Raw genomic sequence first — 72089 nt, 5'->3', positions numbered from 1 at the left:
CGTTACAAGCTATAGTTTAAGCATCTAAGAGTTTTTATGACTAGTTTCTCATTTGAGAAAGTTTTTCCCAAAATTCTCATATGACTCATGATATGAGTGGATTGCGTTTGCATTTTATTTATGCTATCTTTAGGTTTCATTATGAAGAGTTCATACTGTAGCGGGGAAAATCAGAGATCGAAGCCATTAATTGACTTGACTCAATATTTCAGTGAAAGTCGCCACCACGCTTTATTGTTTCCAAAGGAAGTCGGAAAAGAACGAAAAATCCCAAAGTTTGTTTTTAAAAACAAAAGAGATCTTAGGTACGGGTGTTGATTATACGAGGGGAAGGTTTTAAGCACCCCTCATATTTGTGGTACTCCACAGGAACCTTTTTGAAAATCTGTGTTTATTAAGAGATATCGTGTGCGAAAAAAGGTTTGTTTAATTTTTAAAATAAGCTCGGCAAGACTATGTCTTGTGCCTACATACCTCCTCGGTGCAATGGAGAAGTCAGAGCTAATGTAGTTCCGCTTTTAAAAAACGTTTGAAAAAGGTATATACACATTTACCATCGTCGGGGCGAATACTCAGCCATTGATCTTAAACATGAGAACGAACGAATTCTTTGCGTCAGTAATGAGAGAAGGGCGCCAACTTGGATAAAATCGACAAGTATGCCACTAGCTCTCTCACGTGGAAAAGATTTCGTCGTGTCAATCAATATTAAAATCGTGGGGTATCGCGACTAATGACAATGATTAATCGTGCTTACTTTTGAAAGAAAATGCCAACAAGGGCTAAATATAGTTTTAAAGAAGATTTTAAAAGGGATTTCAAACATAAGAAGTTTTTTAGAAAAAAAGAGAGGAGACTTTGAAAATTTAAGAAGTGGAAGGAGATGAAGAGGCTATCCTAGTGCAGGAAAATAAAAGTTTAGGGAAAAAACGATCTGACTAAAATAAGAAGTCGACACTTGACACATTGAGTCAAGGAAGAATTCCCATCCTTTGGATTACCCACACAAAACCAAAATTACCACTTAGGGACCCAAATGAGCTTGCAAATCTTTGAATAATCGCATAAGTTTCTGACGGAAATCGGGCAGAGTAACGGTTGTAAATGGGCGAAATCCTTATCTTAGTGCTTTGGAATTAACCTTCAAAGGCTTTTCGAGGAGGTACCTTTTGGAATGAAGAAGTGAAGAAAACGGTGGATATTATGAACTCAGGCGTGGTGGTTCAAGCTCAGGCATGGCGGATTTCGGCGAGGTTCAGAAGGTGGTTTGTGATTTCCGGTGGTGGTCCGGCGGGTGTTTAAAGGTTCAGGTGAGTCATTTCTGATTTTTGTTTTGAGTGATTCTGAAAAGGTCTGACCAAAAGTCCCCCTGTGTCAGTGGATTTAGTGTTTATATAGTGCTCAAGTTCAGGATTTGTACTGTGAATTTGGGTTGAGAAATAAATTCTGATGAAATGTAATTTTTTTTTGCTGTGAAGCCCATTCCGAAAATTCGTCCTCCTTGGTCAAAAAATCATTTTTGTATGCAATTCGTGGTGTTAATTCATGATAAATGGGCTTTGAAACTTGTTGTAATTGGATATATTTTTTGGTTGGATTGATTTGCTAACACACCCTTTATTTCTCTTTTTTTTTTCATGTATTAATGGAGAGTGAGATAAAGTCTTGTAGCTTGAAAGAATTTGCAACATGATGTGAACTCAAGAATTTGGAGCTTACTTTCTTAGAAAAAAATTCCACGGTTTGCACTTGAATGATGGATCTTGAAGTTTAGATATAAGACTTGAATTAATCATGATGAACATCTCACAACTTTCCTTGTAACAATGTCTTGAATAATATTATTGAAATTTGAACTTTGAAAAAGTCTTGCCAACCTTGAATGATTATTGAACCTTGAATCAAATTCTTGAACAAAATAAATGCTCAAAAATTCAATATCGTTTAATTGAACATGAACACTCTTGAACCAAATCTTAACCACTTGACAAACATCACCACTATAAGAAAATCTTGATTCAAATCTCTGAAACCTGATTGGAAACATCACCCGAACTATTTGATCCTCAAACCCTATCTGATAAAGAAACCAAAAATAAAAAAACATATATATATTTTTTGAATTTTGATTAGTGAAACATAATAACCGTAAATAAATAAATAAAAGGAACAAAAAGGTGCTTGGTGATTCCACTGCAGGTGAACTCAGAATGAGAGAGGCACAAGAGAACCTCGCACATGATCTTGATGTGATTTAAAAAAGAGCATGAAATGCGGGATCTTAGGGTCAAAAATTGGGGTATGACACATACTCACGGGTTAATGTGTCCAACCTTTCCCTCTTTACCTCAGTAGTACCTTCATGGGTAATTTGGAGTACTTCCCACATTTCTTTTGCAAATTCGCATTGAGAAACTCATAAAAGTTCATCAAGGCCGAAAGCGGCGGTGATGACCATTTTTCTTCTTCATTCAAACGACACTACACATTCTCTTTATCATCTTTGGTCTAATCCTTTTTCAGGTTTGTCCACTACAACACCATTGACTTTGTGTGTAGTAGCAAATGAACCGTCTCACAGCCTTCCAAATACCACGATCCATCCCTTCTATAAAAAATTTCATTTTCTCCTTCCATAAACTATATCCTTCTCCATTAAAGGATGGAGATTTGTTTAGTGAATAACTTGAAGACATTTTTCCTTCTGGGATGATTTGTATTTAACAAGAGTAAGACTCTGATTCCACTTGTTGGACAACTGACTTCTTAAAATTCGCGATTACTTTTGTGATTTTCTCTAATGTACTTAGAATTGTGTTAGTAGTTTCTTAAAGATAGAGTATAACAACGAAAAGTAAAAAAAAGTAAGAGAATAACTAAAATTAAAGAAGATAAGGGTTAGAGAGATTGCACCACATATTTATCCATGTTTGACCGAATGCTAGCCTACTCTATGTTAGACGATGTGACTGATCTAGAAGGGGGGGGGGGTTGAATAGATCCCTTGTTTTACTTTTAGCGCTTTTTAAATTTTAAGCGAAAGCACCCCGGATTTGAAATCGTCTATGAACAATCCGTTATTGGAAAACCAGATATGCTAAACCGAGTGATCAATGAAAAGAGAATCAATGCTTTTGCTTTATCAATTAGCTTACTTATATCACTTTGGTGCTTACTACTACCAATGGACTATTTCAAAATTACGACAATAATTTGTGTGTTGGTTATTTTGTCAAACACTTGGTGTGCAAAATTTAACCAAATTCTAACAACACACTACAACCAAAATTATACTAAGTGAAAGGAAAGTGCGATAAAGAAAAACAACACATAATTTGTTTAGGCAGTTCCCCTTGTCGTCCTCGCGTAAGGTATATCTGCCCCTAATTTAAAACTTAGAATTAGGATATATGATATTGAATTGAAAAGTTTTTACAAGAGAAGAAATGCTATCCACAACCAACTACAAATGCAGAAAATTGAAACAATATTCTTCTCTTCCCTTGATTCGAACTGAACCAAGTGTGTCACCGATCTTTGATAAACCTTCGGTTGTAGCTACCTTATTGAGAACCCAATTCGTTTCTCAAGATCGTGACCCCAATTCTTCCTTCTCTATCCTCCGATTGTTGCTACCTTGTTGAGAGAACCCCTGATTCCGTAATCCCTTAAGCATGGCTGAATATTGATGAAGCGAAGAATTGTCAAAACGCCCAAATCCCAATGATATTGGAGGACAAAACCCTCAAATTTTATTCAAGAAAAACCCACAATCTCTTAACCCGAACAAGAACTCAGTCTACTGTCGGATGTTATCAACACACACTCTTCACCTTGATCGACAAAAATGGTTATGTGTAGTGTTGAATAGTATATTCAAGGCAAATATTTTTAAATCGTATCCACAGAGATTGGGTGATATTACCGCCGTTCTATAGTTACTATTATTTTAAGTTCGAAAGATAACAAAGTTGTTTTGTTTTGAAAAGCTATTTGTTCTAATTAAGACAATTATAAGACAATAGAATAAAACTTGTTTCAATAATAAAAGATTGACAAGATTGGTTTAGGTTTCACTATTCCTATCTTCTATGTGACTTTAACAACTAATGCATAACTTCAATAGCAATGAAAATGTTCTAGTATCCTCTCAACAATGTTTATGTCTAAACAAGGTTGTGAAAGTTAATATATTAATCTTTAGATGATCTCTCACTCTAACTATCAATACATTAAGTTTGATTGATTGATACAAATAGAAAAGTGGCAAATAAATCTATCTCTAGCATTTATCCACTACTTGATAAAATGTTGTAGAACAAGACTTGAAATATATTTCTCAATCATAAATCAAATCTAAGTATGAAATATAACACAACACATTCATCCATTTCAATACTAATGAAGTTCATACAAAAGTGTTAGAGGAAATACATAGTTAACAAGAATAGCTACTACCTCCAATCTTGCCAAAGTGGGATTTAGCTACTCATCACCATGGTTGACAACAAGAGGAATGAAGAAGAAGCTCTAAGCATCAATCTCTCACAAAGGTGCAAACTTTTCTCTCCAAAACCCTAATCTCAATGTGTGGTGTACAATTGAATACAATCTTCTAATTCCCCCTTTTTATCTCCCTAAATAACCCCTAATTCGTACTAACTTTTCCTATTCAAAAGATAAGCCCAATTCTCATGACAAGTGGCAACAAAGTAAAAGATAAAATTCTGCAGCGCAGTGTTTGCGGGGCAAACAATGTTTGCGGGGCAAACAGTGAAATTCAAAACTGGACTTGTTCAGCATCTAGCAGTTGGCGACGCAAAGGATGTTTGCGGGGAAAACTTGCCTCATCAACACTTCTTTTGCTATTCCAAGTATTCAAGTAATTCCTCTTTGCTTCCATGATCTTCAAACCTTAAAAACGCTACAAAACTAACAAACATGTGAAATAACAATTCAAATGAACTAAAATGAACAAAATTGCAAAATTATTAAATTGTATGAATAAAAGTGTGATTATTGAGTAAAAAGTGGTTAAAGGGACCAAAAACAATATATGAAAATTAGTACTATTTGGTCCCTAACAACTCTCCCCAACTTACCATTTTGTTTGTCCCTAAACAAAAATTCACAAGAGTAGTAAGAGCAATGCACAAGAGACTGATGACAAGGTAACCGAACACTCAAGTGGCTCAAAAGTATAAGTCTTTTCAAAGTACACTCACCACAATGCTAAAACAAAGCATGAGAAAGAATGATGGCAAAGTGCAAATTATTATCAAGAAATTCCAAAAGAGACATGTCAAAATTGAATCAAACCTACACACACATCATAGTAATGATGAATACAAGAGGGTTTACTTTCACTCATCCGGGCATTTAAATCAACAACAACTCAAATCATGCGTTCACCATAACAATTTCAAAAATTATGTGCAAAGTGAGAATCAAGGGGGCTTTTATAGGTTGTAGTGTGGCTTGGGTTACAAAGAAAGGATTTTATTAGAGGGAATTTAAACAAAAAGGCTTATCCTAAGGGAGCATTCCTATCAATTCACTTAACAACAACACTTGTTTGAATCCCCTTTTCTTTCTTTTCTTTTTCTTTTTCTTTTTTTTTTCATTATTTTTCAACAACACATAACGGGAACGATTTTTTTTCTTTTTCTTGCCCCATAATTTCAAAATGTGTTGTTCTTTTCTTATTACCACAAAACTCCTAAGTACCACTTTTCATTTGTTTTTCAATCAACTCTCCCCAACTTTAGGATTCAAACCATATTAGATACAACAATGCTCCCTACATAGACATAGGCACAAGGCAAAATTGCAACCATTGCGGTGAAGGTTTTAATGAAAGAACAAAAAATTAGGATTCACATACAAAATATTTTCAATAATCACATGAATCCTAATGAGCTCAAAGGGGTTGACTAAGAATCACTCCTCACAAGGTTAATTGATTTAGCTTTTTTGGTCAAGTGGTTTTTCTCAAATTCAAACAATGCCTCTATCACTTTCACACTTTTCACAAACAAGAATAATGCATGGTTTAACATGATAAAAATGAGTTGAAATAAATTCCAGTATCCCGCATTTAGTGCACAATGGAAAGTTTCCTCACAATTGGTTAAGTTCTAAATTTTGATTCAAAATGACATGTGATTCAAGGAATTTATGCTAAGCAATTTTCACACACCATCAACTAACCATGTTAAGTCTAGATAGCGATAAAATGTACCTTAATTTTCCTTGATACCGATTCTCATCATTGCCACTCGAAGTGTTCACAACATCCACTCTTGTCCGTGCCCATTGATTCCTCAAGCTCCCTTTGCAAAAGAACAATTAAACAAAAACACTTTGAAAAGTTGGATAATTACTTTCCACCCAAACACACAATTAATCCACAATAATAAAATTGCAATTCTTAAAGATGTTCAAATGGTGAAACGAGAGCCACCATAAAGTACATAATTAAAAACCAAAAAGTGAAACCATAAATAAATAAAACAAAACAGAATTAAGACTAAAATAAAAATAAAAATAAACTAAAAAAAATGCTACAACACCACTTCAATCCTCTTCTTCATCACCACCACCAACTGTCCTGATCACATCCTCCATTGTATCGTCCTCATTTCCGGTACCATTGCCTCCTGCACCCCCCCATGAAAAGTGGCCTGCCCACAGGCCAATTTGTGTATGCATCATACTCCGCTTCCAAGGAATGTGGGTGAAGATAGGGTATTAGAATGGGAGATGAGTTTAGTTAGGACGAGAGCGGTAGAGTGAGAGGAGAGAAGTAAAAATAAAAGATAAAAATAAAAAAAACTAGGTTAAATTAAAAGCTAATTTTTTTTTTTTTTTGAAAGTGGAAATTTTTTTGTACTGAAGTGTTTGCGGGGCAAACACCTGTTCGCGGGGCAAACAAGAAAAATTTTCTTTGTAAAATTGGCTTACTCACTGTTTGTGCTTTGTTTGCGGGGCAAACAGTGTTTGCGGGGCAAACAGACTTGAATTTTTTAAAAATGCCAATTTTTACACTTAACTTCCACTTCCTTTCAAAAATAGTTACTAAATAACTCTGAAAACAAAAATCAAAAAGCATAATAGAATCTACTTACGACGTTGGGTTGCCTCCCAACAAGCGCTTTGTTTAACGTCGTTCGAGCTCGACGGTTCGATGGTGCACCAAGGCTTGACGAGCGAAATGACACACCATCGCGGCTTGCTTATCCATCGTGGTAGCCTTTTAGTCTTTGTTCCTTTACAGTCCAGCTTTCTTGTGTTTTAGGGTCCTCCACCATAATGGATCCATAATTTCGCACCTCTTTCACAACAAATGGCCCCGACCACTTTGACTTTAACTTGCTAGGAAACACCTTGTGTCTTGAATTGCACACAAGCACCATTTGACCAACTTCAAAGTTTTTGTGATAAGTCTTTCCCTCATGATTTGCCTTCTCCTTGTCCTTGTGAATTTGATTTGCCACCTTAATGATTTCTCCTTTTTCATCATCGATTCGAAAGTTGTCATGTTCATCCTTATGAGGCTTCATAGACTCAAAAAGAGTAAAAATTACCTCTTTATCTTGCACCCTTACTTTCATAATCCCATCATCGATATCAATCATCATTCGGGTGGTCTTCATGAATGGTCTTCCAAGTATTAATGGCACATCACGATCCTCCTCCATGTCGACTACCACAAAATCAACCGGGAACAAAAATTTGTCCACCTTTACCAGCATGTCTCGTACAACTCCATATGGTGAAATGATAGACTTATCGGCTAGTTGTAAAGTTATCCTGGTGTTTTTCATCTCAATGTTCCCCAATCTCTTGACAACGGATAAAGGTATTAAATTGATGCTAGACCCCAAATCAACCAAACCATTACTAATGTAGTTACCTCCAATGGTGATCGGTAAAATGACTCGTCCCGGATCGGCTTCCTTTCTTGGGGGAGTTTTTTGAATAATTGCACTACAATGAGCATCAAGCACAACTGTCTCTTCATCTGTGTACTTATTTTTCTTTGTGAGCATCTTCTTCATGAATTTTGCATACTTGGGCATTTTCTCCAATGCTTCGGAAAATGGAATATTTATGTGAAGTTGTTTAAATATATCCATAAATCGAGCGTAGCGCCTTGCGTCTTCCTTCCTTGATTGCACATGCGGGTAAGGTAGATGTTGGAGAGGAATTGTGCTCACATTCTCATTTCTCTTTTTATTCCTCTTCACTTTTTTGTCATTTTTCTCTCTTCCTTCTTCTTTTCCGCTCTTTTTCAACTAATTCTTCCTCCACTTTCTCCTCACTCTTTTCTCCCTCATCATCAAGTACCACCTCACCCTTTTGGTTTTCAACTATTATTTCCTCATCATCTTCCACTATAACACCTCCATCTATTCCACCATTTATCTCTTTACCACTTCTTGTCACAATGGCTTTGCAATGCTCCCTTGGATTTGTTTGAGTGCTGGCGGGAAAAAAAGATCCCGGTTGTTGCTCGGACAATTGCTTTGCAAGTTGACCCACTTGATTTTCTAAATTCTTTATGGCCGCTTCATTGCTCCTTTGGTTAGCCATGGATGCTTGCATGAATTGTGTAAGAGTGTCTTCCAATTTTGAGCTCCCACCTTGAGATTGTTGACCTTGGACTTGAGGGTTTGGGCTATGATAAGGACTTTGATGTTGATAGTGTTGATTGTTGAATCTTGAGGGTTGAAATCCTTGGTTGTTTCTTTGGTACGGATTATTGTGAGGTGGAGGTTGCCTTTGATAACCTTGATTTTGATTGTTGACATAATTCACTTCTTCACCCTCGGGAGGAGGACAAAACCCGGTAGGATGGTCACCTTGACAAAGTTCACAACTTGCTATGTGAGAAGTCATTTGCATCCCATGAATTTCCTTCATTTGTTGTGGAAGCTTCGACATTTGCTTAGTGAGTAACTCAACTTGTTGAGAGAGAATCTTGTTTTGAGCAAGGATGGCATCATTGGTGTTTAATTCGAGAACACCCGACTTCCTTTGTGATGGACTCCTATCATGTTGAGTTTGGAGATCATTGAGTGCCATACGATCAATTATCATTATTGCATCCTCCGCGCTTTTTGACATTAAAGATCCACCCGCGGTAGCATCCAAAAGTGTCTTGTGCACCGGTTGAAGCCCATTGCAGAAGATGTGAATTTGTGTGAGATCATCAAAACCATGACCCTTGCATTTTCTAAGCATGGATTTGAATCTTTCCCAAGCATCATTTAAGGACTCGTTGCTTCCTTGATTGAAAACCGCGATTGCCGTTTTGGCCTCCATGAATCGGGATTGAGGAAAATATCGTTCTAAAAATTTTTCTTCCAATAGATTCCAATCCGTCATCACATTTGGTAATTGATCAAGATACCATTCTTTAGCTTTCCCAATTAATGAATGTGGAAATAGCCTCTTGAACAATGATTCTTCATTCGCCGCATCAACTCCCGTTGAACCCGCAATCTCGTAAAATTTGGTGAGATGTGCGAAAGGATCCTCATGATCCATTCCGGTGAATGGATTTGCATAAACAAGTTGGAGGATTCCGGTCTTCATCTCCGTATTTGCTCCACCTTGAGCATTGCGTGCAAATTGGGCGGTGCGTCTTGGACTATTGGCGGACATTTCGGTTGGAACAACACCCGCCATGTCTCCTTCAAAAGTCTCTACAACTACTTCTTCAATGTGATTGTTAGAAGAAGTAGATGCCTCTTCTCTTTGTCGCTTCTCTTGGGCTAACTTCCTTCTTCTTCGTGTCTTGCTATTGAGCTTTCGGAGTGTTCTCTCAATTTCGGGATCGAAATGAAATTGCTCTTCGGAAGCCTTTTCTCGCATACACAAGAATCTACAAAACTAGCAAACCAAGTGAAACGAAAAAGCAATATTAATAAAGTAACAAAACTTAAAACAATGAACTATTGCAATGCTTGCAATATCAAACGCCAATCCCCGACAACGGCGCCAATTTGTTGAATAGTATATTCAAGGCAAATATTTTTAAATCGTATCCACAGAGATTGGGTGATATTACCGCCGTTCTATAGTTACTATTATTTTAAGTTCGAAAGATAACAAAGTTGTTTTGTTTTGAAAAGCTATTTGTTCTAATTAAGACAATTATAAGACAATAGAATAAAACTTGTTTCAATAATAAAAGATTGACAAGATTGGTTTAGGTTTCACTATTCCTATCTTCTATGTGACTTTAACAACTAATGCATAACTTCAATAGCAATGAAAATGTTCTAGTATCCTCTCAACAATGTTTATGCCTAAACAAGGTTGTGAAAGTTAATATATTAATCTTTAGATGATCTCTCACTCTAACTATCAATACATTAAGCTTGATTGATTGATACAAATAGAAAAGTGGCAAATAAATCTATCTCTAGCATTTATCCACTACTTGATAAAATGTTGTAGAACAAGACTTGAAATATATTTCTCAATCATAAATCAAATCTAAGTATGAAATATAACACAACACATTCATCCATTTCAATACTAATGAAGTTCATACAAAAGTGTTAGAGGAAATACATAGTTAACAAGAATAGCTACTACCTCCAATCTTGCCAAAGTGGGATTTAGCTACTCATCACCATGGTTGACAACAAGAGGAATGAAGAAGAAGCTCTAAGCATCAATCTCTCACAAAGGTGCAAACTTTTCTCTCCAAAACCCTAATCTCAATGTGTGGTGTACAATTGAATACAATCTTCTAATTCCCCCTTTTTATCTCCCTAAATAACCCCTAATTCGTACTAACTTTTCCTATTCAAAAGATAAGCCCAATTCTCATGACAAGTGGCAACAAAGTAAAAGATAAAATTCTGCAGCGCAGTGTTTGCGGGGCAAACAATGTTTGCGGGGCAAACAGTGAAATTCAAAACTGGACTTGTTCAGCATCTAGCAGTTGGCGGCGCAAAGGATGTTTGCGGGGAAAACTTGCCTCATCAACACTTCTTTTGCTATTCCAAGTATTCAAGTAATTCCTCTTTGCTTCCATGATCTTCAAACCTTAAAAACGCTACAAAACTAACAAACATGTGAAATAACAATTCAAATGAACTAAAATGAACAAAATTGCAAAATTATTAAATTGTATGAATAAAAGTGTGATTATTGAGTAAAAAGTGGTTAAAGGGACCAAAAACAATATATGAAAATTAGTACTATTTGGTCCCTAACAACTCTCCCCAACTTACCATTTTGTTTGTCCCTAAACAAAAATTCACAAGAGTAGCAAGAGCAATGCACAAGAGACTGATGACAAGGTAACCGTACACTCAAGTGGCTCAAAAGTATAAGTCTTTTCAAAGTACACTCACCACAATGCTAAAACAAAGCATGAGAAAGAATGATGGCAAAGTGCAAATTATTATCAAGAAATTCCAAAAGAGACATGTTAAAATTGAATCAAACCTACACACACATCATAGTAATGATGAATACAAGAGGGTTTACTTTCACTCATCCGGGCATTTAAATCAACAACAACTCAAATCATGCGTTCACCATAACAATTTCAAAAATTATGTGCAAAGTGAGAATCAAGGGGGCTTTTATAGGTTGTAGTGTGGCTTGGGTTACAAAGAAAGGATTTTATTAGAGGGAATTTAAACAAAAAGGCTTATCCTAAGGGAGCATTCCTATCAATTCACTTAACAACAACACTTGTTTGAATCCCCTTTTCTTTCTTTTCTTTTTCTTTTTCTTTTTTTTTTCATTATTTTTCAACAACACATAACGGGAACGATTTTTTTTCTTTTTCTTGCCCCATAATTTCAAAATGTGTTGTTCTTTTCTTATTACCACAAAACTCCTAAGTACCACTTTTCTATTTGTATCAATCAATCAAGCTTAATGTATTGATAGTTAGAGTGAGAGATCATCTAAAGATTAATATATTAACTTTCACAACTTTGTTTAGACATAAACATTGTTGAGAGGATACTAGAACATTGCATTGCTATTGAAGTATACTTTGGTTGTTAAAGTCACATAGGAGATAGGGATAGTGAAACCAAAACCAATCTTGTCAATCTTTTATCTTTGAACAAATCTTATTTTATTACTTGTTTTACCTTTTGAATAGAAAAATAGAAACTCAACTTAAACCATCTTTGTTACAACTTAAACTTAAAGCGATAGTAACTATAGAACGGCGGTAATATCACCCAATCTCTGTGGATACGATTTAAAAATATTTGCCTTGAATATACTATTCAACATGTAGTTGCCAATGGATGAATGAGAGGTTGAAGATGATAAGTGCCTTGTGTATCTATTTCACTTTTCTTGTTCAAAACCATATGAAATAACCAATCAGACTTATATATGTTACTCAAAGCCAAAGCAACAAGTGAAAAACAAAATTCTGGTTTTCTGAGCGACAGGTCGACCTGAGTAGTTGAGGGGGTCGACCTGAGCATACTCGAGACTGTTATGAGAGAAAATTTGCAGGCCATGCATCGATCTATGGGTCGACCTGAGCAAACCTGAGGCTTTACCAAAGTTGCATGCGTCGACCTAAATAGGGCCATGCGTAGACCTATGTTTTGCAATTTTGATTTATAGGATGCGTCGACCTATGGGTCGACCTGAGCAAACCCGAGGCTGCACCAAAAAACCATGAGTCAACCTGAACAATGTGTAGGTCGACCTGAGCTTATGAAACTCACAAAGCTGTCCATTTTTGTAATCATGAGTCGACCTGAACAATCTATAGGTCGACCTATGCATCTGACATATCCAAAAATGCCAATTTTTGTGATCCTTCATACTTCCTTGTTTGTCCTATCGACTAGAGTCACTTCTAAACTAAAAGGACACATTTTGACATCATTGAAACACTTCATTTCCCTCACACTCTAGTCCCCAAGAGATATTCTTGAGATTTCAACTATAACTTTAAGCTTTTACAGGTTATGCCCACGAACCTTAATACAATCTAATCTTGAGATTTTACAGGCTTATCCCCAGCCAAAGATAGCTTTTACCCCAGACTAAGCTATCAAACCATTTAGATATTTTCAGTCTTATCTCAATAACCAAACAAAGTTTTTTCAGCGAAGCTCAAGAAACCATGACATAGATTTTATAACTAATTTATCTCTCAAACCAAACTCAATCTCCCAAGTGTATTTCACTCTCAAGAACTAAAACTGCCAGTACGACCACTTACAAAATCTTCCTCACAAGTAAAGTTTTCACTCAAAAGCACTAAGGAAAATTAAGTGACAAAGAAATATTTCTAGAGAGATAAAGAGAGATAAATTCCAAAGAAAATATAAAGCTTTGGAAAGTGGCGTGAAATGAAGAGGAGGCGAGCTTCATTTATATAAAATAAGGAAAAACCAGAAAAGGAAATGATCTATGGGTAGAATTGATGAGCCAATCGGTTGGCTTAATGCTTCAATTGATTGGATAAGATGTTTTTAAGTGATTGCCTTGCCTAATATGAAAATATTGGATATAAATTTGTTGCAAGTTATTAAGATGCTTTCCTAATTGTTTGGTTAACGTTTGGTCTTTCTCCATTTAATTGGCTTAGTGCTCCAATCGATTAGATGGCTCAAAAAAGTTTTTCCAATCGATGAGCTTAAGTCTCCAATCGATCGGCTAATTCAAATTATCTTTTAAAAGATAGGGGATAATTCTTAATCACTTGGCTCAATTTTTAAAACAATTTTAAGATATAAAAAGGTAGGAAAAAGTATTTTAGGTGTGTGTGTGTGTGTATGTGTGCGCGTGTGTGTGCGTTTCCTTTGAACTTAAGAGCTACTCCCTTCCTTTTACGAAAGTCTGACCTCTCAGACAGAAACGACCTGGAAAGCTCTCACACTTTCTCTCTTTCATTACTCCAAAACTTCAAGATTCTTTTAGAGATGTAACGACCATATAAGGACTTCAATATTGAGACTCTTTTCTTGACAAGGCTTGAGATGTTTTTCAAGTTGGGTCACCATCATTAGAGAGTTGAAAGCTATTGCCATCGACTTCATCAAAATTGTTGACGTTGTCATCATCAAAACTTTCAAGAGAATCTTTTGTGGGATTATTGACTTTATATATGCAAGCACATAAATCCATAGAGATGACATGATGTCTTATAGTAGTCTACACATTGTCAAATTGTTACAAGACTCGCACGGGTAGATATTAAGACATACATAATTTGAATAAGATACAATAAGAATAAAGTCATCCAATGGGCGTGTGTTGTGGTGAGTAGTGTAGGAGTCAAACCGCACATCTAGCAATAGAAAAAAAATTCAAACTCTCGTTACAACTCTGTAAGAGGATGTCCTTTTGTCAAAATGAAGAAGTTAGGACAAGGCTCTATCTTTGTGTACTCCCGTCCACCAATACTGGACAAATTTGGATGCATCCATTCCTTCACCAATCTAATAAAACATTTTTAGCAACTAATTAAATAATTAAATAAGTACGTTACTTGAAGCAGTGTCATATATCCTACTAGATGCCTCATTCTGAACTTTTTTTTGTAGCATTCATCTCTATATACAAATAAGCCAATGCAAAAGGGCCATAAGCATAATAATTAATCATATAAAGATCTCTGAAACACTCCAAATGGATCACATGACTTTAGGTGGAGCTTTGTCAATGAAGATGGTCAATTCCACTAAATAAATTAGACATGTCTTGACGGTTTACTGCTTGTGCATATGTCTCTCATCACCGTCATCGACCTCACCAACGTCCCTTGCAGTTGCAAGGTGTCTCACAAACTCAAGTTTTAGGTAGTTGAATCATGCATGAACCCTTTAGTCTTTTGAATTTCCCATTTATTGCACTACCTCTCTTATCTAGACGAGTCTGAGTTGCTCCTAACATGATTTCTAAACCTATTGATCCTATTCATCATTAAAAATTGACAAATACATAAACTAATGAGCAAATTTGACAACAAGAAATAAAATAAATCATCAAATCAATATTCAATTTATTAAATTTTGGATGATGGAATTCGAATGCATGCTATCGTGTGTGTTGAAATTATAGAATATGAATCCATGCAGTATGAACCATCCTCGAATTCTATAATATGAATGATACTAGCAACTTAAAAAAAACAAGACTTAATTAGTTCTGAAGTCCTTTAACTTAATTTCAGGTTTTACTTTAATCCCTTATTTAATAAACTTTACATATTAGTCTCTTAAAAACGATTTCGTTAGTCTACTTGGTTCTTACCGTTAAATTTTCTGAGAAAACTTTAACTTCGCTTACGTGGCATGACAGCAAGACATTTGTTAATAAGCTGACTCAGCATATGTATTAAAAAATTATTCTTTTATTTAAACTTGAGAGATTTTATTTTCGGAGGTTAAAAACCCGCAAATCGTTAATAATGTGAAAAAAAAATATAACACCCCATTACTATCACAATACTCAACAAATACTCTCAAAATAGAGTAATCAAGCTGGTTACTATACAAATTTTTTTCAAGTCTCTCAACAATAAGATTGACATGCTTTTCTTCATTGAATGGATAATGAACAACAATGACTCAGTTTCTAGAAAAGTGTTAACCGAATAAATCATCCACTGCACCAACTTCTTTACTTTTATCTAGTGCTTAAGGGGTCATCATGTAAAGAAGGCAATATCCTAAAAATCATTCTGATACCTGCAAAGATCAATTCACACTTAATGTTAAAACAAAGACAATTACACAACACATACACAAATTTATAGCAAGAAAAAGATATTAGTTGAAACATTTTGATGTATTAAAATTATATTTTATAATTCACCAAACTTCAAACCAATCTATGAAAAAATAGGAAACAATCATAATCAATTGATTAAACTTGCTTCAATTTTGGATGAGTTAAGAGTAAAAACCAATCCTCCAAGCAAGTCTTTAATTGCTGCTTAATATCAAGTAGAATACACCAAACATTATCACTTATAAACTCTAAAAATATATAAACATTATCACTTACCACAAGCTGAGCATTAGAACTAATATATATTACACTTATAAACATAAATATCACACATAATTCATTCTATCAATAAGAGAAAACCAATAATATATAACGAAATCTAAACAAAGAAATATAACACCAAAATCCAAACAAAGAAAAATCTATAACAATCTAAACCAAACATGTTTTTTTTCTCAAATTAAGAAAGTACCATTCAATATCTATAACACCAATTACATTTTAATCAATAAATCTAAAAAAAAATGTTGGATCTGAGATTCAAAAAGTACCATTAAAAAAATGTTACTGATTATGTAAAGATGGAGTTGAGATCTGAGATATAGCAGTTGCAAAAGAACAAAGCTTCACTGCGGCCTCCGGTTCAGTTGATGCAAGACGAAATCCAATTCTTCGCTGGTGATTCTTCTGTCATTACATATAAATGCAACGATGGAGGTGTGAGGCAGCAATTAAATAAAATTTGAAAGAAAATATATATACTTAGAGTTGTTTGAAGGTATGAGCAGCAATGGAGAAGAAAATGAAGGAAATTTTTAGAATGTAAACAGAGGTGAGAATGAGAAGAAGAGAAAGAGAAAAGAAGTTGGCGGCTAGGATTTTTTGGATGGAAGAAGAGAGAGAGAGATTATGTTTTAAATCCCCGTGGAAAAGCACCCATGATATAATAATAAAGCTAGATAATGAAATAAATCAAACTAGATTGTCACCTAAGGAGAAGTTAACGTTTTTTTTACCAAATTTAACAGAAAGGATCAAATATACTAACGAAATCATTTTTAAGGGACTAACATGTAACGTTTTTTAGATAAAGGAATAAAGTGAAACCTGAAATTAAATTAAAGGACCAAAAGATACATTAAGCCAAAAAACAATCAAACAATGTGTTCTAACTTGTTGGATACATGACGATTCAAACATTTGATTAAAAATAAGGCAGTAAAATTATTTTGAATTTCAAAATAAAAAAGAGAAAATGTAGAAATGATGAAAGATTTCATACATTATACAGAGTGTGTTGGGCTTCTTGAATTCGAACATTTAAAAAATACACCCAAATTTTAGAAAATTAGAATGATGTTTTTAATTTTCAAAGAGATTCTAAGAATTTTGATGGGGTGAGAAAGAAAAAACATTGTGATTATTACAAAATTGTTTTCTATAGGTAGAATTACCTTATTTGTAGTTCATCAAATCGGTATTGAACTAAGTTGGGCCTAATATTGTGCAAGATCCAATTACCTTGGGAAATATGCTAATATAAAATAGAAACACTTTCATCACACACCCCCTCTCTCTCTCTCTCTCTCTCTATATATATATATATATATATATATATATATATATATATATATATATATATATATATATATATATATATATATATATATATATATATATATATATATATATATATATATATATATATATATATATATATATATATATATATATATATATATATATATATATATATTCTGTTGTCGGCCATTGCAAAGGATAACAAATTTGTGTGCCTTCAAGTGCAAGGCATTATTACAATGTGGTCCATAAAAGAACATGCAATTCTATTGGGACAAATTGAGCAGCCAATTTATTCAATTAAAAAAAATTCTAATTGCTTACATTGAAAAGGAAATATATAGTTTTTTTAATTAAAAAAGACGATATTGTTTTTTTCAGTTGTCTATGTTGCATAGCTTTACAAGTTTGTATGTCGATTGTAATAATGCTGAAGAAGGTACCATTTGTTTCTTTCAATTGGTTATTACAGCACATACAATGAAAACAAAATTCTGGTCTTACAAATTTGGCTTGGAGTTAAACTTATACATTGCCTATAAGAAACTCAAAACAAAAAACTTATCAAACCTAGGCCTGCTGTGTCCATGCTCAATGTCACATGGGTTTCCATTCAACAAGATGTTAATATAGATGGTATCTTATCGGCAGGTTTTTAATAGCGGTTGCAGTCGATGTCTATGTAAAGTTAAGAATTTTACGATTCTAACTAATATAGATCTTTTGTTATAGTTTGAGGTCGTTTCAGTGTGAGTTAATTACTATATAAATTTCATTAAAATTATTTGTATCTACAGAAATGATTATTATTTTAGAATTGATTATATTTAAAATTTAAATTTAATTTTTTTTATTATTGTCTAATTAATGTTCAAATATATATTAAATTAAAACAAGAAAATATCGGTTGATAACTGATTTTTTGGCATTCTAAACCATGATAACTAATTTTTGTCGCATCCTAAATCAAGATAACATTTCTTTTTAATATTTAGAAGCAATTATTAAAAATTGTAGTCTAATGGTATAAGTTGAAATCCTAAAGAGGTATTATGAAAGAGGCCGTTTATGTTGATAACTGATTTTTGCGATTTTAACCGCTCACTGTAACGCCCCAAACTACTTTCGGGATGATCGACTGACCCCACAAACCAACACGGGTCTTTTCAGCATGCTTTGACCTCACTCGCACGCTTTTCGGGAAACTTCCCAGAAGGTCACCCATCCCAATACTACTCCAAGTTAAGCGCACTCGCACGCTTTCCGGGAAACTTCCCAGAAGGTCACCCATCCCAATACTACTCCAAGTTAAGCGCACTCGCACGCTTTCCGGGAAACTTCCCAGAAGGTCACCCATCCCAATACTACTCCAAGTCAAGCACGCTTAACTGTGGAGTTCTTACGGAACGGGCTCCCGAAAAGAAGATGCATCTTGTTGGTATAGGTAGTACCTATCAATCCTTATAAGCTTTCCTTCAACCATGCAGTCCCATACCTGCACGGCTTTAGGATACCTCTCATTCCGATGTGGCGACCACCCTAGCCCCAATTGGCCCCAGGTGTTCCATGCGGTGCAACCACCCCTCGCCTTCTTCGGCCTCGGGTGTTACACTCACACTATATAAGCTTCACACACGTTAGTTTAAGGTATCTCATTAACTCTCACTCTAAACTGCTTTTCGAATACTTCACTAACTTTGCGTTAGAGTGCTAACATTGTAGATGATGCTTGTAACACCCTAATTTCCCCGCATGTAATATAACAATTAAATCAAGATATAACATTTAATCACATTAGGATGTCACACATCTTAATGCTGCAACAAATAAAACTTTAAAATAAAACATTTAACATCTGTCACCGCATGCTCACCTTCACCTAGGATATCATCACAGTAGAATTATCGAACAACATAATATGAAGCATGCATGTCATAACTCAATTCTTTGTTAAACATTCAAAACAATTGCACTGACCAATTTCACATAGTAAGAGAAGCAACAACAAAACGTTGAGAGTATTACATCCAACTCTGAAACATAGTAAACAAAATAAAATAATGTTCTCCCCCATCCAATGTTATAGAATCAGAGCACGTAATCTAAAACACAAAACAAACTAAAAGAAGAATAAATTCTCGCCATCCTCCAACTCTAAGCAGCTACTAGATTACTTGCTTATCTGTACTCTGAAGAGGAGTACAAACCACAATAATAAAGAGGTAAAAATACATTCAAATGATAAATATTACATAAACAATCAGGATAGATTCACACACTACTCAATCACACATATGTCATGTAACACCCATTTTCTAAACCCCAAATTATAATTAAACATTCATAGAGTATTATCATGCATAAAATAAAAAGGGCGTCACATGTTGTTTTCACCATAATGAAAACCCAAATAGTCAAAATACAAACATGCACTGATCACCTTATAACACAATTTGAAACTTCATGCTTTCAAACATTATGCATATCGCACGCGGAATAATAAATCTCAAGCAATTTCAATGAATATATCCCATATTATATCCATCAACCAAATCATATAACATAATCAACTCATATATGTACATGTCATATGAGTTTAACAGCTAGGCAACACAGCCTTCAACTTCGAGAATCCAAAATATCATACCAAATACAAACAAGATAACAATATCCAAATATTAAAACATGAGTTCAAATAAACCCCCAAATGTTACATCATCAGAGCATTTGACTCACTACCTAATCAAAACGATAAATCAAAAGCTCCTCGTCTAAATCCTCAGACAACCTCACTACTCATCGGAACCTCCACGACGTCACAATGAACATCATTCAAACCGAAGGGTGAGAATTCACATCATAATAAATACATACAATATGTACAATGAATATAACATACAATAGCATTATCATTTATCACACTTCATAAATTGAATAAGTTCCATATTTAACGCACAAAACACAATTTCCAATTATTACCAAGGCAATTCACATCAATTCAAGCAATCACATAACACCTAATGTGACTCGAATGCAATTAATGTGACTCAATGCATGTGGTACCATGTGAGTATCAAGCTCAATGCTCCCGATTATAAACCAGAGTCACACTTCTGATTCGGACAAGATCAAAGCCCTCAAAATATGAACCTTTAGTTCACCGCTTATGTTTCCACAAAGGATCAAAGCCAACCAAATATGAACCTATAGTTCACTGTAACACCCTTCTAAACCCCGCGGAATATAATTTTAAATTCAGAGTAAACATGTACAAGAATGTCACAACTTCAAAAGAAATAAAATATCAAATCGATTGTCATACCTTTTTGAGGAACGAAATCACATTATTCAGTAAACCATGTTCAACACAGCGGAAAAGAATTTAAAAAACTGAATAACATAAACTATCAGTTCACCGATCAATTAAACATAATCCAAAACGAATAAAATAAGAGTTTATCAATTAACTCTAAAACAAGCGTTCCCAGTGTTACAAGACCAGAGTATGACACCGACGCAAACACTAAACGAACTGGCCTATAAGCTATCCTCACCAAGCACAAATGCTGCTACTCCTCAATCTGAAAAATAATCAATAGTAAGGGTGAGACATATGAAAATTAAACTATATTATAAGTTCATAACGACAAAACATCATAGGCATATTATTCACCCAACTGCAACATATTTAGATTTTCAGAATTATCCACCAGTTACAAAAATGCAATCAAACACATCACCACGAAATAACACTGGAAATCTTCCAATCATGTTATAACAACAGATATACAATGCAACGACTCTATGCATGTGGTACCAATTCATCATGGGATTAATCCATCTAACCGATCCAACCAACACCGAGATACGGCCCTGCCGAGCACTAATTCCACACAATGGGAATTAGTCTCCACTGATCCAAACAACACTGGAATTTAGTCACCAAAAATGATTATGAATGCATACAAAAGATATAACATACTCAACATCACACCGATTACGATGAATAAAATCATCTCAATATAACTCACCGATATCAACACCGAACTCAGTATGTTCATGTTTCAGCATCATTCAATAATCAAGTCATACAGAATCACAACAATCACAACAATCACGAAATTAATATCACAACCATGTTCTCACAACATCACCACATCTATTACATTTATCAAAACACACACCCGATATACAAATGTACCATAACGAATTAAAAACAATCGGGATTTCAAAATAAAATCGAGTCACTGTCCGCCTCACCATTTTATCATATAAAATATTTAATTATCTTTACTACGCTTAAAACGGATACACAGTTTTAATGATATGAATTTTAGAAAATAAAGTATTTTTCAAAAATCTTCAGTGGTAACCGGTTACCTAAATGATGTAACCGGTTACATCACTGGCAGAAACTATTTTTTTCAAAAACGTACAGTGGTAACCGGTTACCTAAATGATGTAACCGGTTACATCGTTACAAAATGCAATTCTTTGCCTGCGAACAGACCATGTAATCGGTTACCACCCTGATGTAATCGGTTACATGACTGCTGTAGCAGAAAAATCCCCTTTTTACAGCACTTCCTTTTTCCCAATTCAAACCCAAATCGTACCAAACTCAATACATCACCAAAACAGAACCAATCCACACCTTTTAACACATTTCTAACATACTTAGGGGTTCTTTAACATCAAACATGTTCCATAATCATTCCAATTCACCAATTTCATCCAATCTACACCATTTACCCCAAAACCTAACATATATTCAATTGAGACAAACAACATACAAATTCAATCCTATCATCATTAAACTGATAATATAGGCTAAAAGGATTAATCACCCCTTATCTTAGCCAAATTCTTTTGAATTCTCTTCTCTTCTTCCTCTTGCTCTTTCACGTTCTCTTGTTCTCCTCTTCTTCTCTTTCCTTTCTATTTTCCTTCTTTTTCCCAATTTCCTTATTTTATGAAAATAGAATTCGACTTAGTAAAAGGCCTAATAATTAACACCTTCCTTTTTACTAATTGTCACACCGGCCCAATTACTATTTTTTCATAATTTCTCCAATAATTCACTAAAATGCCAATTAATCCAAATAAATAATTTAAATTCCAATTAAATTAAGGGTTAATAGTCATTTGCCCCCTGCAATAGTAGCGATATTCGGTTTACCCCCCCTTTTAAAAAAAAATTTTGTTTTCCCCCCCTATAATATTAAAATTGTAAGTCTTTTGCCCCCTAAGAGGGAAAATTACCCCCCTGTAAAATATATTTTTTGATTTTACTCCCTGGTTTTTACACGTTTAGGGGGTACCCAAATATTACAGGGGGGTAAAACAATTTTTTTTTAAAAGGGGGGTAAACCGAATATCGCTACTATTACAGGGGGGCAAATGACTATTAACCCTTAAATTAAATAATGGAAATTATAGTGTGTTACATTCACCGCTTATGTTTCCAAAAAGGATCAAAGCCACCCGATTTTGTTTCCACACAAGGATCAAAGCATCCATGAATGCATGTACAATCATCACAAAACATATGCAATTAAGATCATCCATACAATCTTAACATACCTCATACAACAATAATCCACCCAATGAATTATTTACCAATTGTAAAAAAACATACTTATCATATAACAATCACAACAATGCACAACAATTAGCATATATTCATTCACACTCATCATGAATATCATATCACATAACATATCCACTAATGTTATCTACAATTCATCAATCCATAACGCATACATACATAACACATACATTCATCAAGTTCCAACCATTCTAATCCTATCATATAGATAATCACATTAGCTTCCTAACGCTTCGAACAACACATGAAACAGAGTTACATATCAAAAATTACGGTCTTTACAAAATCTGCCAAAAATTGGATAACTTGCGGGTTCGTTCGCGCCGACCCTTGTGTCGACTCATCCTGAGCCTCCAACAAGTCATGAGTCAACTCATGACCTACAATGGTCGACCGTTCGCATGAAAACACAGATTCTCACCCTCACGGGTCAGCATAGGCCGACCATGCCTTTTGTAGCGGTCGACTCATGTTGCGTAAAAACCCAAAAATCACCATTTTTCTTCCCTATTCACCTCATACAACACCCATTAACCCATATACAATCTATGCATCAATTGAAAACAAATATATCATTAATTTATCAAATAACATCCATTTACTACCATCTAACATGATTCAAAATAATCATTTCATGGATTCTACACAAACCCTAACATTTTGAAATTATGAGAAATTGAAGAGATGAACAACCTAAGCATACAACTACCCATTACTTACATATATACCCACAATAATGAGGATTCTCCCCCTTACCTTTGGTTCAATCTTCCTCTTCTAGATTTTGCCTCTTTCCCCTCTTCTCTTCATTTCTTCTTCTCTTCTCTTATTTTCACAAAATGACACTTCTAACTCTATTCTCATAAAACCCTTACTATCTCTAATTGTCTCATTGGACTTAACCCACTCATATTCTTCTATTTCTAATATTTAGGCCCAATTAGTTATATTTCTCTAATAACATAATTAACCCAAATAGCACAAATACACTCATAGTTAAATAATTTAAATAATTATTATACCACATAATAATTAAATAAATAAATAATTAATAAAACACCAAATAAAATAATTAATTATAATACTAATAAAATCGGGATGTTACATATCATACATGCACCACAACAACATGTATTCATGTTTCAACAACACCACAATCAAACTCATACAAATCGTATAAGATTTCTCATAGTTACATACACATATCATCATCATGTAATACAATGCAACCTCGATTCAACTCATGCTTGTCACGGTCCCCACTCTGAACCGGACTTACAACTCAACTTTATATGCATGCGGTATCGAATTAACATTTGGTTCTTCATATGAATAGATTTCCAATCAACTGCAAACCCCGAGCCCCTCACCGAGATCCAATCCCTAACACCCAGCTTTGGATAAGTCACAAAGTCCCACGCCGAACTTGTGGACTCACCTCTTTCACAACAACAACAACATATGATGCATGTCATACAAGTCAATGCAACTCTACAACAAATACAATGTTTTAGGTCCACACCGACCATAAATAACATGCATTCATTGGCAGTAACATAATTATCCCGCACCAGATTATTATTCAACAGTCACAAACAGCAACAAAAAACTATGTCAGAGTCATCATCATTTATCATGCTCATACAACAACGTATAATTATCCCAACTCATAATCGCTCAACACAACATTTTTTAGTGTAAGTAAGGCATATGATAATTCTCCTCAATTAAATTATTATCTCACACATGCATCAACATAATAACATCAAACACATAAAACGGTATCAATCTGAACCGTATAATTCCTGCACAACAAAACAAGGTAGTTTCCGCACTAAAAATACACGTCTCGACTCAAATATATTATCAATACATGAATATCACACAATATGCAATCATGTTAGCTCACTATAACATCAACTCATTATTACTAAAAACACAACGGTTCGTAAGACAACTCATATATGTCATCACAAAAATACCTATAGGGGTCGCATAACTACATATCAATTATTTCACTAAGCACTACCATGAGATAGTATTACTAGCTTTCCATCGCTTCAAATGACATTCCATTCGGACTTACGGATAAAAAATTATGGCCAAAATCGCCAAAATGACCATTTTTTAAATTCTGCCCAGCATGCGTCGATCTTTAGGGAGCATGCATTGACCAATGAGACTTATGCATCGACCTATGTGTCGACCCAAAAAAAAAAGTCTGATTTTGCAAACCACTCACTATGCATTGACCTATGCGACGTATGTGTCAATGCAAAAGGGAAAGAATGTAAACCTCCGATCTCAGAATTCGACGTACTACAATTATAAAATGATTAAAACAACAATTTAACACTTACAATTATTAATTTTCTCAAAATCATACTAATCCCAAAGCTTCTACCTTCAACAATGGTGGAAAATAATACAATTTCAAAATAGTAAAATCTGTTATTTTAAAACCTCACTCAAACACATTCCTAACATGTCAAAACAACTTATATCGAAAATTTAACATTATGGGTCAATTACCTACTGCTATTACCTCTAAAAACTCCCAATTAACTCATGATTTCACCAATTAACACAACATAAACAAGAACATCACATATAACCATGTTCATCATCTCCAATTTATCATTAACACAACATATCCACAAGAATAGCATCGACACGGCTTCACCTATTAATTTTTTGGAACCATCATCAAGAAGACATAATCCATAATCAATAATCATCAACATCATCAATTTTCATAAATCACATACAAAACTATTAAAACCCAACAATGGAGAAACATAAACCCTATTGAAGGTTAAGGGAAACCTCTCTACCCTTTCATGATTTAAGCAGCCTTAGATGAATAATCTCCCCTTACCTTGTGATTCCAACATAAGCAAGTAATCTTCATGGGGTCTCCTTCATCAAGCCCTAACTAGATTCTCTCTCTCTCTCTCTCTCTCTCTCTCTCTCTCTCTCTCTCTCTCTCTCTCTCTCTCTCTCTCTCTCTCTCTCTCTCTCTCTCTCTCTCTCTCTCTCTCCTTTTGCCTCTTTCTATTTTTCTCAATAGTCCTACCTAATGACGAAATCCTTTCCATCAACTCCCTTTTAAAATAAAACCTAATTCCCTCGTTAGAATATTCCTACCTTATCCCTCACCTTTTTTCCCTATAATTCTCACCTTGTACTCAATATCTCTATAAACTCCTATTTTTATTTTTTATTTTATTATTTTATTTAATTAAGAAAACTAAACCATTATTTTAAGGGTTAATTATGCCAGGGTCCCTGTAAAAACGCGACCCTGCATTTTTAGTCCCTGTAAAAAATTTCTTCAAATAATGGTCCCCATAATTCTGACGTCAGCATAAATGGTCCTATCCGTTAGTTTCCTCTAACGGTGGATTATGTGGATGGCCACGTAGGTATTGTTTATGTTTTTATTTTCGTTCTTAAACATCCCATATACTTTTATATCATCTGCAGCTCGAAATCCCCAAATGAAACCCTAATATTGTTCTCCACCTTTCTCCATCTTTCTCCATATTTCTTCTCCATCTTTCTTCTCCATCGTTTTATCTGCGCCCCAGGTAATAGGTATGGCCTCTTCTGCTAGTAGAAGCAAAATAGGTTCATATCAATTAGTTTCAAATCGTAGATGGAAGGTATGTGCTTGTAATATGCGTATGGTTTCTTATCGTTGCAAAAATGGTCGCAATCGAGGGAGGCTCTTCTGGAGATGTCCGTTGTGGCAAAATGATGAAACGTGCAATCTATTTGAATGGGATGATGAAATAGGGTCAGGACATGATGCAATCGAGGCTGATGAAGAATGGACAAATGATGCAACAAAGATTAGGGAGATGCAAACTTTTGGGACCTTGAAAGAGTTATATGAGCAAGAAGTGAAGAAAAACATGGAAATGGAGATGAAGCTTGGGTCAGATGGATTATGTGGAAAGATGAAGACAATTTGCCTCATTGTATCATTGATGATCAATTTGTACTTGATTGTTATTTATAAATGTTAGAAGGATTTAGATTAAGGTTAAGCAAAACATGTAGGTTGTAATATGTAATGTTTAACAGAAGTTTATTATGAATTGAATGGATTGTGTTTATTAATGTTTGTGTTGAGTACTAAGATTTGAGTTTAATAATGTTTGTTATACAATTGCTTAAGCTCCGACTTGTATATAATTGCTATAATTGACTTGTATATAATTGACTTGTAATAAGCTATAATTGACTTAATGTAATAAGCTATAATTGAATTGTATACAATTTCTTAAGCTCTGACTTGAATAACTTTGATAGACATAAGTAGGCATAGCCTTACATTCATATAATTAGTATACCTTCAAAAAGGTACATCAGTACACTACAAAATATGTTTCCAACACAACAGTACATTAAATAAGGTTCCAACCCATAAACATAAACTACATCAGTACATTAAAGAAAGTAAAAAGATGGTTCCAAAACATTGATTACAAAAAAGGTTGCAAATACATCATCAAACACTTGTTTCAGTGAGTCAATCCTTTGTAAGTGTCATCCCATTTCTTTGTCTTAATTGCATGACAAGTTGAATCCTCACTTGCATCACCTTCATCAGGGATCACCAAAGGGTCATCTGATCTTTTTCCAGGTCCTATAACATCCCTTGCCTTCAGGCTCCTCAGCCGGTCACTTTGCCTTTTTGGTACCTGCATACCAGTGTTACTTTTTCTGGGCTTGGTTTGAACTTCTTTTGCTTTCTCTTTAATTGGCCTTGTCTGGATTTTGGCCCTTTTAGGAGCTTGACCAAAGAAAATTCTTGGTCCAGACCTAGGCTTAGCAGCAACCTGAGCACTGTCCTGCTCAACTGGTGCACTGTCTTTTTCTTTCTCATTGGTTTCAGGTTCAGGCTCAACTAGTGTAGTGTCCTGCTCCACTGGTGCATTGTCTTTTTCTTTCTCATTGGTATCATGTTCAGGCTCAACTGGTGTAGTGTCCTGCTCCACTAGTGCATTGGCTTTTTCATTCACATTAGGTTCTTGTTCAGGCTCAACTATTATAGTGTCCACACACAAAGGCTGAATGTTTAGTATGTCTTCCCAATCCAGCAAGGCCTCAATTGTGGAAGCATCCCATTCAGCAAACTTATCAATAGGTGGAGACTTGGTCCCACTTGGTCCAGCTCCATTAGATGTTGGTTCTTTTGGTTTCTTTGCCTTGACCTTCTTGGGCTGAAACAAACAAATCAAAGTATTCAAATATCAAATAACACATCTTCAATTCAAATATAAAATAACACATCTTCAATTCCAATATCAAATAACACACATACCTTTTTCTTAGATGCATTAGTAGCTAGGTGAGTTTGACTGGCCTGTGTGGGCACATCTTCAGCATGTGGAACATCTTCAGCAGCTGGAACATCTTCAGCATTTTGACTGGCCTGTGTGGGCATGTCTACAACAACAATTTGGGCATTTTTTTGCAGGTCCTCTTATTGCGGCCTAACTGAAAACAAACCTTGCATTTATGACTAGTATTGGTCCTTTGCCACTTATTCTGGTTAGCTTCATCAGGCTCTCTCCTACGTAGCTTCTTTGGCCTACCAGCACCATGTTTATAGAGTGGTGGAAACATGTCTGGATTGTTTGTTCTGGGCCATTTATTATGCCCATTCAATGGGGTGATTATTTCACTGTAGCATGCCTCATATGTGCTCTTATGGTAACACTTGTTTACATATGACACATGATCATCCACCTTCCTATATATTGCTGCCACTGCATGTCTGCATGGTATACCAACAAGATCCCAAAAATTGCAACTACAAGTATGTTTTTCTAGGTGAACAACATAAATCTCACTAAAAAGTACATGTGTAACTTGAAAAGATAATCTACCAGCATATGTGGCTAACCAACTTGAACTCTTCTCAATCTCTCTATCTAGCCTTTTCAATGGTTTGGACATTATTTGTTCCTTATATCCTTCCACTTTTTCTCTAAGGGTTGCAAACCTACCCATCATATAATTCCTAATCCACTCTAGCATTGTAATTATTGGCTTGTCCCTTTGAAGTAATATGATGGCATTAAAAGACTCACTAAATTGTTCATCAAGACATCACATTTTGAGAAAAAGGGGAAAGCATGCTTACACCATTTGTTCTTGGGAATTGCCTCTAACCATTCATAAGCTTCCAATTTTGCCTCCTTGATCATTAGCATCTTTGCTTCATGTGCCTCAAAATAGGTAGCCTTAGCAGCTGCCATCATCAAATCTCTGAACAATGTACCTCCTCCAAACCTTTTTTTGAAGTTTGCATATAGGTGTCTCAAACAGAATTTGTGTTCATAAGATGGGTACTCTTCTTCAAATACTTGCACCAGGCCCTGCATAAAACATCATATAAATGGTTATATAATGTTAGTCAATCAAAGTAAGTATATAATATGTAAGTCAATAATAATACCTTTTGTTGATCAGATATGAAACACCATCTGCCATCTCCAATGTCCTCTATTAGTAACTTCATAAACCAACTCCATGTGTCTTTTGTCTCACTCTCAACTACAGCAAAAGCAACTGGAAGATACTGATCATTAGGATCTCTTCCCACAGCAATCAACATAATTCCACCATACCTATGTTTCAAATGGCATCCATCCAAGCCAATAAAGGGCCTACATGTTTTTGTCAAAGCTTTCTTGGTCCCATCAAAGCAAAGATAACACCTTTCAAATCTTGGTCTCAAACCTGGAGCTAGAGCAGCTGTGTTGATTTTGAAAGTATTGCTTGCTGAAGCCCTCTTCAATTCAGCACCATAAGACCACAACATGCTAAATTGCTTACTTGAATCACCCTCAACTATTTGTCTAGCAATTTGTCTAGCCTTAAAGGCCCTGCATCCTGGAATTTCTGTGGAATACCTTGATCTAATATCTGCCACTACCTCATTTAGTTTCATCTTACTAATGTTCTTAAGCCCATCAACAATAACCTTAGCAACCCATTCAGCCTTAGCACTTTTGTTAAAAAATTGTCTTCCACACTTGTGTTTATCAAAGAGTGTTTTAATCCTAAAAGTTGCAGTAGATAACACTCTACTACACAAAATTTTGTAGTTACATTTTTTATTATCCTTGCAAACCACTCTACATCTATTTGAGTCATTTTTCTCAAACTTGATGTCCCTACCATTTAACACATTATGCTCAAGTATTGTATCCTTAAATTGTCTCAAGGAACGAAACTCCATTCCTACTTTGAACACATATTCTTTGCCCAACTTATCTTCTTCATTGAACCTTATAACACAAGGCCTCTCATCAGAACTATCATCTTCAGCTCCACTGTCCAACTCATCAGTCATGTATTCGTCTTCAATGACATGTTGCTTACCCAATTCTTCTGTTACAAAAACCTTCGCACATTGCCTACTTGACCCACAAGGCACATTTTGTTTTGTAGGCTCAGCATCTACACCAATCATCTCCTCTTCAAAATCCTTCATCATTTCCTCCTCACTATCATCAAAATGGACATCCCTAACTGACTCATCACTTGATTCATCATCCAGTACACCATTTCCCTTCCACTTAATCATATCCATAAAGGAACTCACCCCACCCTCAGGTTTTGGCTCACAGTATATCTCAACGTTACATTTCTTATCAAACACTATGGCTGATAATTCAACAACATCTGCATCATCTCTAAATGCTAGTAAATCTACATCAAAATTTCCATTCTCGGGTTTCCACCACATCTTAACCTTTGTATCATCAAAATCAGGCTTTATGGTTTTCACTAAGTCACAGGCTTCAAAAAATGACCAATAATCTGTGTGTTGGTTGCTGAATCCAAGTACATACCCACCCTCATACCTAATGTCTTGGTCTTTTACAAAACACCCTTTAATATAAAACACAACATTGAACCTAGACATGTTCCTGTTGAATACCATTTAAAAAGAAAACCTAGGTTAACAAACATCTACAACAGTTTTCGGTTTCACTATAGCAGTAAAGATGAAACCCTAACATACTTGTCATACCCCAAATTTGTCCTACCCCTTTACTTTCATCTGGCTTAGGCTTTTTCATTCATGTGCATATCTCCATTAGGACATTAACATGACCCATTCATTCATTAATCAATAAATTTGGCTTTCGATCAAGGATCTTGGAAAATATGGTTTCTACTTCTCTCCGGCTTGATTCATCCGTTCAATCTTTGGGCATTAGATTGTTGAATTAAGAGGTTCAATTGAGGATTTTAGGAGCTAGGGTTTTGTTCCCTCTCAAGCATCTCGAGTTACTTTTTCTTCAGCAATGTGCACCTAAGGCAAAAGGATTGAGGTTTCTCATTCATCATGATTGGACTTATTGACATTCATCAACTGAGGTTATTTTGTTTAAAGTCTAATGTTATCTGAGGCTTATGAAGTGAGTAATAAGTCATGCTACAAGGCATATGAAACGGGATTTTCTCTATGGTTCGAAGCATGCCCTTCGGTTCAATTCTCATGACCAATAATGCAAGTTTCTTCATCAAAAGTTTGGGTGGGGGATTCATTAAAAATTGATTTGAAGCTTGTGAGGCATTAACACATCATCATTTTGATTCAAGTGTAAAGTGTTCAAGTTATAAATATCATCCCTTTTTCTTCATTCAAGGCATCCAATTCCATTGATTGGGCACCATTTTTCATTCAAGAAACTACTTGGTAGTATCCATACATTCCAAGGAAAAACCACACTTCGGTAGCATACATTCATAACAATTACATCATTACACCAGCATGCATACACAAAATTCCATCACAAAGTCGAGACTCGAATTCTATTACATGTTTCATCACTAAGCTACATTAAACAAAAGGCTAAACTATATTTCATCACCATTACATAGAAATTACAAAAAAGGTCTTGGCTTCATCTTCATCCTTCACGGCAAGTCATGCTTCGTCAACGAAGATGGCTCAATGCTTATAATACGCCGACACCAAGTTCATAACGGGATCGCAACTCACTTTTGAAGTTAATTTGAACGCTGATCCACGCTTCACCGTTTTCGTACATGCCAAACTACCACCCGAACTTGCCGCCTCCGTCATACCATACCCTGCATTCATACATACATGATTACAATCAAAACTGACAGTCCAAATCAGTTTCCAGGACCTACGCAAACAATTCATTTAACCAGCCTACATTCAAACAATTAATACGATTCAGCATTCAGTTCAGTCATAATACATTCAAAGCAAAACCAACTTACAAATCCTAACTACCGCTTTGCAACTGACCCTTGACAGCATTCAAAAGAAAAATACTGCATCCTTCAAACCAAGACCTGCATAATCCAGAAGAAAACCATTTCCAAAAATTGTCAAAACCAATAATATAAAACCACTCCACATCCAAACATTCAACTTCTAACAATTCAGCCCTTCAAAACTATCAGTCAGCATACACAAACACTCAATAACAGTTACAGAAAACCTAACTAACATCCCTAACTAGCAGATAACAAAAATCAGTTCATAACTACCCAAGCAATCCAATAACTAACTCAGTTTCAATAACTAACTTCCAAAAAACAGTTACAAGCCTAACCGAATCCTAACTGCATCCTAACAACTCTAACAGCAGAACTAGATAACAGAAGAAGAGAATCAGAACTAACCTCGACTCTCTTCCTTTCACCTCTATAAATCCAAAGCAGAACCCAATTCAGAAGCTCCTCCATTTTTTTCCACATTCATCAATCTTCACAATCTCTCAATTCAATCTTCAAACCTTACATTCACCATCGATCTCTCCTCTTCATCATCACACGCAGCCTTCACCTCGAAACGCAGCGACAATAACAGAATAGTCACGCATAAGGCGGAAAGAAGAAGAAGAAAAAGCAAAGATTGAAGAATCGAAGAATTCACCTGAGACTTCCATTGCGTTCGAGAGCGCTTATTCCGCCAATTGATTGGGGCCTCCTCGGGTTTTCTTCGATCATCATCGTCGTCAATCAGCAAGAATAACTCGTTCTCATCATCATCTTCGCGACGTCACTCTTCATCAATCACCGCTCCAATCTTCAACTCCCTCGCCGACGTCTTCACTGCATCGGCAAGTTAGCACTACAAATTCGTTAACAAACTTCAAGGATTCGTTAATCGGCACCAGCAGCAATCTTCGCAAACAAATACGTATCGAATCAGAGCGTTGGAGGGAAGGAGATTCAAGAAGCGGTTAAGACCAGAGAGATATGAACGAGAGGTGAGAAAGACTGAGAAGGAGGATAAATCCCTGTGGTAACCGGAACTTTGAGACGGTGGTGCTCATCGTTTTGTTCGATCGGAGAGAGGGTTAGACCGCCGCGAGCTCGTGAGTTTGAGAGAGAGGGAGGCTACGTTTTGCACTTCAAGCGTCACAGACGGTAACCCTAATCCTCTTGTGAATTTCTTGAATGTTATTAATTGAATCAAGTTGATTAAGCGGGTTAATTGGGAAAACCTATGTGTTGTTAATTGACATTAGGGGGATTAATTGGATTTAATTGTGAATGAAAGTTGATTACTGAACTTAATAAAAATCTGAACAAAATCACCATGGATCAACACCTTGGGCCTTGTATTCACGAAATTGCTAGATCCATACCCCTAGGAGCCCATGCGCACCCCTCCTTTTTGGCATTCCACAAAATCTGAAAGAACAAAAATACAACTCTTGGCCAGGTTTTGTTTGGGCCTTGCGCCCTACTGCTATTGCACCACTCTGATTCAGTTTACACCCCCTGGCACATTAAAATTAGTAGATTTTAGTTTTTTCTTACTTAATTTTTTTAGGTGATAAAGAGGACATATAATAAAATCAATAAAACTTGTTATGTCTTTAGGCCATTTTTAGATTTAATTTTAGCATTTAATTTCCCCATAAAAATGCCATAAAAATAGTAGAATTGTTTAGGTTGATTTTGACATATAATTTCCTTCATAAAAATTCATAAAAGTAGTAGTATTTTTAGACTAATTTTGTACTAACACTTGAATTGCTTCTCTTATGCTTTTTTATCATTTTCATGCTATTTGTGTATAATTGTTGTGTGATTTTGTTACTTGTTTTTGGCCATATTTTTGGCCTATTTTGTTAATACCTTTTTAATGCTTCTTTTAGAATCTATCACATGTTAACATTAGGATTTAAACTAGTATAGACAACTTAGATTAGAATTTAGGATTAGTTCCCTATTGCATTCTTTTTCCTTTTCAACTTTTAAAATGCTTAATAAAAGGAAGATGCGAATCACATTAAGAAAGTGATAGAGAAATGAATGGGATTCATTCCCTAATCTGTTTCTCAATCACTTAGTGGCATAGAAACGAGTGGGATTCATTCCCTAATCTGTTTCTCATTCACTACTTAATGGGAGAGAAACGAGTGAGATTCATTCTCTAATCTGCTTCTCAAACATTACATAATGGGATGGAAGTGAGTGGGATTCATTCCCTAATCTGCTTCTCGATCATTATACATTTTATGTGATTCGAATCGTGAAGTAAACTCCCTTAAAAAATACACAACCAAAAACACTTTAAAACATCTAATAATGGTTCAGACTAAAGCAAAGTAGAGAAAGTGGTGAGTGGCCCGGTATTGGGAACTGTTCATCACTCATCTACCCTAAAAGACACAAACCAATCATTTCTTTTTCTTTTGCCTCGTTGGCGCCTAAGGGCAATGTCATTTCCGTTCGTACGCATCGTAGGTCTTCCCTTATGCAAGAACGTGAACGTTGACTCCGCCCAATTAAAAAACACAAAAACAAACAAAAAATCATGAGCCGAGCTACGGTAACTCTGATTCCTGAAAAGGATACGTAGGCAGCGGGGTAGGGCCCGTGCGAGTACAATTCTTTATTTTCCCTACGTTTTGCATTCATTTCGCATTTAGACATAGACATAGTTTTACACCCTTTAGATAGAAACAAACATAGGTGGATACCATCGAGTACGATGGGCGCGAGGGGTGCTAATACCTTCCCCTTGCGTAACCGACTCCCGTACCTTGATTCTCTGGTCGCAAGACCCTGTTCCTTCCTTTGTTAGGTTTTCTGATATTCCTTTCCCTTATGGGATAAATATATTGGTGGCGACTCTGTTCATTTTTCGCGAGCGTGCGACAGCTGGCGACTCTGCTGGGGATGTTGCTAGACCTGTTGCTGGTCCATCCTTAGTGAGTCGATCCTAGCCTGCGTTTGTTTGTTTATTTACTGGGTGTTTATTTGTTTTTATGTCTATACCTTGTATATATGTTTGCATGTTTATTTTTCTGCTTGCATATCATGTTTATTTCTGTTTGCACATCATGCATATGGATTATATTTTGTGTTCCTTGGGGTCTTCTGCTCTGTTTTGCAGGTTGGGTGGGATGTTCTATGAGGTAAAAGGCCCAATACCCAGGCCAGAGTGACACATAGGATACCTAGGATAGAGTGGATAGTCATGACGCCAACAGAATGTCAGGTTCTGTTGATTGCGATCATGAGACCCACGACCAGTCGAGGTTCGAATGAAATACCATTGTTGGCATGTATTTGCGACAATGATGGTGTTTCAGGAGAACTGATAACGCTGGAAGCCATTGACCTACCTTGACCTAGATTCACCTGTGAGTGGGGTGGGATATGCATGACAGGTACCGTTGGTGACTATTCTGTTCTGTTGGTGACTATTGGTTTTCCTGGTATTCAAAAAGGTGTCGGACCTTTGATCCTGTGACATTTGACCTGTATCAGTTATTCAGAGGATTGTACAGTGGTTACTAAGATTATATGGACCGTGGATCCCATGCTTTTGCATTGCATAACATCATTGCTTTGTCCGCTCCATTTACGAAAGATCCTAAAGTCTATTTCCAAAAAAGGAGAAAAGAAAAGAAAAGAAAAGATATGTAAAAGAAAAGGAAATAGAAAAGCAAAAAAGAAAAGAAAAGATATTCTATACAAAAAAAAAAAGAGAAAAAAAAAAGAAAGAAAGAAAATGAAAGATTGTGAAAAGACTTTAGGATCTCTCATAAATGAAACATGCATTCATATTATCATGCATTTCATAGTTCTATCAGAAGCTTATTGGGGTCCTTTTCAATCCAGATTTCTGCTTCATCAACAAATTTGACTTCCCTACATCCGTATCATACAAGGATTAATCAGAGGATAATCATGGACCGTCTTGAACAAAATCAGGTTGAACTTCGTAAGGATGTGGATACTATGGGGGAAAGGATGACCCAACTCTTGGAGACTCTCCATGCTGTTGTTCAAGGGCAAGAAGAGCTAAGACAAAGTGTTGCTAAGTTGGCTAATGGTACTCCGACCACAGTTGCTAATGGGGGGTCAAAACCTGTGCTCGTGGAAATTCCTAATAAGGAGGATTCACATCATGAGAACGATTCTGAATTTGAAGCTTTCAAGTTCCCGATCGAGGAAAATGAGAGAAAATTCCATCTCCTGGAAGAAAGATTGAAAGCGTTAGAAGGTCGAAGCTCCTCCGGTTTAAATGCTATTGATTTGTGCCTAGTTCCTGATATCAAGATTCCTGCTAAATTCAAAGTCCCCAGTTTTGAGAAATACAAGGGTATTACTTGTCCGATGAGTCACATCAAGGCATTCTGCAACAAGATGGCACCGTATGCAGAAAATGACAAGCTTCTAATGCACTTCTTTCAGGATAGCCTCAGTGGGGCATCCCTTGAATGGTATACACGACTTGAACGAACCCATGTCCGCACATGGGATGAACTAGCAGAGGCTTTTCTAAAGCATTACAAGTATAATAGTGACATGGCTCCTACTAGACTACAACTCCAAAGTTCAACTCAGAAAGTTGATGAATCTTTTAAAGAGTATGCACAAAGGTGGAGAGAATTAGCTTCCAGAGTCCAACCTCCGCTTTTGGAACGAGAGCTTGTAGACATGTTCATGAATACTTTGAAAGATCCTTATCTGAACATGATGGTTGGATGTGCTTCCTCTGAATTTTCAAATTTGGTTGTCGTAGGAGAACGAATTGAAAACGCCTTAAAGATGGGTAAAATCCAGGATATTGCTAATGTTTCCGAACTCACAGAAGAAGAGAAAAGTGAAATAAATGCAGTTTCTGAGATCGCAGAAGAGGAAATCCCTGCTTATCCTCAGGTTCAGGTTCCTAACTATCAGATGGTACTAGTTTCTCCTGGCCAATATATTCCACAAGCCTTTGCCACCACTATCAATCAACAACCCCAGATGGTCCAACAACAACCGGTTCAGTATCTGCCACAAAAGCAATGTGCTCCACATCAACAAGGTCATCCGAATCAACGCCAACCTAGAAGTAATTTAGAACGAAGAAATGCTCCTTTGGACCAGATTCCTATGACATACACTAAACTTCTTCCATATCTAGTTCAAAGCTCATTGGTGGTTCCCAAATCTCTAAAGCCTCCACCACAACCGTTTCCACCTGGGTATGATCCTAATGTGCAATGTGGATATCACGCTGGATCAATGGGGCACTCAACTGAGGACTGCAATGCTTTCAAAGCCAAAGTACAACAGTTGATTGATGGGAGGCATATAATCCTTCAAGAAGGAAACATATGGGTGAATGGAATTCCTTTGCTCGAATAAATGCCTAGATTTCAGAAAGTCTCCAGAATCAACAAATTCTTTCCTCACAACATATAGCTTTTCTAAGTTTGACGGCCATGCAAGGTTCCTCCATGTTTGATGGTGATTACCACTCTAGCAACTATGCTTGGGGCTCCCGCACGAGGGATAAGCAAGACGTACTCTTATCTTGAGCATTGCATCACTCGCATTGCTCGAATCCCTAAAGTAAGGCAAAAGTTTACAACTCTTGGGTGACTTCGTCGGAGTTTTCTTTTGAAGTAATCTGAAGTGTTCGTAAGGAGCTGCAAAAAGTATTCAAGATCAACAAGTCCAGACGGAGTCAAGCCTCCTCAACTATGGCAATCATCAATTCATTTTTGCATTTCATTTGTAATTTTCCTTGTTTTGTTAAATGTTTCTTCCATGTAAAACCTGTTTGTTTTTAATGAAAATAAAAATACATTGCATATGCTAGTTTCGAATCAATCCATTCGTGTTCACTCACATATTTCTGTCTATCAATATCAAACTCTGGTTTAAGCAAAAAATATCAAAAGGAGAATGATGAAAAAATAATAATTGCAAAAAATCTTTAATCATGTGCTTTTGAATAAAACTCCGCTGAGGATGTACAGGCATTGTTTCAAATCCCCAAACACTGGAGATATAAGGGAGATAGACCATCGTTAACCCCTTTGAGCCTTGAAGTAGGAGTTTCTTTTCTATACAAAAAAAAAACCCTCACATTTAACCCAGGGGCAGGGTAGCGTTCAATTAACCTGATCGAGCAATCAAAATTCATCAAGAGTTTGCATCCAAGGATACAACAATGGTTATCCTTCAAAAGGTTTAGAAAAGTCGATACCACAATGGTAATCCCTCATCAATCAAAGAATGAGGCAGTCACAATCACCTCCCGCAAATCAAAGATTCAGGATCACAGACTTGTTCAAAAAAAAGGAAAGAAAGCCCGCTAAGTCAACAACTTGAAAACAAGTGACTTAGGCAAAAATTAGGGCATCCCGCTGGACTCCAAAATAAAATTCAAAAGAATTTGTCCAGGCAAAAGTTAGGGATACAAAAAGCAAAGCAAAAGCGAAAAGCAAGGATTATAAAATAAAGATCCTCATCAAAAGAACAAAGTCGTGTGGTCAGGCACCAAAAAAGAAAGTGAGTGACTGCCATGTCCGAGAAGACTTCATTGATTCCTCAATCATCTCAAACTCCTCTTGAAGGATGAACGCTCGTATCAGGTTAAGTTGAACTTAGGACTGAAGAACATCGCGAAGAATGGGTGGGTTAGGTTAGACTTTGAGCCTTAAATCCTTTCTTTTTAAAACCGTGAACCAGGCCACGTTACAACCCTTAAAAGACCTAATTGAAGCAGGGTTTATTTCAAAAGCAATTTATGTAAAACTGACTCCTAGATGTGTGCTTACCATTCATGTTGGTATCGATATGACAAATAATTCAAACACTGAATGTCACAACTTTGTTTTAATAACTTTGATTTCGAAGCTAGCATAAGCATTGCATTAGGATCGTCATCTTCAAAACAAATATCTTTTACTTGTGAATAAACACTTGACATCAAGGAAGATCAAACAATGAACAACTGCAGAAAAAGTTGATCGATTCCATGAGCCATTCACTTCAAAGGCTGATTACTCCAAAGGGCGAGTTGTGTGAAGACTCTGTCAACTGAGGCATCCATTCAAGTTTCCATCAATCTGGGGCAATCAAGTCGAGGAATCTCTCTTGGGGTCAATTAATCTGGGGCAATTACGTCGAGATTTGACAAATCTCTCCAAGGATTCTCTGGGGCAAATTCCTTCGTAGTCCACGAATCTTGGGGCACAATCTTCTGAGTTGTATTGCTCCCCCCGATCATAGGAGTTTATTTCTCCTGGAACTTCGGTCTCTCCCCAAGCACATGAGTTTATTTCTCACGGGAGTTGTTCCATTCCCAACTTGGTCCCCTTGTCTGAATTTCTCATCCTCAACATGGTGAATCGAGGGAATCTCCTCAAACTCACCATCCCCAAGCAGTTCAAGGTGTAGGGAAAGTCAAATGAAGTCACTTCCTCCCCAACAAAGCTACATTCCAATCCTCAATGCGGTTGCTAAAGATCTTTGGTACTGTAGGGTTTCCAATACCGATTCATATTGGTATCTCAAGACAACAAGCAAGGGACTCCAATAATCATGCTTCTCTATCACTCTAATGCCTTTATTTGGCACTCTGCATATAGTTTCCATTGCATATAACATTGCATCCTCAAAAGCGTAGCATATCCATCAAAATGGAGCATTACGCCATAGAAAATTCAAACATGCATACAAGGCATAAGCCAGATAATACAAATCAACACTCAATCAAGACGATGACACATCCCCACAGAAAAAGTTGTCCTTACAAACTCCGATTGATATCTGCTACTACATCACAAATCTCCTCAAACCCCAGTTCCCGTCCTGGTAATCAGTCCTCAAAGCCCAGTTCTCGCCCTGGCAAACTTTCTTCAAAGTCCAATTCCCGCCTTGGCAAACCTTTTTCAAAGTCCAGTTCTCGCCCTGGCAAACTTTCTTCAAAGTCCAATTCCCGCCTTGGCAAACCTTCTTCAAAGCCCAATTCTCGCCTTGGCAAACCTTTTTTCAAAGCCCAGTTCTCGCCCTGGCAAACTTTTTCAAAGTCCAGTCCTCGCCCTGGCAAACTTTTGCAAAGTCCAGTTCTCGCCCTGGCATACTTTTTCAAAGTCCAGTTCTTGCCCTGGCAAATCACTTCCATCATTTTCAGTCCTCGTCTGATATCTTGTGGTGAAGTCAGTTCTCGCCTGACAACCACCATTCATCCATATTTTCTTACCGTAAAACCAATTCCCAATCCCCAGCAAGTCATTATTCTCTTTCCCCATTCGACCATTATTCACTGTAAATATCTCCACCAGAAAAAACAAAAGAATCTATTTCCCCAGCAGATATCAAAATACAAAAATAAAGGCAACATTTACACCATCTTCTCTTTAGGACAAATTTATGGTACTTTAATATTTAATCCTCTTCTACCTCGGATGTTCGAAAGGCTAACGCCAATCTCACCTTCAGGTTTAAGATGATTAAATAGGGGCAGCTGTCATACCCCAAATTTGTCCTACCCCTTTACTTTCATCTGGCTTAGGCTTTTTCATTCATGTGCATATCTCCATTAGGACATTAACATGACCCATTCATTCATTAATCAATAAATTTGGCTTTCGATCAAGGATCTTGGAAAATATGGTTTCTACTTCTCTCCGGCTTGATTCATCCGTTCAATCTTTGGGCATTAGATTGTTGAATTAAGAGGTTCAATTGAGGATTTTAGGAGCTAGGGTTTTGTTCCCTCTCAAGCATCTCGAGTTACTTTTTCTTCAGCAATGTGCACCTAAGGCAAAAGGATTGAGGTTTCTCATTCATCATGATTGGACTTATTGACATTCATCAACTGAGGTTATTTTGTTTAAAGTCTAATGTTATCTGAGGCTTATGAAGTGAGTAATAAGTCATGCTACAAGGCATATGAAACGGGATTTTCTCTATGGTTCGAAGCATGCCCTTCGGTTCAATTCTCATGACCAATAATGCAAGTTTCTTCATCAAAAGTTTGGGTGGGGGATTCATTAAAAATTGATTTGAAGCTTGTGAGGCATTAACACATCATCATTTTGATTCAAGTGTAAAGTGTTCAAGTTATAAATATCATCCCTTTTTCTTCATTCAAGGCATCCAATTCCATTGATTGGGCACCATTTTTCATTCAAGAAACTACTTGGTAGTATCCATACATTCCAAGGAAAAACCACACTTCGGTAGCATACATTCATAACAATTACATCATTACACCAGCATGCATACACAAAATTCCATCACAAAGTCGAGACTCGAATTCTATTACATGTTTCATCACTAAGCTACATTAAACAAAAGGCTAAACTATATTTCATCACCATTACATAGAAATTACAAAAAAGGTCTTGGCTTCATCTTCATCCTTCACGGCAAGTCATGCTTCGTCAACGAAGATGGCTCAATGCTTATAATACGCCGACACCAAGTTCATAACGGGATCGCAACTCACTTTTGAAGTTAATTTGAACGCTGATCCACGCTTCACCGTTTTCGTACATGCCAAACTACCACCCGAACTTGCCGCCTCCGTCATACCATACCCTGCATTCATACATACATGATTACAATCAAAACTGACAGTCCAAATCAGTTTCCAGGACCTACGCAAACAATTCATTTAACCAGCCTACATTCAAACAATTAATACGATTCAGCATTCAGTTCAGTCATAATACATTCAAAGCAAAACCAACTTACAAATCCTAACTACCGCTTTGCAACTGACCCTTGACAGCATTCAAAAGAAAAATACTGCATCCTTCAAACCAAGACCTGCATAATCCAGAAGAAAACCATTTCCAAAAATTGTCAAAACCAATAATATAAAACCACTCCACATCCAAACATTCAACTTCTAACAATTCAGCCCTTCAAAACTATCAGTCAGCATACACAAACACTCAATAACAGTTACAGAAAACCTAACTAACATCCCTAACTAGCAGATAACAAAAATCAGTTCATAACTACCCAAGCAATCCAATAACTAACTCAGTTTCAATAACTAACTTCCAAAAAACAGTTACAAGCCTAACCGAATCCTAACTGCATCCTAACAACTCTAACAGCAGAACTAGATAACAGAAGAAGAGAATCAGAACTAACCTCGACTCTCTTCCTTTCACCTCTATAAATCCAAAGCAGAACCCAATTCAGAAGCTCCTCCATTTTTTTCCACATTCATCAATCTTCACAATCTCTCAATTCAATCTTCAAACCTTACATTCACCATCGATCTCTCCTCTTCATCATCACACGCAGCCTTCACCTCGAAACGCAGCGACAATAACAGAATAGTCACGCATAAGGCGGAAAGAAGAAGAAGAAAAAGCAAAGATTGAAGAATCGAAGAATTCACCTGAGACTTCCATTGCGTTCGAGAGCGCTTATTCCGCCAATTGATTGGGGCCTCCTCGGGTTTTCTTCGATCATCATCGTCGTCAATCAGCAAGAATAACTCGTTCTCATCATCATCTTCGCGACGTCACTCTTCATCAATCACCGCTCCAATCTTCAACTCCCTCGCCGACGTCTTCACTGCATCGGCAAGTTAGCACTACAAATTCGTTAACAAACTTCAAGGATTCGTTAATCGGCACCAGCAGCAATCTTCGCAAACAAATACGTATCGAATCAGAGCGTTGGAGGGAAGGAGATTCAAGAAGCGGTTAAGACCAGAGAGATATGAACGAGAGGTGAGAAAGACTGAGAAGGAGGATAAATCCCTGTGGTAACCGGAACTTTGAGACGGTGGTGCTCATCGTTTTGTTCGATCGGAGAGAGGGTTAGACCGCCGCGAGCTCGTGAGTTTGAGAGAGAGGGAGGCTACGTTTTGCACTTCAAGCGTCACAGACGGTAACCCTAATCCTCTTGTGAATTTCTTGAATGTTATTAATTGAATCAAGTTGATTAAGCGGGTTAATTGGGAAAACCTATGTGTTGTTAATTGACATTAGGGGGATTAATTGGATTTAATTGTGAATGAAAGTTGATTACTGAACTTAATAAAAATCTGAACAAAATCACCATGGATCAACACCTTGGGCCTTGTATTCACGAAATTGCTAGATCCATACCCCTAGGAGCCCATGCGCACCCCTCCTTTTTGGCATTCCACAAAATCTGAAAGAACAAAAATACAACTCTTGGCCAGGTTTTGTTTGGGCCTTGCGCCCTACTGCTATTGCACCACTCTGATTCAGTTTACACCCCCTGGCACATTAAAATTAGTAGATTTTAGTTTTTTCTTACTTAATTTTTTTAGGTGATAAAGAGGACATATAATAAAATCAATAAAACTTGTTATGTCTTTAGGCCATTTTTAGATTTAATTTTAGCATTTAATTTCCCCATAAAAATGCCATAAAAATAGTAGAATTGTTTAGGTTGATTTTGACATATAATTTCCTTCATAAAAATTCATAAAAGTAGTAGTATTTTTAGACTAATTTTGTACTAACACTTGAATTGCTTCTCTTATGCTTTTTTATCATTTTCATGCTATTTGTGTATAATTGTTGTGTGATTTTGTTACTTGTTTTTGGCCATATTTTTGGCCTATTTTGTTAATACCTTTTTAATGCTTCTTTTAGAATCTATCACATGTTAACATTAGGATTTAAACTAGTATAGACAACTTAGATTAGAATTTAGGATTAGTTCCCTATTGCATTCTTTTTCCTTTTCAACTTTTAAAATGCTTAATAAAAGGAAGATGCGAATCACATTAAGAAAGTGATAGAGAAATGAATGGGATTCATTCCCTAATCTGTTTCTCAATCACTTAGTGGCATAGAAACGAGTGGGATTCATTCCCTAATCTGTTTCTCATTCACTACTTAATGGGAGAGAAACGAGTGAGATTCATTCTCTAATCTGCTTCTCAAACATTACATAATGGGATGGAAGTGAGTGGGATTCATTCCCTAATCTGCTTCTCGATCATTATACATTTTATGTGATTCGAATCGTGAAGTAAACTCCCTTAAAAAATACACAACCAAAAACACTTTAAAACATCTAATAATGGTTCAGACTAAAGCAAAGTAGAGAAAGTGGTGAGTGGCCCGGTATTGGGAACTGTTCATCACTCATCTACCCTAAAAGACACAAACCAATCATTTCTTTTTCTTTTGCCTCGTTGGCGCCTAAGGGCAATGTCATTTCCGTTCGTACGCATCGTAGGTCTTCCCTTATGCAAGAACGTGAACGTTGACTCCGCCCAATTAAAAAACACAAAAACAAACAAAAAATCATGAGCCGAGCTACGGTAACTCTGATTCCTGAAAAGGATACGTAGGCAGCGGGGTAGGGCCCGTGCGAGTACAATTCTTTATTTTCCCTACGTTTTGCATTCATTTCGCATTTAGACATAGACATAGTTTTACACCCTTTAGATAGAAACAAACATAGGTGGATACCATCGAGTACGATGGGCGCGAGGGGTGCTAATACCTTCCCCTTGCGTAACCGACTCCCGTACCTTGATTCTCTGGTCGCAAGACCCTGTTCCTTCCTTTGTTAGGTTTTCTGATATTCCTTTCCCTTATGGGATAAATATATTGGTGGCGACTCTGTTCATTTTTCGCGAGCGTGCGACAATACTATATTGAGATAAAGGGATTTACCTGGGACCACAAGGAGATTGAAGAAAGCAACGCTAAATGGGACCACCACGAACAAGATTTTGCAGCTCACGATCCTGGGACCACCACGAACAAGTCTTCTCCACGCGCAGCTAGGGTTTTTAATTTGGGGGAAAATGGAAAAGTGAGGGGAAAATGGAAAAGTGACAATCTCCTTATGTTTCAAATCTTTCCAAGCTGGAAAAAAGATTAAAAATTATCTCCATGTCATACATGCCACGTCATTCACCGTTAATGAAATTTAACAGCGAGGATTAAATTTTCTAACGTCTAATGTTTTAGGGACTAAAGTTTGAAGAAATTTTTTACAGGGACTATTTTTGCAGGGCGGCTAATTTATAGGGACTAAAAACTTAATTAACCCTTATTTTAACTAATAAAACAATTCTAAATAAATCTACCAGCCTCTAATTTCTCTCCCTACTCCTCTCTCAAGGTCCACACTAAAAAATTCATAAATAAATAAATTAAATAAGATAGTCTAAATTGATGTGGTACATCTCTCTCCCACTTAAATAATTTTTATCTTTGGAAATTATCTCAAGTAAACATATTCGGATACAAATCCCTCATTTGGTTCTTAAGCTCCCAATTCACGTTCCCACCAGCTGGTCCTCTCCAAAATACCCTCACCAAGGTAATCTCTTCACCGCGCAATTGTTCACTTCCCGATCCTTTATCCGCATGGGAGATGTCTCAAAAGTTAGGTTATCTCTCACCTGCACATCATCCACTTAGATCACATGAGATGGATCCGGAATGCATTTCCTCAATTGAGACACATGAAGCACATCATGAAGATTAGCATGTGACGGTGGCAAAGCAATCTGATAGGACATCTGTTTACTGTGAGATATAATAAACAACCGCTAGTATTCTAAATAATAACTATTTGATTGCTTGCAGAATCAACTAGATTGATCCTAAGACATATGTGTTTAAGTTTCTAAAGTTTGTTGTAGTTTTTGTTTAAAAAGTGAAGAATTCGATTTAATAAAGTAATGTTGAAATGATTTGTAAAATGAAAAAGAATGTAAAAGGACTTCGACAAAATAATAAAGTGCAGGAAAAGTAACTTAATGTAATTAACTTTGCATTGAATAAAATAAAATGGTGTTTCATATGTACATTTCACTCAATGAATCTTTTCTCAATATGCTAGATACTTTAAGTAACGTGAGTTTTTTTACAATTGAAAACTTTCGGAATCCTGATGCTAGAACCCCTATTTATACTAAATCGAAATAACTGTCTAAAACAGTAATTTCTTTAGAAATTGACACGTTTCCTATCTGCATGTATCTTGTCTTCAATTCACTTCCACGTGTCTTTCGTCAATGAATCAGGCAAAAAACATAGTTATCTAGCCTAATTTTGTATTCTTATTCCTCTAGTCAAAATTATCCTTGATTCACGTGATATTTCAATTAGCCTTTTGTAGTTCTATATATCATAATGCGTTTCCAACGTATATCCTGTTGAACTGAATATCAAAAGATTAAATAAGTCAGTCCAAATTTATTCCAATCTCTTCAATTATTTTCTTAACATGAACCACATCAAAAAATCCAGCTAACAGATTTTCCCCCCAAAAATGTCATTTTTGACCAATGGGAGAAAGGGACTTTTTTGAATGTTTTCGACGCATTGGAATTGTACTGATTATAGCCACTTTCTCCAAACGTCACATCGTGTCGTGCGAGGTTCAGAAGTGTAATCATGATCTCCTAATTCCAAGGAAAACGTGGGTCACACAAACCACAATCATTCGATCATCCTCTAAACACTTTACATGTCTCCCACACTTTTATCCCAAATGTCAATATTTTAACATTGAACTGTTTTTTATTTCACTATAAAAACCCGTTTCTTTTCACTTCTTCCTTTTTCTTCTTCCAGCTCTTTTTATATTCATACTGTTCTGAACTTTCTCCCTAAAAATCAGCTATCTTCTTCAAAACTTCTTGCTTTTTCAACAATGGTGGCCTCTAAATCCAAGAATACCAAGGATGCTAAGAGTTTAAATGCCACGTTACCTCATGCTAACACGATTCTTGGCCCTCTTCTTTCTAGGAATCAGGAGTATGCACCTGAACCTCCATTTCTTGAAAAAAAGCTCGTATTTACCAATCACATGTAATTATCCCTTTTCTCATTTATGGAGAAAATCATTCGCTGATGGGTCCTTTGCTTGACCCTAAGGAAAATGCTAAAAAACTCAAGGAATTTTTTCTTGCTTATCATCGCACCAAGCCATTAGTTTTCTTGATAAAGCCAATGACTACTGCTGATGAACCTAGCGCAAAATAGATGAATAACACCAAAGCCTCTAAGGATAAACTAGTCGATGAGACGAAAGAAACTAAGGCCACAGGGTCTAAAGACAAGTCTGTTGTTGAAAACAAAAATCCTATCGACCTAAGTTTCATGTGCAACTCTTATCGAATGCTTCTCTTTTCCCTCTTTTTAAAGACCCCGATAACTATCTATCTTTGTTGGCGAAAGTTGAAAATAAGAAATCCCAAACCTGGAAGGACATGTAAATTTTCGACTTGATCCAACTATTGAAGGTAGGTCCAGCATATTGCCAAAATATGTTGGTCGCCTCTCTTTACTTATGGGAAATAATACCAACACTTTTCAGTTCCCTACAGAATGATTATCCCCACACTCTTCAACGTGGCTGCTATCACTGGTGTTCGTCCATCTGGAAAGGTCTTCAACCCTAATAAGAGGAACGAAGACACCATCAACTTTATTACGCATCAAACCTGTTTTGCTCACTACATGGAGGACCATCACGACAAGGAGACTAGAGAAGTTTCAGACGAAGAACAAATTGATTTCCTGGCGCTTTGGTTGTCGCGTTGTATCTTTTGGAGCAAGTCGCAGAAGGTAGCAACGAGATTCCTGACTTTGGTCAATCATCTACACGAAAGGCAAATTTTTTTCCAAATTCAACTAATATTAGGGTATATTTATAAAACTCCAGGGGGTGTTGTCGATTCTTTGAAAGACTACAAGTGTGGCATTAATTTTCTGTTGGCTGGCCCATATTGGCTGCTTCAATTATGGTTGAGTTCTATGTTCGAACCTTCACTTCTAATCGACATGACAAATAATGATGATGAGGTTACTAAGAATCAAAGGATCGAAGGCACACACCTGGATTTGATGACCCCAACTGACATCGAACGCACTAAAATATCTCGTGCTGTATACAATTTAGGAAACTGTATATTTTGTGCTGTATGGGTTGCGCTAAAATATCTCGTGCTACAACATATGTGAACACCCTGATGATGCGGAAATTAGGTTAACTTGGTTAACCCTAATTTATGTTTGGAAGGCCCAAGGCCCAAGTACTGCCTATAAGAAGATTGCTAATCCTACTTTCGGAGGCAGAGATTTTGGCGTGAAGAATTTTGTGTTCTGTGTTTATTTTCACGTGTGTTTGTGTTTGTGTTTTTCTTGTAATCCAAGCATTTATCACGTTGATGATTGTATTGGAGTAGGGTGTTTTGAGTTGTAATTTGTTGTGTCACTCTAAGCTTTTAAGCATGAGTGTTGCGTCTCTTGATTGAAGCTTTTAAGCAAGATCAAGATTTATTTGAAGCGTGTCTTCATCCTGGTTTTATTTGTCTTTGTTTTTATTATCACTGCTGTGTTTGAGGGGGAATGAGTAGGGACTCAGGTCTATCACTAGATTGAAATTGCATTGGGTAGGTCTTAAGTGAAGAGTTGTAAACGGGGGAGTTTAACTATGAATTAATACTGCTTATAGTGGATTTCCTCCCTCGCTTGGTAGCCCCCGGAGTAGGTGTTGTTGTACGCCGAACTGGGTAAACAATCATCTGTGTTCTTTACTATTTTTGTTTACTCTCTGCAAAAGTTTATAATCAGTTCTGAAGTGGATGTCATAACATCCGATACGACATCCATCGTGTGTTACTAGAATTTTAAATTGGCATCAGAGCAGGCACCCTGCTTGTGTATTTCTGGGTGAGATTTAGGGACAATAGATTCTGGTACTATGGACAAGGATGTAATTGTTTGTGGGAATAGACCACCCATTCTGGATGGGTATAACTATGACTACTAGAAACCTCGTATGGTAGCCATTCTGAAGTCCGTGGACAACAAGGCTTGGAGAGCTGTGAACCAAGGATGGAACATCCTACGAAGAAAGATAAAGATGGAATAACTGTGTTAATACCCGAATAAGAATGGAGAAAAAATGAGGAAGAGCTGGCTTTGGGCAACTCTAAGGCTCTAAATGCACTGTTCAAGAGAATATACAAGAATATATTCAGACTTGTGCAGCACTGTGAACTGGCCAAAGATGTTTGGGATAATCTCAAAACAACTCATGAAGGCACATCTAAGGTGAAGATGTCTAGACTTCAGATGTTAACTACTAAGTTTGAAAATCTCAGGATGAAAGAGGATGAGACCATTCATGATTTTTACATGAATATTCTTAAAATTGCCAATACCTATGGAGCCTTAGGAGAAACAATGTCTGAAGAAAAGCTGGTGAGAAAGATCCTCATATCACTACCTAAGATATTTTCTATGAAGGTTACTGCTATAGAAGAAGCCTAGGACATCAGCAAAATGAAGGTAAATGAACTCATTGGTTCCCATCAAACTTTTGAGATGAGTTCATGTGACAATGTTGAAAAGAAGAACAAGAGCATAGCTTTAGTATCCAACTCTGAAGAGGACTCATAAGAACGCAATGGTGGAAGTGATGAAAATCTGTCAGAAGCCATAGCTATGCTTGGAAAACAATTCAACAAATTCATGAAAACATTTGATCAAAAGTCCAGACCCAATGTCAAGAACATCCCCTCTGACACCAGCAGAACCTATGACTCTAGCAGGAGATCCAAAAATGAAGAGATGCCCAACCAAGGTAAAGGAATTCAATGTCATGAATGTGAAGGTTATGGGCACGTTAGAGCTCAATGTCCCACCTATCACAAGAAGCAAAAGAAAGGGCTATATGTCGCTTGGTCTGATGGAGATTTGAGAGTGATGCTGAAGAGGAATTTGCAAAACATGTCACAGCACTAACCAGTGTATATGCATCTGATGATGATTCAAGCGTAGATGAGCTCACCTTTGATGAACTTGCAGCCTCATACAAAGAGTTATGTGTCAGGAGTGCTGAAGTGTGTAAACTAGGGGAGAAGCAGAAGAAACTCATAAAGGAGTTGGAAGCTGAGAAGAAAGAACACCATGCAACCATAGTCTTACTGAATGGTGAAATCAATATTTTAAACTCCAAACTTGATCAGATGTCAAAATCTATATGAGTGCTGAAAAATGGAACAGAATCTTTGGAAGAAATTCTGCAAGCTGGAAAAAAACAGGAGACATGTCTGGAATAGGATTTGTGGGTAAATTAGAATCAAATTTAGGGTTCAAAAGGTCAAAGCCTGAAGCTCACATGACAAAACAAATGTCAAGACCAATGTCACAACATCATAGAAACAGGGGGATGGACCAGACAAAGAGGAAATCTCAAAGATGGAGATGTCACTACTGTGGAAGATTTGGACACATAAAACCATTCTGCTTTAGACTGTATGGTTATACTAATCAAACACCTCAGGAAAAACCTAAGCACAATGTCCCTATCAAGAAACAACAATGGGTTGCAAAAGCGTCTGCCTTAATAGCACACATCTCCCTGTGGGCGTCAATCAAAGAAGATTGGCACTTTGACAGTGGTTGCTCAAAACATATGACTGGAATAAAGAACCTGTTGGAAGATATCAAACCTCATTCCACTAGCTATGTGACCTTTGGTGATGGAGCAAAAGGAGTGATCAAAGGGGTTGGAAAACTAGAATGTCCCGGAGTTCCAAAACTGGACAATGTGCTGATAGTAAAAGGACTAACTGCAAATCTGATCAGCATAACTCAACTATGTGATCAAGGCTTCAATGTCAGATTTACCAAAGATGAATGTGTAGTCACAAATGAAGAAAATATTAAAGTCATGAAGGGAGTTAGATCCAAAGACAACTGCTACTTGTGGGAGCCTAAAACCATAAGTTATCCTTCTGTATGCTCTATGGCAAAAGAAAAAAGAGAGGTCAAACTGTGGCATCAAAAACTTGGTCATCTACATCTAAGAGGGATGAAGAAAATCATATCCAAGGAAGCTGTAAGAGGAATCCCTAAGCTGCAAATTGATGAAGGAAAAGTCTGTGGAGAATGTCAGGTTGGCAAACAAACAAAGATGTCACATCCAAAGATCAAAAAACTTACTACTTCCAAAACTCTGGAACTGTTGCATATGGATCTGATGGGACCAATGCAAGTAGAAAGTCTTGGCGGGAAGAAGTATGCCTATGTGGTAGTAGATGATTACTCTAGATATACCTGGATAAGCTTTATCAGAGAAAAATCAGATGTGTTTGAGGTGTTCAAGGACTTATGCACAAGACTTCAAAGAGAGAAGGAAAGTGGTGTGATCAGAATCAAGAGTGATCATGGGAAGGAGTTTGAGAATGCCGAATTTGCTGAATTCTTCTCTTCTGAAGGAATCAATCATGAATTTTCCTCACCTATCACTCCTCAGCAAAATGGAGTAGTAGAAAGGAAAAACAGAACCATTTAAGAATCTGCCAGAGCTATGATCCATGCAAAGAAGCTACCTATGTACTTTTGGGCTGAAGCAATGAACACAGCCTGTTATGTCCATAATAGAGTCACATTGAGGAAAGGGACTTCCTCCACACTGTATGAAGTATGGAAAGGAAGGAAACCTACTGTAAAGTACTTTCATGTATTTGGAAGCAAGTGCTATATCTTGACAGATCGTGAGCAAAGAAGGAAAATGGACCCCAAAAGTGATGAAGGTATATTCTTGGGATACTCTACAAATAACAGAGCATATAAAGTATTCAATTCCAGAACTCAAGTCTTGATGGAATGCATCAATGTTAGTGTTGATGATCAACATGAAGACTTCAATGTCACAGAGGATGTTGGAACATTCTTTGAAACTCAAGCTGAAGGATCAGGCATAACTGAAAACAGTAATGATTCTCCCCCAGAATCTGAACCTGAAGTAATCAACAAAGATCCCTCTGTTAGAATTCAGAAAGATAATCCCAATGAACTTATCATAGGAGATCCCAGGAGTGGTATAATTACTAGATCTAGAGAGATCATTGCCAACTCGTACTTTGTATCCAAAATTGAACCAAAGAATGTGAAGGAAGCTTTGACAGATAAGTTATGGATCAATGCCATGCAAGATGAACTAGAAAAGTTCAAAAGAAATGAAGTATGGGAATTGGTCCCTAGACCTGAAGGGATAAACATTATTGGTACCAAGTGGATATACAAGAACAAGTCTGATGAAAAGGGGGTTATAACTAGAAACAAAGCAAGGCTGGTGGCTCAAGGGTATACTCAAATTGAAGGGGTAGATTTTTATGAAACTTTTGCACTTATTGCAAGAATTGAGTCAATCAGATTATTGCTAGGAGTAGCCTGCATCTTGAAGTTCAAATTATTCCATATGGATGTAAAAAGTGCCTTTTTAAATGGGTACTTAAATGAGGAAGTGTATATGGAACAACCTAAAGGCTTTGCTTATCCAAATCACCCTAACCATGTCTACAAGTTAAGAAAGGCTCTATATGGATTAAAACAAGCCCCTAGAGCTTGGTATGAGAGATTGACTGAGTTCCTGACCATAAATGGCTACAGGAAATGGGGGATAGACAAAACCCTCTTTGTGAAAGATGAAGGTGGAAAAATCATGATTGCTTAGATATATGCGGATGATATAGTGTTTGGTGGGATTTCAGATTTGATGGTTAAACACTTTGTCAATCAGATGAAAACTGAGTTTGAAATGAGTATGGTTGGAGAATTGACATATTTTCTTGGGCTACAAGTTAAACAAATGGAAGACTCCATCTTCCTCTCTCAAAGCAAATATGCCAAGAATATTGTCAAAAAGTTTGGAATAGATAATGCTAGTCACAAAAGAACACCTGCACCTACTCATTTAAAGTTATCAAAAGATGAAGGTGGCACTAGTGTTGACCAGATTTTGTACAGGAGCATGACTGGAAGTCTGCTATATCTAACAGCTAGTAGACCAGATATTCCCTTTGCAATTGGAGTGTGTGCTAGATATCAAGAAGAACCCAAAGTAAGTCACATAAATCAAGTCAAGAGGATTCTCAAATATGTGAATGGAACTTGTGACTATGGTATATTGTACTCTCATGGGTGTGAACCTATCTTATCTAGGTATTGTGATGCTGATTGGGCTGGAAGTGCTGATGATAGAAAAAGCACATCTGGAGGGTGTTTCTTTTTGGGAAACAATCTCATATCATGGTTCAGCAAGAAAACAAATTTTGTCTCTTTATCTATTGTTGAAGCTGAGTACATAGCAACTGGTAGCAGCTGTTCTCAATTAATGTGGAGGAAGCAAATGCTGACTGAATACAATGTCACTCAAAATGTCTTGACATTGTACTGTGATAATCTTAGTGCTATCAACATATCCAAGAATCCTATTCAGCATAGCAGAACCAAACATATTGATACCAGACATCACTTCATCAGAGAACTTGTAGAAGACAAAGTGATTTGCTTGGAACATGTATCAACTGAACTTCAGCTAGCTGACATATTCACCAAAGCTCTTGATACTACACAATTTGAAAGTTTGAGGAGCAAGTTAGGAACATGTATCCACGAGGAATTATAGCAATCAAAGAAGCTGGAAAATAAGGTGTTGGTCAGGTTTAATAATCAGTTAGTGACATGGCTGCTGAGTGTGAAAGACCTTAAATTCCCTCCTCACTTGCAAATCCACCTCTACAGTTTATATTTCCATCACAAGTTCAAACCTTACTCTCTCAACTGTTTCATCTCCTCTGCTCTCAACCACTTTCAAGAACCCATTCTATCGACTATTCAAAGCTATCCAATACGTCTCAGTCATCCAAATCCCCCTCTCCTAAGACTGCATCTGACTCGGACCCAAGAACCACAAATATAAACCCTAATGAAGTACTTGTTGTTGCTCCCTTGAGAATGATGTCCGCTGAAGATCTTCGAGTGAAGAAGCATCGCTCTCCACATGCAAGAAGACCAAAAGAAGCTGTACGTGGCAAGACCTCTAACCCCTCATCACCTATTGATCTTGAGAACCTGACAAAGGAAGGATCACATCACACTCATCAAGCTATTGCGTAAATAGTCACTAGAATCTTGGATGAACAGCGTCAAGTTCCTGCAATTTTTGTACCTCTACAGACTGTTATCCCTGAGCCCGCTCAGAACCCTAACCCAAATGTTGCTCAAGAAGATGAAGATGTAAGTATGGATACTAATAAGGTTCATGAGAAGAATGATGATGTTCATATGAAGCTGTTGATGTTGCTCAGAATGTCATTGACAACCCTAAGAATCTTGATGTCCAAGGAAATGCTGAAGCTGCTGATACTACTCAGGATGTCACTGACAATAATGAGAATGATCCTAATGATGATTCAGGTAATAATGTTGTTGATCTCGATGACATATCTGATAATGAATTGGTTGCCAATGTAAATCCCAGCATAGCAAAAAGGCTCATGACCAGGAAAGGTAAGAAAATGGCTGATCAGAGTCCTCCCAAGAGGAGAATTACAAAGACTACTTCAACTGGACCCATCAAGAGTAAATCTAGTTCCAAAGATACTTCCACTGGTCCCAGTAAAAGTAAGACTATACCTATGAGCACCCCAGTTGGCCCTACCAAGTCCTGGAGCAAGGTGGCTCTCAAGAAGAGGAAGGCTAGTGTCATTGAAGAATCAGATTCTGATGTTGAAGTGGATGTTCAAGACATTCCACTAGAGAAGAAGCCTACTTCCAGCAAGCTTGTTGCAAAAGTCCCTGATGTGCCCATAGAAAATATTTCCTTCCATTCAACTTCAAGTGTCAACAGGTGGAAATATGTGCACTAAAAGAGACTGGCCCTTGAGAGAGAATTAGCTCCGAATGCCATTCACTGCAAAGATATAATGAATCTGATTCATGCTGCTGGGTTGATGAAGACTGTTGCTCACTTTTCCACATGCTATGAAGTGCTGGTGAAAGAATTCATTGTGAACCTCTTAGAAGAATATGCTAATAGAAAGTCTAAGGAATATAGGAAAGTGTATGTGAGGGGCAGGTGTGTTACCTTTTCTTCCATTGCGATCAATAACTATTTGGGGAGATCTGATGAAGCTCAACCTAAGCTAGAAGTCTCTGATAACAAGGTATGTCAAGTCATCACTGCCAACCAAGTCAAGAGTTGGCCTCTAAAAGGAAAGTTGTTTGCCAGTAAGCTAAGCATGAAGTATGCCATGTTGCACAAGATTGGTGCTGCAAATTGGGTGCCTACCAATCATAAATTTACCATTGCTACTGTCATAGGAAGATTTATCTATGCCGTGGGAACAAAAGTCAAGTTTGATTATGGTACTTACATATTTGAGCAGATTATGAAACATGCAGGAAGCCTTAGTATAAAAGGTCCTATAGCTTTTCCATCCCTCGTATGTGGCATTATCCTGAATCAGTATCCAGGCATTTTGGTTGAAACTGACTATATCTGCAAAAGGGAAAGTGCTCTTTCATTTCATTATAAGTTGTTTCAAGGAACCCATGTCTCTGAAATTGTCACAACATCGGCTGGAACATCCAAAGACAACACATCTACAGGTAAAGCTGTTGTAGTAACAATGCTCAGAGAAACATGCAAGGAGATGGAGTCTAGAAAGCTGACTCTTGAAAAGTTAATCAGCTCTCTTGAGATGGAAAAAGGTGCTGAGTGGGCTGAGAATAAACTAGCAGGTCCTGAGGCAGATAATGAAGAAGAAGAAGCCAGTCCTGATGATGGCACTAATGAAGATACTGCAGATGCTGAACTCAGCAGCTCTGAGTCTGAAGCAGCTGTTTCTGGTGATTTTTTGTGGATTTTAATGTTTTTAGTGAATTTTGGTTTAATTGTGGCCTGTACCTAATTGTATAACAAGGTTGCTTTGGCAACATTTCTGGCATAAAGAGGTAGTAGTGTATGTCACCCCAGGACAACAATTTTTTTTGGTGTTGTTCAATGAAGTCTACTTCTGCAGTTTATTTCTGTAGTTAGTAGTAGTGTTGCTGCATGAGGAAGTATTGATCTGTCTATATGGTAGATATGCATGATGGTATGTGTGATGGTATGGTAGTTTTGTAGCTGTGTTTGCTGTTTGGTAGTTGTAGCAATAGTATAGCTATGTAGTATAGTCATGCATGCTGACTGATGTGGTAATGTGTAGTTGTATTAGCTATTCCTGCAGATGTGGATGAGTGGTTGTGTGCTTTTCTGCTGCAAAGATTCTCTGATAATGTGGTGAAAGGTTGTTTTAGCCAAAAATTTGCCAAAGGGGGAGTTTGTAGATGCTTTTATATTGGCTGCAATTTAAAGTAAAACATTATTGTGTGTGTGTGTGATGTCTTGACTAATGTCATGACACACTATGTGTAGTGTTGTGCATAATTGTATGGTTGAGCTAATACAGGTTTTGGTTGGATGTCATGCTCGATGTCATGACATCAGCATCTGACAGCAGTAACTGTTATATTTTAGCTGTTATGTTTCCTTATTTATCTCAGGCTACAATTTAGGAAACTATATATTTTGTGCTGTATGGGTTGCGCTAAAATATCTCGTGCTACAACATATGTGAACACCCTGATGAAGTGGAATATAGGTTAACTTGGTTAACCCTAATTTATGTTTGGAAGGCCCAAGTACTACCTATAAGAATATTGCTAATCCTACTTTCAGAGGCAGAGATTTTTGCGTGAAGAATTCTGTGTTTTGTGTTTATTTTCACATGTGTTTGTGTTAATGTTTTTCTTGTAATCCAAGCAATTATCACGTTAATGATTGTATTTGAGTAGGGTGTTTTGAGTTGTAATTTAGTGTGTCACTCTAAGATTTTAAGCATGAGTGTTGTATCTCTTGATTGAAGCTTTGAAGCAAGATCAAGATTTGTTTGAAGTGTGTCTTCATCCTGGTTTTATTTGTCTTTGTTTTAATTATCACTGCTGTGATTGAGGGGGAGTGAGTAGGAACTCAGGTAAAGCTTTAGATTGAAATTGCATTGGGTAGGTCTTAAGTGAAGAGTTGTAAACGGGGGAGTTTAAATATGAATTAATACTGCTTATAGTGGATTTCCTCCCTGGCTTGGTAGCCCCTAGAGTAGTTGTTGTTGTACACCGAACTGGGTAAACAATCATTTGTGTTCTTTACTGTTTTTGTTTACTCTCTACAAAATTTTATAATCAGTTCTAAAGTGGACGTCATAACATCCGATACGACATCCATCGTGTGTTACTAGAATTTTCAATGGCCCTTTTTGCAAATCGAACTCATTTTCCTGAATGATTTACCATAGATTTTCCTCCTCCTGAAACAGACCAAGAGGTTGAATCCCTTGTGATATGGGAAGCCTTTCTTGTTCCAAAGCTGCTATCAACTTGACTTTGGATTTCCAAGGATCATGTGAAGCTTATTAGTTACTAACCCAATCTGGTGTGTTGACAATTTGGCCTCAATAAATTGTTGCCCAAGTCCTTTTATAGTTGAAAGAGTGACCTCTGCCTGAACATCATCAATTTTTCTGAAGACGAGTGTGTCAAGCGTTTGGATCGATATTCCGTAGAAGATGCAAAACTCACCCCTATTTCATTCGGACCTTCTTTCTATTGCACCCAAGAATTCGACACTTGGTGGAGGGTTTATTACACCAACGAATTTTTCGAAGTATCTGTTTTAGCGCAACATCTAAATAATTATTTTTCTTCCATACAGGAGCAATTCAAGAAAGGTAAAGATCTAAACTTTAAAGAGATTCAAGTCTTTAAACGTTACTTCAAAATTGTGTATAGGACAAATGATCTTAGTCGAACCATCCGTGAAGCTGCAGCTATTTTGAAGAAAAATTTATGAAGAAACTCAGTGATTTAAAAATCCCTTCGTATGTTCAAATTTTATCCACCCAAGTTTTCCCCTTTGCCAAGTGCTGATCTAGCTTTGGCATTTCGACCTATATTTCCACAGTGGTTCGTCTGTGGCTCATTCTTGGCAGTATTGAAAATGAGTCATTAAAAACTGCTAAATGGTTGGTTCCGACTAAACAATTCCTTAGACAATTTCAAAGGCCACCTTCGTGTCGACATAGAACATGTCAGGATACTCTCTCCAATACATGAAGGTGAGGATAAGAAGGATCTTTTGACAACTACTTCTCAAAGTTCCCTTCATATTTTGTGATATTAATATTTTCCCTTTGTTCATTTCTTAGTAACCGAGCCAATCATTGCCTTCGCTTACTAGTGAATGCTAACATTCTTAACAATCTCTTTTGGATAGTGATAGCGAGGCATCGGATCCTGAAAACATGGAAATCCCAGAAGAATAAGAGCCTAATGAAGAGGGTAACCCTACAAGTTTTTCTTTGAACCCTTTAATCAGGGAGAAGATGCTCAAGGAGACACTAATATGTCTGTTTCTTCTGAAGAGAAACAAAATGAAGAGGAGCCAACTAATGAAGATGTTCAAAAGAACATTACGACGGAAACCAACAAAACCTTTAGCACAATATCGTCTTTCAAACCTCCTCCAAGGATGCTGCTGTTTCTCTGTCGTAAGAAGAATTAGATAACCTCAAGAAGAACAAGCCTTCTGATTAACTAAGATTGATGATAAGCACCAAATGTGGTTCAAATGATTTCGGCTCAAGCTCTTTGACCACCTCTATTGGTACTTCAACTGCTGAACCCATTGAATAGCTCCTTCGACAACTCAAAGAAATGATCTTTGACATTTATTTATTCACGACTCTAGAAAGTGACCCCCTTACTCTCTTATGGGATTAAAGAGCTACTCAACATGGTAGATGTCCTTAATGCTCCCCTAGATGTTGCCAATTTCATAGTAGAATTTGGGCTCCTGCTTGACCAAATTGGTGCTGACATTATTCAAGAGCGAGATTTAATGAACAAAATGCAACAAGAACAATAAAACCAATCAACAGAATTAGAGTTGGCCACTGAGTCGAAGAGATGGAGAAATCCTTTCAACAACAAACTAAAGAGTCTGAAACTAATGCGGTTAACATTACCAAATGGAAACAACAAATAGAATAAATGCATGCAAAGATCAAAATGAGAGAGATTCGATAACAAGAACTAGCCATTGTCAATCGTAAAGCTCTTGATGACAAAGTCGCTGTCGGAGTCTAGCACGTTGAGAAAGTTAGAGGCTTGGATGAACAAATTACCAACCTCACTATAAACATTTCTTAGAATAAGGTGTTATCGTATTTCTTTATAATTAAAAATATGTGATGTGGTGCGTTCTGTGTGCTATGATGTGAATTATGGGGTAGAAGACCTTAGAATAAGGTAGTTGTGACGACAGAATAGGGATAGAGGTGGGTGTGTAACTATTATAGAATTACTGGAATTATTATTTTAATAGTAATAATAATTTAGTAGTTAATAATTAGAATTTTATTAATTAAATAATTAAAATAAGGAAGGGTAAGTTAGGAATTATGATTTAGGGGTCCAAGGGTTAATATTGGGAAAACAAGGAAGAGAGTAACACAATTGTTATTTTGGATCGTGAAAACCAGAGAAGGAAAAGAGAGAGAAGCAGAGCTAATGCTTGAGGAAGAAGAGGGAAGAACACCATTGAAAGAGGGAAGAAATATTTTGCTAGGAATACCAAGGTAAGGGTGGGGTTCTAACACTATAAAGGATTATATGATGATCGGTTATGGTATAGTTAGGTTGTATAATTTGTATGTTCATGTTTGTGTGAATTTGCAGTTTTTGTGTGTATATTGGATTTTGAATGTTTGATGATGATTGTGTATAGAATTCTTAGATATTGATGGAATTGTTTTTTATTGATGCTGTATGAAGATTGGGTGAAGTTTGTGTCCAAAATTTTGTATAATAAAAATTGTTTTTGATGTTAAAAGTAGGGTTTTTAAGGAAAAGCTTTTGTAGCAGAAAAATTGCCAATTTTTGGCTCTGCAACAGTGGGAACCCGGGTACCCAGTTATGGCAACCGGTTACCACATGATATTTTGGAATTATGGCTAATGGTTTAGTGGGTAACCCGTTACCATAACTGGGTAACCAGTTACCATTGAAACTGACAGCTTTTGAAAAACTTTGAAAAATCATAAATTTTGACTCGAAGGTCTCTTTGACGCGCCGTTCGAACCTACGAAAAGATAAAAATATTTTATCTAACATGATTATAATTTTGGGATGTAAAAAATAATATTTTTCTATTGGAGAATTAAGCCTCGCGTGTCAGTGTTGTACGAAGTGTGATGATTTTGTGAATATTAACGATGATGTTGCAGGGAAGATGATTCTAATAATTGCAGAATATAATGCAATTGATATTGTTGTTGTTGTTGGCCTGAAATGGAAGAGAATATTGTTGAAGGCTTACGCTCTGGAATTGCATAAATTTGTTGTTGCATTATCGATGTTGCATGTATTCAAGGTTGGAGGTTTATGCCTTGTTGTTGGTCGGGATTGGCAAAGTGTTGAGGGCTTATGCCTTGTTGTTGAGGGCTTATGCCCTGTTATTGCTCATTATTTGGCATTTGGAGAGGGCTTATGCCCTGTTGGTACCACATGCATATAATCAGTGGAGTCGTTCCTATTGCATTCGTGATGTCGTTGGTGAGTAAGATGTGAACTATATGATTGTTGGATGTGATTGTTGAATCTGTGATATGTTTTGGTGTTGATGTATGAAATATTAATAGTATGATTATGCATCCCATATTTTATCTAATCATTATCATATTTTCGTTTATATTGTTATGATATCTCACCCATTCTATTTGAATGTTTCCTCCACGTGGGTAACGTGCAGGTAAAGAGGATTAGTGCGCTTTTGGAGTAGCTTGGAAGATGTTGGTCTTCCCATTACTTATGTCAAGTCGGGTCATGCTCTTATACGTAACACCGGGGGGATGAACACTTAGTTACTTTTGTTGTTGTTTGTGATGACTGTTTGGATGTCTTATGAACTCCGTATTATTTGAATAAATATTGTTTATGCTGGATGTAAATTATTTTGATAACATTATGTGATTCTTTTCCGATGCGTAATAAAATGGGAAGTTGAGAATTATGAAATTTTGTTTTGGTTCATCCGCATAATGCATTATGAATCTATTTAAATAATTGAGCAAGTTTAATATGTCTTGAGAAGTGTGACATCCTAAATGCATGTTTATTATTTGAAAAATTTACTCTGATTTTATATTAATAAACTCCAGGGAAATTAGGGTGTTACAAAAGGCATCACTACCTATTCGTAAGTGCCTAAGGCTCCGGGGGTTTTGGCACACCCTCGTCGAGAAAAAATTGATTATATCTATAATATCATCGAGCATACTAAGATATTTGAAGCATCTCTGCCACCGGCATCGGGTATTCATCCTTTGGGGTTACAAATTTCAGATCTCTGAAACCAATGCAGACCCTCAAAGTTCCATTATTTTTTATATCAGGAACAATATTCGCAATCCATTTGACATACCTTGTTTTTCGAATGAACTTGCATCTTAGGAGTCTTTCGATCTCCTCTTTGATCTTCGAAAAAATATCTGGCGCAAACCTTCTTGGCGTTTGCTTGATCAGCTTTTTATCTGGCTTTATAGGTAGCTTCAATTCAACCATTTCTCTACTTAACCTAGGCATTTTTTCATAGTCCCAAGCAAAGCAGTCTTTGTAATCTCTTAATAACTGGATCACATTGATTATGAGTTTAGGATCGAGATTGGGACTAATGTACTTCGGCCATATGTTCATCCTTCTCCCAGGTCGATCTCCTCTAGAGGATTCTGTGCCATCATTTTTGTGTTTGGTGTCGTCAGATCCTTTTCGAAACCCAAAGTCTCGTCATCATGCTATGTTCTAGAAAGAAATAAACATGTACCTTACATTGTACCAACTTGAAACACTATAATTATCATACATTTTCATGTTGAAACATTCAAACTTGGAGAAATCACTCTATGTTTCTTCAAACCATTAGACCAATTTTTAAAGACAAACAAAAAAACAACAATATTAAAAATTATTACTACTATTTACTACTCTAAATGACCTAGGTGAAAGTGGGTAATAGGGCCGAGTGAAAATAAAATTTCCACCGGCACAACAGGACGCGCTTAGCCACATTAGAGTAGGCTTAGCGCGTGCAGAGTTTTGGGGCGCACTTAGCGCTCACAGACCATGTTCAATGTGAGTTGGTCAGTGCTGAAACTTAAAGATGCACTAAACTAATATGCATTTCATCCACTTGCACCAATCACTATCTATACTACTAAATTCAAAACTATAAAAACTTATAAGTGTTGGGTTGCCTCCTAACAAGCTATTGTTTTATGTCGTTAACTCGACGCCTTTATTTATGCATATACGCTCCTTCATGTTGCCATTTTGCTTGGCTAGTTGTTCACCAACGCCTACTCCTAACCAATCACTTTGGCAAACATGAAGGAAAACAAAAATATGTACAATATATAAAAGTATAGAAAACATGTACAAAGCAAATATATACTATATACAACTATGAAAAACATGTAAAATTATACAGTATAGATACAATATAGACAATAAGTACAAAGCTCAAAAACATAGAAATTATCACAATGCTTTCAATATCTAATCACCAATCTTCGACAACGACGTCATTTTATTGATGCAGTAAAGCAACAAGCAAAAGTAAGTATTTTTGTTTTTTGCGTTTCCACAGGGATTAGTGTGAGGGGTCGAATGTTGTTCAACAATCTCCACGTTTCTAAGCTTGGGTGTGCAAGTTGTTTATATGTATACAGTATAAAATATAAAAACAAAAAATTAAAGTAAGGGAAGAAGATAGCTTTTTGGGATTGAATTCATTTTCCCCTAGAGTAAGCATTCTACCAATAAGTTAAATGCAACCTAAACATTCATCAATATCATCATGTATCCCTCACCTCAGTGTTCATGTCTAAAGCACTGACGATAGTTCTACCATGTTGTCCCATCGGTGATGTCTCACGCAACTAAACAACATGAAGCATTAAGAATAAATACTCTTGTGTATCTCTAGCGTTTAGAATCTAATAGAGGAAAAGATGTCCTTGATACTAAGTTAGGCAAAAATTACACATAACTCCATGATCAATAAAAACCTATAACAATATGCATTCTCCTAATCTAAGCATGTGAACAAAGCTAATCATCTCTATAATCACATATCACTCTTCAACATAGTCTATGTCTAGAGCAGTGTTGCAGGATTATACATGTTGTTTAACAGATGATGTCTCAATCAAACAACAAGCAACACGAAAATCCGATACAAAGTGAATATCAACACCCAAATCTATGTCTAGCATATGGTTATGGATAAATGATAAATCTTAGATCAATAGTTTAAAACATATTTCTCAATACAAATCAATCAGGTTATGAAAGAAGATTAACATATATATTGAATCAAAACAAAGTTCACAATACAAAGTTTAAAAGAAATACACACAACTATGATGAAATCACCCAAATCTCAACAAGAAAATGTTTCATACAATGAGAAGAGAGAAGATGAACCATCTTCAACCTTGATGTCTCAACAATCGACGCGAATCCAACTTTCAATCTTCAAGATTCAACCTCCCATGTTGATTTCCAAGCATCTCAACCCCAAATTTGTGGTTTTCTCCCTAAAATTGGAGCTCCCACGAAAATTTGGTGAAATCCTACTGTAAAAAATGGGTCACCCCTCAATAATCTGATGAGAACTCTATTTATAGAAACTAAAAATTGCAGACTGCGCCAAGCCCAAACAGGGTGCACTTAACGCGGATCCACTTATTGTACTTAAACCGCCTTAAACAACACTAAGCGCCCAATTTGGGGTTATGCGTGCTTCCCTCTTCCTGGAAGCTTTCTAGCACGCTGCATTGTGCTTAGCTTGCTTTGCAGCTCCTTATTTACTTCCAAAAATGCATCTTGAAGCTTTATTTGTGGTTCCAATGTCCAATGTTTCAACCATGCAAATAATCCTACAAAATAAGATAAAAAATGATTAATCTATACAATATTTACATGATACAACTATAAAGCTATTATTTACACTAAAGTTGAGGTTTTGACAAAGAAATCAAAAGGAACAATCTAATAGCATTAATGTGCCACAAAATACTACTACTAATAACTACAATTTGACACTTATCAAACGTGCACATTCCCAATGAAATTGGCTTCCCCTCAAAACCTTTATACTTCCTTCAACTAGAGTCCAACTCGAAAACATGATAAATAGTCAAGATTAGCCCGGGCCACACATCCCTCACTTCAACAAATATTAAAAAGGGTTAGGGGGAGAACTTCATGTCGTTCACAAAAGGCCACTGACATAGGCCCAATCACGGGGTCCAAAACGCAAGGCACGGGAAACACGCAGGGAATAAGTGAGACCTCAACCAAGCACGAACCAGTCGATCCCATCTTCTAAACTATGTTCCAACATTAGATCTAATAAACGACGACCCACACAATGCACCAGGTTTATCGGAAGAAACTTTAGCTGCTCACCCTATATAAGTTTCACACGCGTCAGTTTCAGGTATCTCTTTCACTCTCACTCTAAATTACTTTTTTGAATACTTCATTAACTTACGTTAGAGTGTTAACTTTACCGTACTCACCACTGCACAGAAAAATCATATTCATATCTTATTTCCTATACATTGGTTCCACCATGAAATAGATAGACATCACTACAAAGACAATGACAAATAAAAGCTCTGTGTGTGAATGTAAGGGTCCAGTTTTGTATTATATATGTTATCTTGAGTTCTTTCTCTCTGGCTTTTGGACCACCCTATTTCATTCTCCTAATTTCTCTACAGTATGACCAATCACTTTAGCATATGTTTGTTCAGGTTGTAGGAAAGCAAAAACTCACGAGCTTCAATGTAACATTATGAAAATCTTCACACAAAAAAAAAAAGATTTTGGTCATACAATTTTTACATAAGATTAGTATTACCCATTGCCAACTAAAACCAAACATTAGAAAAAGCACATACACCTAATTTGATTATTTTTGCAAGTTTTTCTCATTATTAATATCCCTTTTAAAAACCTATAGTACTTATTATAGAAACTTTGATCTAAATGACAAAATGAACATTCCATATCATAAACCTAAAAAAACCAAAAAGTGCACATGGATGAGCATATAGTGTAAATCAATCATAACCAAAATGAGGTGTTTATTTTTGTGTGTCTCATTTTCAGCCTTGGGATAAGGGTAATGCAGCTTCATTATAGGCCAAGAGGCCAAAGAATTAATAGATAAAGTTGTTTGCATTTTCCTCCAATGAATCTTTTGGTGAAGCAAAAAACTTTATGGCTTCAAACTCATATCCGTGAATGCATTTTGTTAATATGGATTTTTGTATTTCATTACCTACATATAAGGAATGGCAAGGACATAACATATAAACAAAACAATAAAGACAAAAAACACTTTGTTTTTACCTTTTAAATAATTTTATTTAATTTAATAAAAACTTGAAGATCACTCACATGGACAATATCCACTAAAAATTCACATGCACCACAAACTATAACAATAATATGATAGCAATAAAATAAGATAAAATTTTAAGTCAGATTGCATCTAAATTCTTAGATTGAATTCATGTGAAAATTTTAATATTATAAATATGTTTTTTTTATTGCATTCTTAGATTCAAATTGTAGAAATATCCGTGAACAAAAGTTTGTGCTAGCAAGAAGTTGCACTAGCTACACAGTAGCACATTTGCTACAAACAATTGCATTTATTAAGGTAGGGGTACAAAAACAAAAATGTCTTTCTTCATCTCTACGTTTTAAGAAGTGTGTTTTTGGTTTTAGAGTTTGTTTGTGGATGGCAGAGGTCCAATAAAACCAATTCAATCCAATCAAAACACTCAATTGAATTGAGGTACAAGTAGATTTTTACTCTGGAGCATATCACATAACAACATAATTTACGTTCCGATCTCAATTGTTGATATGCTTTTAACTGTCATCTGTAGTTTAAGTCAGATCAATCAGATAGTTTTAACTGTCACTATATATAAATACGGTATTGAGTCAGACTCAAATATTTAACTTATATATATATATATATATATATATATATATATATATATATATATATATATATATATATATATATATATATATATATATATATATATATATATATATATATATATATATATATAATATCATCCCTCTCAATTACTGAGTTGAGCGTTAAAATATTAACTTTACATATACTTCTCATCTTTGATTACTAAAAACCTCAACAATGGTACTAGAAGTCTTTCTAGGGTGATTATTTTCAATCTATCAACTATTTTTTGTTTGGCAAAATAAAGTTTATTGTAATGTATAATTGATTTGCTTTCTCCTATTTATCCTATTCCTAGAGTATGTCATGATTTTATTATAAACATATAAGTATATATGTATTTAGTTTCTATGTTGTTAGGAAAGAAAGTGTTATAAATTTTCTAAGTTAATTTATAAAATCATAGTTTATAAAAATAGTTTATAATTTATAAAAAAAAAATAATTATAACTTTTTTATTATATAATTAAATAATTTAAAAATAAGCACTTAGAATAATAAATATTTATGCTATAATTAAATTAAAGTGTTTGTCTAAACATGGCATAAAACCGCCAACAGTTTGTCAAATATAATATAAGCCTTTAACTTATGAAAGTAATTAATATCTTTTGGATCAATCATCAAAAACAAAAAGCAAGTTGGTAAATACTACATATCAATAATGCAAATCCAAACTTAGTTGGTTTTTTTTTCTTTCTTCTTTTTCAAATGAATATGATAGTGGTGCTATTGGATCATAAAATGAAAACGTGACCCTACAATTAACAGATTTCATTTTTAATTAATAACATTATTGTTGTTAAGGAAAACTAACAAGAGACAAAAGGGAATCTATTTATAAGTAATTGTTTGGTTAAGTTTGAAATCTCATTGTTTAATAATTTATTTATTTATTTATAGTTGCTTGAAACATAATGAATGATATGTTGTGTGCATTAATGAAGTTCACGAGTGAGAGACATGATATAGTTCACGAGCACGTAAACACTAAAAGACGGCTTCAAAACATGTGTGGTACTCCTTTTTCTTATTCTTTTTCACTACAAAAATAATATACAAATCTCAAATAAATAATTTATTTTATGATTAGACAATTTAATGGTCACGAGAGAGGAAGAAGAAGGTGATGATTGTTGGAACTTTGAAGCAAAGGTATAGGTGGGAAAGAGACTTGTGGAAGTCACAGATAAACACTATTGAAGAGAGTGGAATTTATGTGAATATGTGGCTAGCAATTGGCATTTGCTTTAAACAACACCTCATGTGCTATCCAAATAAAACTATCAAGAAAATGAAAATAAGTAAAAACCCATATTTGATGGTTGGTGATTCTAAACCACCTCGTGCGCGTCACTATCACTATATACTTATAGTTTTATAATATCATATATAGTAATTTTAAAGGGTGAGTTGTGTGTGAGTGAGTTGTACTGATAAGTTTATAAAACATTTAGGGGACACCAGATCAACTCTAATAAGCGTCTGTCTGTTTAAGGGTATGTCGTCTAGACATGATTTTAACCCACTAAAAGGCTCGCCTTAATAGGAAAGTCTGGATGATGACGTATATGCAATCCATAATCATATGTAGAAGTAGTCATGATCATGATTCTCTAGGAAGGCAGTCAACAGATTTACTAGTCAAAGTGAAATGGTTACTACTTTTTATGAGCCTCAAATTTAGACACATAGACCTTTATAAATACCTCAACCTTAGAATTAAGGTGGATCAATCTCATACTCACATAAAACACCCTTAAACAGAGTTTCTCACCCTCATGAGCCTGCTTTAACACCATAGAAATACCAAAGCCTCTGATAATCCTTACTAGTCAAGGGTTGCTACGCATCTGTACTTTTTTTAGCAAGTACAATGGCGCCCACCATGAGGTCCGGTAAAACTATCATGGGCAACCACTTCAACGATCACACAATTCACCGCTCCTAGTCCTATCCTTCCTTAAGAATTATTGCTAGGAGGGCACAATCACCTGCACGGGAGGATACTGAAGGCAGCAACGATTTCGATGCCATGACAGAGATATGCGCCTCCATAGACAAGTTGCGTCGCCAAAACCAATTTTTGGAGAACAACGTCCTTCACATCCAACAGGGCGAGAAGGAAGCTACCCCCATAGATGAGGCGAAAATTATGAACCTCGAGCCCCTTTCAAAAGAGATATGGAAATCACCTGTCCCGAAGGCTTTGAGCCTCATTCCTTGGTGAAGTTCGATGGGACTAGAGACCCTTACAAGTACGTCACCTCCATCAACATGCAGATGGCCAACATCAGAGTGCCTGATCATCTAGAATGCAAGATTTTATCTGGAATTTTCATGGATGCAACACTACGATGGTATATGGACCTACCCCGATGCACCATTGCCAACTACCAAGATATGACGAAGAAACGCGTGCACCAATTCGCATCAAGCTAACATAGAAAAATGTCCACCATAATCCTTTTCAATATTTGACAAGGTCCCTTAGATCACTGAAGGAATACCTCTCCCGCTTCAACGAAGCCACGATAAAATTCTCCCACCCAAAGCAAGAAATGTTTATAGGAAAATTTTAGAATGGCCTTAGAGCAGACCACTTCAATAAGTCCCTTTCCAAAAGGTCACCGTCTTCGTTAGCAGAGGTGGTCAAAAAGGTGAATTGCTATATAAAGGGCGAGGAGAGTAATTCCAAAAAGAAGGTTTGTGACGTGAAAGAGCTTGTTCCTAACCCCGAAGGCTCCCATCATCCACGGAAGAACAATTACATCTCACTGCTCAGGGATAAGACAACCTTTAAGCGATGTGGAAATACCATGGAGAGCTTCAGACCCCTGAACACTCGCCGCGAGGAGATACGGCATAAGGTCTTCCACTTGCAGGACATCTCTCCTCCTCCATCTCCAAAAGTAGATGTCATGGGACCTGAGCCTAGTAGATGGTGCAAGTTCCACAAGGTCAACGGAAACCATAAAAAACATTCCTACCAGCTAAAAATAGAAATATAATGTCTGATCCAAGAGGGTTACCTCAGGAAATATGTCAAAGGAGACTCATCTCAAAGATCATGAGGGGCCAGATCTCGCGGGCGTGACATTCTTGGAATCCCCGGGCCCTGAAAGGGAAATGAGTTATGCAATAAATACATCGACAAGACTATACTCTACACCTTCAATACTATCGTAGGTGGATTCATTAGAAGCTGAGAGACCATTTAAGTCTGGAGAATGTGCGAGCTCCAAATAGTAACTATTGAAAACTGGCCCAGAGATTCGGAAGTAGGCGAGACCAAAACACCATAGGTTGAAATCGCATTTTTGGAAAAAAAGATTCAAAAGGCATCCATTCCCACAATAACGATCCCGTTGTCATCATTGTGAGTTGTGATGACTGGGAAATTAAAATAGTGTTAGTAGATTAAGGAAACTCCACATATATCTTCAATTAGGATGCATTTGAGAGGCTTCGCCTCGACTCAAATGATCTAAGAGATTTTCAAGGACCACTAGTAAGTTTTTCTTGGGGAGCAAGTACAAGTAAAGGGTAACATAATGCCTAAGACCACTTTTGAGGCTGGAGAGAAGGCCAAGCAGATCAAGGTTACGTATCTAGTTATAAACGCCCTTCTTCCTATAATATGATATTAGGAAGACTAACCTTCAATCAGTTAGGCGCCACCCTGTCCATCCTATATTTTACATTAAATACCCACTTGCTGACGAGCAAGTTAGGATCGTCCAAGGAGACAAAGAACTGGCCAAGCATGGGCTCGAGAATCAAGCCACTAGAAGAGAATTTGAAAGATGAAGATACCCCTCCTCAAAAGGGCAAGAAGATAGGAGAATGAGGCCCTGACTGAAGTTTCCGGAAGGCATTTTATCATTGTTTATTTTGTTTGTTATTATTTTGATTTTAGGCTAGTATTCTATCTCTCTGTTTGTAAGGACAAGTTATCCATTTCGGGGAAGCACTCTTTTCCCTTGCATATCATGTGAGGGCTAGAATTTTTAATTAGTCCCTCGTGTTGTTATTTTAAATTATTTGCATCACCGTCTCCCCTTTTTATAGGAAGCTAAATAAGGAAAGACATTTGTACAAAGTCGCCCCTCAAGGCGACTAAGATATGTTGGATCCTCATGCAAGAATCTTTTCCACCACTTGAGACAATAAAATATGTTGTATTATTATAGGGAGTCCTTGCCACCCCTATGGGGGCTATAAAACATGTTATATTCTTATAATGAATCCTTACCGCCCCTCGAGGAGATTAAGTGTGTTGGATCCTCAAACAAGAGTCATTGCCGCCCCTCTAGGCGATAAACTATGTTGGATCCTTAAGTAGGAGTCTTTGCCACCCCTCGAGGAAATTAAGTACGCTTAATACTCACACATGAGTCCTTTCATCCCCTTGAGGAAATTACACTTGTTGGATTCTTAAACAAGAAATCATTATTGTCCCTTGAGGCGGGATCCTCACAAAGTATTTTTTTTGTCGTCCCTTGAGACAATTAAATACATGAGACTCTCAAACACGAATCCTTGCGTCCCTTAAGGAGATAAAAAATGATGGTTTCTTACAAGAAATCCTTTCCTCACCTAGGGGAAATTGGGTACGTTGGATCGTTAAACAAGAATCCTTGTCGACCCCTTTAGGCGATAAAACATGTTCGATTATCATACTAGGAATTCTTGTCATCCCTCGAGGCGATTACACATGTTAGATCCTTACGAGGGAACCCTTTCTGCATATTGATGCAATTAAATACAATATACTCTTACATGAGGAGTACTTTCCACCCCATAAGTCGATCACATACACTGAATCCTCATATAAGGATCTTTGCCGCCTTATAGGGCGATATTAGCAAAAGGCCCAAACATGGTTTCTAAGTAATTAAAAGGAGCCACATAAAAGGAAAATCCTAATCAAATCAAACATAAAAAATGATAATAATGGAAAAATAGCTAAAGCAAAGACGCATAAGAGGCGAAGGACTTATATTCTTATAGAAAGCCCGACAGGGGCAAGATTACAAAGAAAAACCACGAAGGGACAAGAAAAAAAAAAAGGAAACCACTACAGCTCACTGGTCCTCTTCTGAGGTTAGCCTCTCCAAGGGTACTCTCTCCAATAGAGGAGTCACCAGCTCACCCCCCCCCCCCCCCCCCCCCCCCCCCCCCCCCTCTTTCATCTTGCCTTCAGGGCCATCCTTAGTGTCATAACTCAATTTTGTTCGGGTCTTTTATCATTATAGGATTTTTAGTTGCATTTTATTTCGAATAATTGAAATAAAAGATTTGAGTGTAAGGAGGTACCAGAGCGATAGGTTTTGAGTTTGAATCCCACATTTTCCATCTTTTTGCAGTTTTCCTTTTTATTTTTTTTCTAACTTTATTTCTATTTTATTTTGCATTATTTTAAAAAAAAAAAAAATCATAAAACTTGAATTTTCTTCATTTTAATATTAAATTTCGTACTTTTATCAGGTATTTTTTAATTTTTTTCATTAAAATCATGATTTTATGCATAAAATATTGTTTAAAGGCATTTTCATTAGGTTTATTCAATTCTGGTTAATTTAATTCTGTTTTAGGTTAGTTTCTAACTAATTTGATTTTATTCGATTATTACTTACACTCTATTGAAAACACATACAATAACGGTTGTGAAACACATATAATAACAGTGGCGCGTCTATTTTTAGGTAGTGTGCGATTGTATGTATTAAAGGTGCGAGAAACACAAGAAAGAGGGGTTTGAATTGGGTTGCACCAAATATAAACTTTTTGCAACTCAAACACACTATTAACAAGTGAGTAAAAATAGATGAACACAATTATTTTTATTCTGGTTCACTGTTAATGAAGTTACTCCAGTCCACCCGCCAAGGTGAAT

General features: G+C 36.4%; 2 protein-coding genes across 2 annotated transcripts; one reads left to right on the top strand and one right to left on the bottom strand.

The window, feature by feature from the left end:
- The first annotated feature begins 26535 nt into the window (after window positions 1-26535).
- Window positions 26536-26967, top strand: LOC131619012 (uncharacterized). The gene has a single exon (XM_058890155.1). The coding sequence runs from the start codon at window positions 26536-26538 to the stop codon at window positions 26965-26967; it is 432 nt and encodes a 143-aa protein (XP_058746138.1).
- A 1916-nt stretch (window positions 26968-28883) lies between these two features.
- Window positions 28884-30884, bottom strand: LOC131619011 (uncharacterized). Its single transcript, XM_058890154.1, has 2 exons — window positions 29409-30884; window positions 28884-29328 (listed from the first exon to the last, which is right to left on the bottom strand). Exons 1-2 carry the CDS (start codon window positions 30882-30884, stop codon window positions 28993-28995), a joined length of 1812 nt encoding a protein of 603 aa, XP_058746137.1. The 3' UTR covers window positions 28884-28992.
- Window positions 30885-72089: the final 41205 nt, after the last annotated feature.

Source organism: Vicia villosa, linkage group LG7 (assembly GCF_029867415.1).
Source record: "Vicia villosa cultivar HV-30 ecotype Madison, WI linkage group LG7, Vvil1.0, whole genome shotgun sequence".
In the NCBI taxonomy this organism is placed as follows: domain Eukaryota; kingdom Viridiplantae; phylum Streptophyta; class Magnoliopsida; order Fabales; family Fabaceae; genus Vicia; species Vicia villosa.
This window is presented reverse-complemented; position numbering and strand designations above follow the sequence as displayed.

What these genes read in the sequence shown, in the direction of transcription:
- LOC131619011 (XM_058890154.1), bottom strand. Translation starts at nt 30,884, where the DNA reads ATGTCTAGGTTCAATGTTGTGTTTTATATTAAAGGGTGTTTTGTAAAA. An exon ending in TCATATCTGATCAACAAAAG is followed by an intron (nt 29,329 to 29,408) that starts GTATTATTATTG and finishes TGTTTTATGCAG; the next exon opens with GGCCTGGTGCAAGTATTTGA.
- LOC131619012 (XM_058890155.1), top strand. Translation starts at nt 26,536, where the DNA reads ATGGCCTCTTCTGCTAGTAGAAGCAAAATAGGTTCATATCAATTAGTT.